Source organism: Osmia lignaria, unplaced genomic scaffold (assembly GCF_051020975.1).
Source record: "Osmia lignaria lignaria isolate PbOS001 unplaced genomic scaffold, iyOsmLign1 scaffold0006, whole genome shotgun sequence".
In the NCBI taxonomy this organism is placed as follows: domain Eukaryota; kingdom Metazoa; phylum Arthropoda; class Insecta; order Hymenoptera; family Megachilidae; genus Osmia; species Osmia lignaria.
Genome location: NW_027478163.1, coordinates 18,573,599 through 18,645,687, shown reverse-complemented (window position 1 = coordinate 18,645,687; position 72,089 = coordinate 18,573,599).

Here is a 72,089-nt window from a genome sequence, read left to right as displayed (position 1 = left end):
AAGTTTCCTACGTTTTATGTTGTACGATATTTTTTGATCAGATGCGTAGTTCTCGAGATATATCAAGATATTTAAAAGTTCCGAAGCCGCACCAACATAATAGAGATACAGAAACACCGTGGCCCCTCTCTTTGAGATAACTCTGCACTATTGCGAGCTGCAAATGCCACTTCCAGTTTAGCTGTGCAGAAGAAGACCAACAAGAAGAAGAAATATCTCGAAATATGTCCGTCAGGCCCCTTCCCTTGAGATAAATCTGCAAATATCTCGGAAACGAAGCGAGCTATGGCAAAATGTTAAGAGACCTTATTTGTGGAGAATTAAGTTTCCTACTTTTTATGTTCTATGATATTTTTTGATCAGATGCGTAGTTCTCGAGATATATCAAGATATTTAAAAGTTCCGAAGCCGCACCAACATAATAGAGATACAGAAACACCGTGGCCCCTTTCTTTGAGATAACTCTGCACTATTGCGAGCTGCAAATGCCACTTCCAGCTTAGCTGTGCAGAAGAAGAACAAGAAGAAGAAGAAATATCTCGAAATATGTCCGTCAGGCCCCTTCCCTTGAGATAAATCTGCATATATCTCGGAAACGAAGCGAGCTATGGCAAAATGTTGAGAGACCTTTTTTGTAGAGAATTAAGTTTTCTACTTTTTATGTTCTATAATATTTTTTGATCAGATGCGTAGTTCTCGAGATATATCAAGATATTTAAAAGTTCCGAAGCCGCACCAACATAATAGAGATACAGAAACACCGTGGCCCCTTTCTTTGAGATAACTCGGCACTACTGCGAGCTGGAAATGCCACCTCCAGTTTAGCTGTGCAGAATAAGAACAACAAGAAGAAGAAATATCTCGAAATATGTCCGTCAGGCCCCTTCCCTTGAGATAAATCTGCAAATATCTCGGAAACGAAGCGAGCTATGGCAAAATGTTAAGAGACCTTTTTTGTAGAGAATTAAGTTTCCTACTTTTTATGTTCTATGATATTTTTCGATCAGAGGCGTAGTTCTCGAGATATATCAAGATATTTCAAAGTTCCGAAGCCGCACCAACATAATAGAGATACAGAAACACCGTGGCCCCTTTCTTTGAGATAACTCTGCACGACTGCGAGCTGGAAATGCCACTTCCAGTTTAGCTGTGCAGAAGAAGAACAACAAGAAGAAGAAATATCTCGAAATATGTCCATCAGGACCCTTCCCTTGAGATAAATCTGCAAATATCTCGGAAACGAAGCGAGCTATTGCAAAACGTTAAGAGACCTTTTTTGTAGAGAATTAAGTTTCCTACTTTTTATGTTCTATGATATTTTTTGATCAGAGGCGTAGTTCTCGAGATATATCAAGATATTTAAAAGCTCCGAAGCTGCACCAACATAATAGAGGTACAGAAACACCGTGGCCCCTTTCTTTGAGATAACTCTGCACTATTGCGAGCTGCAAATGCCACTTCCAGCTTAGCTGTGGAGAAGAAGAACAACAAGAATAAGAAATATTTCGAAATATGTCCGTCAGGCCCCTTCCCTTGAGATAAATCTGCAAATATCTCGGAAACGAAGCGAGCTACGGCAAAATGTTAAGAGACCTTTTTTGTAGAAAATTAGGTTTCCTACTTTTTATGTTCTATGATATTTTTTGATCAGATGCGTAGTTCTCGAGATATATCAAGATATTTAAAAGTTCCGAAGCCGCACCAACATAATAGAGATACAGAAACACCGTGGCCCCTTTCTTTGCGATAACTCTGCACTATTGCGAGCTGCAAATGCCACTTCCAGCTTAGCTGTGCAGAAGAAGAACAACAAGAAGAAGAAATATCTCGAAATATGTCGGTCAGGCCCCTTCCCTTGAGATAAATCTGCAAATATCTCGGAAACGAAGCGAGCTATGCCAAAATGTTAAGAGACCTTATTTGTAGAGAATTAAGTTTCCTACTTTTTATGTTCTATGATATTTTTTGATGAGATGCGTAGTTCTCGAGATATATCGAGATATTTAAAAGTTCCGAAGCCGCACCAACATAATAGAGATACAGAAACACCGTGGCCCCTTTCTTTGAGATAACTGTGCACTATTGCGAGCTGCAAATGCCACTTCCAGCTTAGCTGTGCAGAAGAAGAACAACAAGAAGAAGAAATATCTCGAAATATGTCCGTCAGGCCCCTTCCCTTGAGATAAATCTGCAAATATCTCGGAAACGAAGCGAGCTATGGCAAAATGTTAAGAGACCTTTTTTGTAGAGAATTAAGTTTCCTACTTTTTATCTTCTATGATATTTTCTGATCAGATTCGTAGTTCTCGAGATATATCAAGATATTTAAAAGTTCCGAAGCCGCACCAACATAATAGAGATACAGAAACACCGTGGCCCCTCTCTTTGAGATAACTCTGCACAATTGCGAGCTGCAAATGCCACTTCCAGCTTAGCTGTGCAGAAGAAGAACAACAAGAAGAAGAAATATCTCGAAATATGTCCGTCAGGCCCCTTCCCTTGAGATAAATCGGCAAGTATCTCGGAAACGAAGCGAGCTATGGCAAAATGTTGAGAGACCTTTTTTGTAGAGAATTAAGTTTCCTACTTTTTATGTTCTATGATATTTTTTGATCAGATGCGTAGATCTCGAGATATATCAAGATATTTAAAAGTTCCGAAGCCGCACCAACATAATAGAGATACAGAAACACCGTGGCCCCTTTCTTTGAGATCACTCTGCACTATTGCGAGCTGCAAATGCCACTTCCAGCTTAGCTGTGCAGAAGAAGAACAACAAGAAGAAGAAATATCTCGAAATATGTCCGTCAGGCCCCTTCCCTTGAGATAAATCTGCAAATATCTCGGAAACGAAGCGAGGTATGGCAAAATGTTAAGAGACCTTTTTTGTATGGAATTATGTTTCCTACTTTTTATGTTCTATGATATTTTTTGATCAGACGCGTAGTTCTCGAGATATATCAAGATATTTAAAAGTTCCGAAGCCGCACCAACATAATAGAGATACAGAAACACCGTGGCTCCTTTCTTTTAGATAACTCTGCACTATTGCGACCTGGAAATGCCACTTCCAGTTTAGCTGTGCAGAAGAAGAACAACAAGAAGAAGAAATATCTCGAAATAAGTCCGTTAGGCCCCTTCCCTTGAGATAAATCTGCAAATATCTCGGAAACGAAGCGAGCTATGGCAAAATGTTAAGAGACCTTTTTTGTAGAGAATTAAGTTTCCTACTTTTTATGTTCTATGATATTTTTTGATCAGACGCGTAGTTCTCGAGATATATCAAGATATTTAAAAGCTCCGAAGGCGCACCAACATAATAGAGATACAGAAACACCGTGGCCCCTTTCTTTGAGATAACTCTGCACTATTGCGAGCTGCAAATGCCACTTCCAGCTTAGCTGTGCAGAGGAAGAACAACAAGAAGAAGAAATATCTCGAAATATGTCCGTCAGGCCAGTTCCTTTGAGCTGAATCTGCAAATATCTCGGAAACGAAGCGAGCTATGGCAAAATGTTAAGAGACCTTTTTTGTAGAGAATTATGCTTCCTACAATTTATGTTCTATGAGATTTTTTGATCAGAAGCGTAGTTTTCGAGATACATCGAGATATTTAAAAGTTCCGAAGCCGCACCAACATAATAGAGATACAGAAACACCGTGGCCCCTTTCTTTGAGATAACTCTGCACTAGTGCGAGCCGCAAATGCCACTTCCAGCTTAGCTGTGCAGAAGAAGAACAACAAGAAGAAGAAATATCTCGAAATATGTCCGTCAGGCCCCTTCCCTTCAGATAAATCTGCAAATATCTCGGAAACGAAGCGAGCTATGGCGAAATGTTAAGAGACCTTTTTTGTAGAGAATTAAGTTTCCTACTTTTTATGTTCTATGATATTTTTTGATCAGATGCGTAGTTCTCGAGATATATCAAGATATTTAAAAGTTCCGAAGCCGCACCAACATAATAAGAGATACAGAAACACCGTGGCCCCTTTCTTTGAGATAACTCTGCACGATTGCGAGCTGTAAATGCCACTTCCAGCTTAGCTGTGCAGAAGAAGAACAACAAGAAGAAGAAATATCTCGAAATATGTCCGTCAGGCCCCTTCCCTTGAGATAAATCTGCAAATATCTCGGAAACGAAGCGAGCTATGGCGAAATGTTGAGAGACCTTTTTTGTAGAGAATTAAGTTTCCCACTTTTTATGTTCTATGATATTTTTTGATCAGATGCGTAGTTCTCGAGATATATCAAGTTATTTAAAAGTTCCGAAGCCGCACCAACATAATAGAGATACAGAAACACCGTGGCCCCTTTCTTTGAGATAACTCTGCACTATTGCGAGCTGCAAATGCCACTTCCAGCTTAGCTGTGCAGAGGAAGAACAACAAGAAGAAGAAATATCTCGAAATATGTCCGTCAGGCCAGTTCCTTTGAGCTGAATCTGCAAATATCTCGGAAACGAAGCGAGCTATGGCAAAATGTTAAGAGACGTTTTTTGTAGAGAATTATGTCTCCTACAATTTATGTTCTATGATATTTTTTGATCAGAAGCGTAGTTTTCGAGATATATCGAGATATTTAAAAGTTCCGAAGCCGCACCAACATAATAGGGATACAGAAACACCGTGGCCCCTTCCTTTGACATAACTCTGCACGATTGCGAGCTGTAAATGCCACTTCCAGCTTAGCTGTGCAGAAGAAGAACAACAAGAAGAAGAAATATCTCGAAATATGTCCGTCAGGCCAGTTCCTTTGAGCTGAATCTGCAAATATCTCGGAAACGAAGCGAGCTATGGCAAAATGTTAAGAGACGTTTTTTGTAGAGAATTATGTTTCCTACAATTCCTGTTCTATGATATTTTTTGCTCAGAAGCGTAGTTTTCGAGATATATCGAGATATTTAAAAGTTCCGAAGCCGCACCAACATAATAGGGATACAGAAACACCGTGGCCCCTTTCTTTGAGATAACTCTGCACTAGTGCGAGCCGCAAATGCCACTTCCAGCTTAGCTGTGCAGAAGAAGAACAACAAGAAGAAGAAATATCTCGAAATATGTCCGTCAGGCCCCTTCCCTTGATATAAATCTGCAAATATCTCGGAAACGAAGCGAGCTATGGCAAAATGTTAAGAGACCTTTTTTGTAGAGAATTAAGTTTCCTACTTTTTATGTTCTATGATATTTTTTGATGAGATGCGTAGTTCGCGAGATATATCAAGATATTTAAAAGTTCCGAAGCCGCACCAACATAATAGAGATACAGAAACACCGTGGCCCCTTTCTTTGAGATAACTCTGCACTATTGCGAGCTGCAAATGCCACTTCCAGCTTAGCTGTGCAGAGGAAGAACAACAAGAAGAAGAAATATCTCGAAATATGTCCGTCACGCCAGTTCCTTTGAGCTGAATCTGCAAATACCTCGGAAACGAAGCGATCTATGGCAAAATGTTAAGAGACGTTTTTTGTAGAGAATTATGTTTCCTACAATCTATGTTCTATGATATTTTTTGATCAGAAGCGTAGTTTTCGAGATATATCGAGATATTTAAAAGTTCCGAAGCCGCACCAACATAATAGGGATACAGAAACACCGTGGCCCCTTTCTTTGAGATAACTCTGCACTAGTGCGAGCCGCAAATGCCACTTCCAGCTTAGCTGTGCAGAAGAAGAACAACAAGAAGAAGAAATATCTCGAAATATGTCCGTCAGGCCCCTTCCCTTGAGATAAATCTGCAAATATCTCGGAAACGAAGCGAGCTATGGCGAAATCTTAAGAGACCTTTTTTGTAGAGAATTAAGTTTCCTACTTTTTATGTCCTATGATATTTTTTGATCAGATGCGTAGTTCTCGAGATATATCAAGATATTTAAAAGTTCCGAAGCCGCACCAACATAATAGAGATACATCAACACCGTGGCCCCTTTCTTTGAGATAACTCTGCACTATTGCGAGCTGCAAATGCCACTTCCAGCTTAGCTGTGCAGAGGAAGAACAACAAGAAGAAGAAATATCTCGAAATATGTCCGTCAGGCCAGTTCCTTTGAGCTGAATCTGCAAATATCTCGGAAACGAAGCGAGCTATGGCAAAATGTTAAGAGACGTTTTTTATAGAGAATTATGTTTCCTACAATTTATGTTCTATGATATTTTTTGATCAGAAGCGTAGTTTTCGAGATATATCGAGATATTTAAAAGTTCCGAAGCCGCACCAACATAATAGGGATACAGAAACACCGTGGCCCCTTTCTTTGAGATAACTCTGCACTAGTGCGAGCCGCAAATGCCACTTCCAGCTTAGCTGTGCAGAAGAAGAACAACAAGAAGAAGAAATATCTCGAAATATGTCGGTCAGGCCCCTTCCCTTGAGATATATCTGCAAATATCTCGGAAACGAAGCGAGCTATGGCAAAATGTTAAGAGACCTTTTTTGTAGAGAATTATGCTTCCTACAATTTATGTTCTATGATATTTTTTGATCAGAAGCGTAGTTTTCGAGATACATCGAGATATTTAAAAGTTCCGAAGCCGCACCAACATAATAGAGATACAGAAACACCGTGGCCCCTTTCTTTGAGATAACTCTGCACTAGTGCGAGCCGCAAATGCCAGTTCCAGCTTAGCTGTGCAGAAGAAGAACAACAAGAAGATGAAATATCTCGAAATATGTCCGTCAGGCCCCTTCCCTTGAGATAAATCTGCAAATATCTCGGAAACGAAGCGAGCTATGGCAAAATGTTAAGAGACCTTTTTTGTAGAGAATTAAGTTTCCTACTTTTTATGTTGTATGATATTTTTTGATCAGATGCGTAGTTCTCGAGATATATCAAGATATTTAAAAGTTCCGAAGCCGCACCAACATAATAGAGATACAGAAACACCGTGGCCCCTTTCTTTGAGATAACTCTGCACTATTGCGAGCTGCAAATGCCACTTCCAGCTTAGCTGTGCAGAGGAAGAACAACAAGAAGAAGAAATATCTCGAAATATGTCCGTCAGGCCAGTTCCTTTGAGCTGAATCTGCAAATATCTCGGAAACGAAGCGAGCTATGGCAAAATGTTAAGAGACGTTTTTTATAGAGAATTATGTTTCCTACAATTTATGTTCTATGATATTTTTTGATCAGAAGCGTAGTTTTCGAGATATATCGAGATATTTAAAAGTTCCGAAGCCGCACCAACATAATAGGGATACAGACACACCGTGGCCCCTTTCTTTGAGATAACTCTGCACTAGTGCGAGCCGCAAATGCCACTTCCAGCTTAGCTGTGCAGAAGAAGAACAACAAGAAGAAGAAATATCTCGAAATATGTCCGTCAGGCCCCTTCCCTTGAGATATATCTGCAAATATCTCGGAAACGAAGCGAGCTATGGCAAAATGTTGAGAGACCTTTTTTGTAGAGAATTATGCTTCCTACAATTTATGTTCTATGATATTTTTTGATCAGAAGCGTAGTTTTCGAGATACATCGAGATATTTGAAAGTTCCGAAGCCGCACCAACATAATAGAGATACAGAAACACCGTGGCCCCTTTCTTTGAGATAACTCTGCACTAGTGCGAGCCGCAAATGCCAGTTCCAGCTTAGCTGTGCAGAAGAAGAACAACAAGAAGAAGAAATATCTCGAAATATGTCCGTCAGGCCCCTTCCCTTGAGATAAATCTGCAAATATCTCGGAAACGAAGCGAGCTATGGCAAAATGTTAAGAGACCTTTTTTGTAGAGAATTAAGTTTCCTACTTTTTATGTTGTATGATATTTTTTGATCAGATGCGTAGTTCTCGAGATATATCAAGATATTTAAAAGTTCCGAAGCCGCACCAACATAATAGAGATACAGAAACACCGTGGCCCCTTTCTTTGAGATAACTCTGCACTATTGCGAGCTGCAAATGCCACTTCCAGCTTAGCTGTGCAGAGGAAGAACAACAAGAAGAAGAAATATCTCGAAATATGTCCGTCAGGCCAGTTCCTTTGAGCTGAATCTGCAAATATCTCGGAAACGAAGCGAGCTATGGCAAAATGTTAAGAGACGTTTTTTGTAGAGAATTATGTTTCCTACAATTTATGTTCTATGATATTTTTTGATCAGAAGCGTAGTTTTCGAGATATATCGAGGTATTTAAAAGTTCCGAAGCCGCACCAACATAATAGGGATACAGAAACACCGTGGCCCCTTTCTTTGAGATAACTCTGCACTAGTGCGAGCCGCAAATGCCACTTCCAGCTTAGCTGTGCAGAAGAAGAACAACAAGAAGAAGAAATATCTCGAAATATGTCGGTCAGGCCCCTTCCCTTGAGATAAATCTGCAAATATCTCGGAAACGAACCGAGCTATGGCGAAATGTTAAGAGACCTTTTTTGTAGAGAATTAAGTTTCCTACTTTTCATGTTCTATGATATTTTCTGATCAGATGCGTAGTTCTCGAGATATATCAAGATATTTAAAAGTTCCGAAGCCGCACCAACATAATAGAGATACATCAACACCGTGGCCCCTTTCTTTGAGATAACTCTGCACTATTGCGAGCTGCAAATGCCACTTCCAGCTTAGCTGTGCAGAGGAAGAACAACAAGAAGAAGAAATATCTCGAAATATGTCCGTCAGGCCAGTTCCTTTGAGCTGAATCTGCAAATATCTCGGAAACGAAGCGAGCTATGGCAAAATGTTAAGAGACGTTTTTTATAGAGAATTAAGTTTCCTACTTTTTATGTTGTATGATATTTTTTGATCAGATGCGTAGTTCTCGAGATATATCAAGATATTTAAAAGTTCCGAAGCCGCACCAACATAATAGAGATACAGAAACACCGTGGCCCCTTTCTTTGAGATAACTCTGCACTATTGCGAGCTGCAAATGCCACTTCCAGCTTAGCTGTGCAGAGGAAGAACAACAAGAAGAAGAAATATCTCGAAATATGTCCGTCAGGCCAGTTCCTTTGAGCTGAATCTGCAAATATCTCGGAAACGAAGCGAGCTATGGCGAAATGTTAAGAGACCTTTTTTGTAGAGAATTAAGTTTCCTACTTTTTATGTTCTATGATATTTTCTGATCAGATGCGTAGTTCTCGAGATATATCAAGATATTTAAAAGTTCCGAAGCCGCACCAACATAATAGGGATACACAAACACCGTGGCCCCTTTCTTTGAGATAACTCTGCACTATTGCGAGCTGCAAATGCCACTTCCAGCTTAGCTGTGCAGAGGAAGAACAACAAGAAGAAGAAATATCTCGAAATATGTCCGTCAGGCCAGTTCCTTTGAGCTGAATCTGCAAATATCTCGGAAACGAAGCGAGCTATGGCAAAATGTTAAGAGACGTTTTTTATAGAGAATTATGTTTCCTACAATTTATGTTCTATGATATTTTTTGATCAGAAGCGTAGTTTTCGAGATATATCGAGATATTTAAAAGTTCCGAAGCCGCACCAACATAATAGGGATACAGACACACCGTGGCCCCTTTCTTTGAGATAACTCTGCACTAGTGCGAGCCGCAAATGCCACTTCCAGCTTAGCTGTGCAGAAGAAGAACAACAAGAAGAAGAAATATCTCGAAATATGTCCGTCAGGCCCCTTCCCTTGAGATATATCTGCAAATATCTCGGAAACGAAGCGAGCTATGGCAAAATGTTGAGAGACCTTTTTGGTAGAGAATTATGCTTCCTACAATTTATGTTGTATGATATTTTTTGATCAGAAGCGTAGTTTTCGAGATACATCGAGATATTTAAAAGTTCCGAAGCCGCACCAACATAATAGAGATACAGAAACACCGTGGCCCCTTTCTTTGAGATAACTCTGCACTAGTGCGAGCCGCAAATGCCACTTCCAGCTTAGCTGTGCAGAAGAAGAACAACAAGAAGAAGAAATATCTCGAAATATGTCCGTCAGGCCCCTTCCCTTGAGATAAATCTGCAAATATCTCGGAAACGAAGCGAGCTATGGCGAAATGTTAAGAGACCTTTTTTGTAGAGAATTAAGTTTCCTACTTTTTATGTTCTATGATATTTTCTGATCAGATGCGTAGTTCTCGAGATATATCAAGATATTTAAAAGTTCCGAAGCCGCACCAACATAATAGAGATACATCAACACCGTGGCCCCTTTCTTTGAGATAACTCTGCACTATTGCGAGCTGCAAATGCCACTTCCAGCTTAGCTGTGCAGAGGAAGAACAACAAGAAGAAGAAATATCTCGAAATATGTCCGTCAGGCCAGTTCCTTTGAGCTGAATCTGCAAATATCTCGGAAACGAAGCGAGCTATGGCAAAATGTTAAGAGACGTTTTTTATAGAGAATTAAGTTTCCTACTTTTTATGTTGTATGATATTTTTTGATCAGATGCGTAGTTCTCGAGATATATCAAGATATTTAAAAGTTCCGAAGCCGCACCAACATAATAGAGATACATCAACACCGTGGCCCCTTTCTTTGAGATAACTCTGCACTATTGCGAGCTGCAAATGCCACTTCCAGCTTAGCTGTGCAGAGGAAGAACAACAAGAAGAAGAAATATCTCGAAATATGTCCGTCAGGCCAGTTCCTTTGAGCTGAATCTGCAAATATCTCGGAAACGAAGCGAGCTATGGCAAAATGTTAAGAGACGTTTTTTATAGAGAATTAAGTTTCCTACTTTTTATGTTGTATGATATTTTTTGATCAGATGCGTAGTTCTCGAGATATATCAAGATATTTAAAAGTTCCGAAGCCGCACCAACATAATAGAGATACAGAAACACCGTGGCCCCTTTCTTTGAGATAACTCTGCACTATTGCGAGCTGCAAATGCCACTTCCAGCTTAGCTGTGCAGAGGAAGAACAACAAGAAGAAGAAATATCTCGAAATATGTCCGTCAGGCCAGTTCCTTTGATCTGAATCTGCAAATATCTCGGAAACGAAGCGAGCTATGGCAAAATGTTAAGAGACATTTTTTGTAGAGAATTATGTTTCCTACAATTTATGTTCTATGATATTTTTTGATCAGAAGCGTAGTTTTCGAGATATATCGAGATATTTAAAAGTTCCGAAGCCGCACCAACATAATAGGGATACAGAAACACCGTGGCCCCTTTCTTTGAGATAACTCTGCACTAGTGCGAGCCGCAAATGCCACTTCCAGCTTAGCTGTGCAGAAGAAGAACAACAAGAAGAAGAAATATCTCGAAATATAACCGTCAGGCCCCTTCCCTTGAGATAAATCTGCAAATATCTCGGAAACGAAGCGAGCTATGGCGAAATGTTAAGAGACCTTTTTTGTAGAGAATTAAGTTTCCCACTTTTTATGTTCTATGATATTTTTTGATCAGATGCGTAGTTCTCGAGATATATCAAGATATTTAAAAGTTCCGAAGCCGCACCAACATAATAGAGATACAGAAACACCGTGGCCCCTTTCTTTGAGATAACTCTGCACTATTGCGAGCTGCAAATGCCACTTCCAGCTTAGCTGTGCAGAGGAAGAACAACAAGAAGAAGAAATATCTCGAAATATGTCCGTCAGGCCAGTTCCTTTGAGCTGAATCTGCAAATATCTCGGAAACGAAGCGAGCTATGGCAAAATGTTAAGAGACGTTTTTTATAGAGAATTAAGTTTCCTACTTTTTATGTTGTATGATATTTTTTGATCAGATGCGTAGTTCTCGAGATATATCAAGATATTTAAAAGTTCCGAAGCCGCACCAACATAATAGAGATACAGAAACACCGTGGCCCCTTTCTTTGAGATAACTCTGCACTACTGCGAGCTGCAAATGCCACTTCCAGCTTAGCTGTGCAGAGGAAGAACAACAAGAAGAAGAAATATCTCGAAATATGTCCGTCAGGCCAGTTCCTTTGAGCTGAATCTGCAAATATCTCGGAAACGAAGCGAGCTATGGCAAAATGTTAAGAGACGTTTTTTGTAGAGAATTATGTTTCCTACAATTTATGTTCTATGATATTTTTTGATCAGAAGCGTAGTTTTCGAGATATATCGAGATATTGAAAAGTTCCGAAGCCGCACCAACATAATAGGGATACAGAAACACCGTGGCCCCTTTCTTTGAGATAACTCTGCACTAGTGCGAGCCGCAAATGCCACTTCCAGCTTAGCTGTGCAGAAGAAGAACAACAAGAAGAAGAAATATCTCGAAATATGTCCGTCAGGCCCCTTCCCTTGAGATAAATCTGCAAATATCTCGGAAACGAAGCGAGCTATGGCGAAATGTTAAGAGACCTTTTTTGTAGAGAATTAAGTTTCCTACTTTTTATGTTCTATGATATTTTCTGATCAGATGCGTAGTTCTCGAGATATATCAAGATATTTAAAAGTTCCGAAGCCGCACCAACATAATAGAGATACATCAACACCGTGGCCCCTTTCTTTGAGATAACTCTGCACTATTGCGAGCTGCAAATGCCACTTCCAGCTTAGCTGTGCAGAGGAAGAACAACAAGAAGAAGAAATATCTCGAAATATGTCCGTCAGGCCAGTTCCTTTGAGCTGAATCTGCAAATATCTCGGAAACGAAGCGAGCTATGGCAAAATGTTAAGAGACGTTGTTTATAGAGAATTAAGTTTCCTACTTTTTATGTTGTATGATATTTTTTGATCAGATGCGTAGTTCTCGAGATATATCAAGATATTTAAAAGTTCCGAAGCCGCACCAACATAATAGAGATACAGAAACACCGTGGCCCCTTTCTTTGAGATAACTCTGCACTATTGCGAGCTGCAAATGCCACTTCCAGCTTAGCTGTGCAGAGGAAGAACAACAAGAAGAAGAAATATCTCGAAATATGTCCGTCAGGCCAGTTCCTTTGAGCTGAATCTGCAAATATCTCGGAAACGAAGCGAGCTATGGCAAAATGTTAAGAGACGTTTTTTATAGAGAATTAAGTTTCCTACTTTTTATGTTGTATGATATTTTTTGATCAGATGCGTAGTTCTCGAGATATATCAAGATATTTAAAAGTTCCGAAGCCGCACCAACATAATAGAGATACAGAAACACCGTGGCCCCTTTCTTTGAGATAACTCTGCACTATTGCGAGCTGCAAATGCCACTTCCAGCTTAGCTGTGCAGAGGAAGAACAACAAGAAGAAGAAATATCTCGAAATATGTCCGTCAGGCCAGTTCCTTTGAGCTGAATCTGCAAATATCTCGGAAACGAAGCGAGCTATGGCAAAATGTTAAGAGACGTTTTTTGTAGAGAATTATGTTTCCTACAATTTATGTTCTATGATATTTTTTGATCAGAAGCGTAGTTTTCGAGATATATCGAGATATTTAAAAGTTCCGAAGCCGCACCAACATAATAGGGATACAGAAACACCGTGGCCCCTTTCTTTGAGATAACTCTGCACTAGCGCGAGCCGCAAATGCCACTTCCAGCTTAGCTGTGCAGAAGAAGAACAACAAGACGAAGAAATATCTCGAAATATAACCGTCAGGCCCCTTCCCTTGAGATAAATCTGCAAATATCTCGGAAACGAAGCGAGCTATGGCGAAATGTTAAGAGACCTTTTTTGTAGAGAATTAAGTTTCCTACTTTTTATGTTCTATGATATTTTCTGATCAGATGCGTAGTTCTCGAGATATATCAAGATATTTAAAAGTTCCGAAGCCGCACCAACATAATAGAGATACATCAACACCGTGGCCCCTTTCTTTGAGATAACTCTGCACTATTGCGAGCTGCAAATGCCACTTCCAGCTTAGCTGTGCAGAGGAAGAACAACAAGAAGAAGAAATATCTCGAAATATGTCCGTCAGGCCAGTTCCTTTGAGCTGAATCTGCAAATATCTCGGAAACGAAGCGAGCTATGGCAAAATGTTAAGAGACGTTTTTTATAGAGAATTAAGTTTCCTACTTTTTATGTTGTATGATATTTTTTGATCAGATGCGTAGTTCTCGAGATATATCAAGATATTTAAAAGTTCCGAAGCCGCACCAACATAATAGAGATACAGAAACACCGTGGCCCCTTTCTTTGAGATAACTCTGCACTATTGCGAGCTGCAAATGCCACTTCCAGCTTAGCTGTGCAGAGGAAGAACAACAAGAAGAAGAAATATCTCGAAATATGTCCGTCAGGCCAGTTCCTTTGAGCTGAATCTGCAAATATCTCGGAAACGAAGCGAGCTATGGCAAAATGTTAAGAGACGTTTTTTGTAGAGAATTATGTTTCCTACAATTTATGTTCTATGATATTTTTTGATCAGAAGCGTAGTTTTCGAGATATATCGAGATATTTAAAAGTTCCGAAGCCGCACCAACATAATAGGGATACAGAAACACCGTGGCCCCTTTCTTTGAGATAACTCTGCACTAGTGCGAGCCGCAAATGCCACTTCCAGCTTAGCTGTGCAGAAGAAGAACAACAAGAAGAAGAAATATCTCGAAATATAACCGTCAGGCCCCTTCCCTTGAGATAAATCTGCAAATATCTCGGAAACGAAGCGAGCTATGGCAAAATGTTAAGAGACCTCTTTTGTAGAGAATTAAGTTTCCTACTTTTTATGTTCTATGATATTTTTTGATCAGATGCGTAGTTCTCGAGATATATCAAGATATTTAAAAGTTCCGAAGCCGCACCAACATAATAGAGATACAGAAACACCGTGGCCCCTTTCTTTGAGATAACTCTGCACTATTGCGAGCTGTAAATGCCACTTCCAGCTTAGCTGTGCAGAAGAAGAACAACAAGATGAAGAAATATCTCGAAATATGTCCGTCAGGCCCCTTCCCTTGAGATATATCTGCAAATATCTCGGAAACGAAGCGAGCTATGGCAAAATGTTAAGAGACCTTTTTTGCAGAGAATTCTGTTTCCTACAATTTATGTTCTATGATATTTTTTGATCAGAAGCGTAGTTTTCGAGATATATCGAGATATTTAAAAGTTCCGAAGCCGCACCAACATAATAGAGATACAGAAACACCGTGGCCCCTTTCTTTGAGATAACTCTGCACTATTGCGAGCTGCAAATGTCACTTCCAGCTTAGCCGTGCAGAGGAAGAACAACAAGAAGAAGAAATATCTCGAAATATGTCCGTCAGGCCAGTTCCTTTGAGCTGAATCTGCAAATATCTCGGAAACGAAGCGAGCTATGGCAAAATGTTAAGAGACGTTTTTTGTAGAGAATTATGTTTCCTATAATTTATGTTCTATGATATTTTTTGATCAGAAGCGTAGTTTTCGAGATATATCGAGATATTTAAAAGTTCCGAAGCCGCACCAACATAATAGAGATACAGAAACACCGTGGCCCCTTTCTTTGAGATAACTCTGCACTAGTGCGAGCCGCAAATGCCACTTCCAGCTTAGCTGTGCAGAAGAAGAACAACAAGAAGAAGAAATATCTCGAAATATGTCCGACAGGCCCCTTCCCTTGAGATAAATCTGCAAATATCTCGGAAACGAAGTGAGCTATGGCGAAATGTTAAGAGACCTTTTCTGTAGAGAATTAAGTTTCCTACTTTTTATGTTCTATGATATTTTTTCATCAGATGCGTAGTTCTCGAGATATATCAAGATATTTAAAAGTTCCGAAGCCGCACCAACATAATAGAGATACAGAAACACCGTGGCCCCTTTCTTTGAGATAACTCTGCACTATTGCGAGCTGCAAATGCCACTTCCAGCTTAGCTGTGCAGAAGAAGAACAACAAGAAGAAGAAATATCTCGAAATATATCCATCAGGACCCTTCCCTTGAGATAAATCTGCAAATATCTCGGAAACGAAGCGAGCTATGGCAAAATGTTAAGAGACCTTTTTTGTAGAGAATAACGTTTCCTACAATTTACGTTCTATGACATTTTTTGATCAGAAGCGTAGTTTTCGAGATATATCGAGATATTTAAAAGTTCCGAAGCCGCACCAACATAATAGAGATACAGAAACACCGTGGCCCCTTTCTTTGAGATAACTCTGCACTATTGCGACCTGCAAATGCCACTTCCAGCTCAGCTGTGCAGAAGAAGAACAACAAGAAGAAGAAATATCTCGAAATATGTCCGTCAGGCCCCTTCCCTTGAGATAAATCTGCAAATATCTCGGAAACGAAGCGAGCTATGGCAAAATGTTAAGAGACGTTTTTTGTAGAGAATTATGTTTGCTACAATTTATGTTCTATGATATTTTTTGATCAGATGCGTAGTTCTCGAGATATATCAAGATATTTAAAAGTTCCGAAGCCGCACCAACATAATAGAGATACAGAAACACCGGTGCCCCTTTCTTTGAGATAACTCTGCACTATTGCGAGCTGTAAATGCCACTTCCAGCTTAGCTGTGCAGAAGAAGAACAACAAGAAGAAGAAATATCTCGAAATATGTCCGTCAGGCCCCTTCCCTTGAGATATATCTGCAAATATCTCGGAAACGAAGCGAGCTATGGCAAAATGTTAAGAGACCTTTTTTGTAGAGAATTCTGTTTCCTACAATTTATGTTCTATGATATTTTTTGATCAGAAGCGTAGTTTTCGAGATACATCGAGATATTTAAAAGTTCCGAAGCCGCACCAACATAATAGAGATACAGAAACACCGTGGCCCCTTTCTTTGAGATAACTCTGCACTATTGCGAGCTGCAAATGTCACTTCCAGCTTAGCCGTGCAGAGGAAGAACAACAAGAAGAAGAAATATCTCGAAATATGTCCGTCAGGCCAGTTCCTTTGAGCTGAATCTGCAAATATCTCGGAAACGAAGCGAGCTATGGCAAAATGTTAAGAGACGTTTTTTGTAGAGAATTATGTTTCCTATAATTTATGTTCTATCATATTTTTTGATCAGAAGCGTAGTTTTCGAGATATATCGAGATATTTAAAAGTTCCGAAGCCGCACCAACATAATAGAGATACAGAAACACCGTGGCCCCTTTCTTTGAGATAACTCTGCACTAGTGCGAGCCGCAAATGCCACTTCCAGCTTAGCTGTGCAGAAGAAGAACAACAAGAAGAAGAAATATCTCGAAATATGTCCGACAGGCCCCTTCCCTTGAGATAAATCTGCAAATATCTCGGAAACGAAGTGAGCTATGGCGAAATGTTAAGAGACCTTTTCTGTAGAGAATTAAGTTTCCTACTTTTTATGTTCTATGATATTTTTTGATCAGATGCGTAGTTCTCGAGATATATCAAGATATTTAAAAGTTCCGAAGCCGCACCAACATAATAGAGATACAGAAACACCGTGGCCCCTTTCTTTGAGATAACTCTGCACTATTGCGAGCTGCAAATGCCACTTCCAGCTTAGCTGTGCAGAAGAAGAACAACAAGAAGAAGAAATATCTCGAAATATGTCCATCAGGACCCTTCCCTTGAGATAAATCTGCAAATATCTCGGAAACGAAGCGAGCTATGGCAAAATGTTAAGAGACCTTTTTTGTAGAGAATAATGTTTCCTACAATTTACGTTCTATGACATTTTTTGATCAGAAGCGTAGTTTTCGAGATATATCGAGATATTTAAAAGTTCCGAAGCCGCACCAACATAATAGAGATACAGAAACACCGTGGCCCCTTTCTTTGAGATAACTCTGCACTATTGCGACCTGCAAATGCCACTTCCAGCTCAGCTGTGCAGAAGAAGAACAACAAGAAGAAGAAATATCTCGAAATATGTCCGTCAGGCCCCTTCCCTTGAGATAAATCTGCAAATATCTCGGAAACGAAGCGAGCTATGGCAAAATGTTAAGAGACGTTTTTTGTAGAGAATTATGTTTCCTACAATTTATGTTCTATGATATTTTTTGATCAGATGCGTAGTTCTCGAGATATATCAAGATATTTAAAAGTTCCGAAGCCGCACCAACATAATAGAGATACAGAAACACCGTGGCCCCTTTCTTTGAGATAACTCTGCACTATTGCGCGCTGCAAATGCCACTTCCAGCTTAGCTGTGCAGAAGAAGAACAACAAGAAGAAGAAATATCTCGAAATATGTCCATCAGGACCCTTCCCTTGAGATAAATCTGCAAATATCTCGGAAACGAAGCGAGCTATGGCAAAATGTTAAGAGACCTTTTTTGTAGAGAATAATGTTTCCTACAATTTACGATCTATGATATTTTTTGATCAGAAGCGTAGTTTTCGAGATATATCGAGATATTTAAAAGTTCCGAAGCCGCACCAACATAATAGAGATACAGAAACACCGTGGCCCCTTTCTTTGAGATAACTCTGCACTATTGCGACCTGCAAATGCCACTTCCAGCTCAGCTGTGCAGAAGAAGAACAACAAGAAGAAGAAATATCTCGAAATATGTCCGTCAGGCCCCTTCCCTTGAGATAAATCTGCAAATATCTCGGAAACGAAGCGAGCTATGGCAAAATGTTAAGAGACCGTTTTTGTAGAGAATTAAGTTTCCTACTTTTTATGTTCTATGATATTTTTTGATCAGATGCGTAGTTCTCGAGATATATCAAGATATTTAAAAGTTCCGAAGCCGCACCAACATAATAGAGATACAGAAACACCGTGGCCCCTTTCTTTGAGATAACTCTGCACTATTGCGAGCTGCAAATGCCACTTCCAGCTTAGCTGTGCAGAAGAAGAACAACAAGAAGAAGAAATATCTCGAAATATGTCCATCAGGACCCTTCCCTTGAGATAAATCTGCAAATATCTCGGAAACGAAGCGAGCTATGGCAAAATGTTAAGAGACCTTTTTTGTAGAGAATAATGTTTCCTACAATTTACGTTCTATGACATTTTTTGATCAGAAGCGTAGTTTTCGAGATATATCGAGATATTTAAAAGTTCCGAAGCCGCACCAACATAATAGAGATACAGAAACACCGTGGCCCCTTTCTTTGAGATAACTCTGCACTATTGCGACCTGCAAATGCCACTTCCAGCTCAGCTGTGCAGAAGAAGAACAACAAGAAGAAGAAATATCTCGAAATATGTCCGTCAGGCCCCTTCCCTTGAGATAAATCTGCAAATATCTCGGAAACGAAGCGAGCTATGGCAAAATGTTAAGAGACCTTTTTTGTAGAGAATTAAGTTTCCTACTTTTTATGTTCTATGATATTTTTTGATCAGAAGCGTAGTTTTCGAGATATATCGAGATATTTAAAAGTTCCGAAGCCGGACCAACATAATAGAGATACAGAAACACCGTGGCCCCTTTCTTTGAGATAACTCTGCACTAGTGCGAGCCGCAAATGCCACTTCCAGCTTAGCTGTGCAGAAGAAGAACAACAAGAAGAAGAAATATCTCGAAATATGTCCGGCAGGCCCCTTCCCTTGAGATAAATCTGCAAATATCTCGGGAACGAAGCGAGCTATGGCAAAATGTTAAGAGACCTTTTTTGTAGAGAATTAAGTTTCCTACTTTTTATGTTCTATGATGTTTTTTGATCAGATGCGTAGTTCTCGAGATATATCAAGATATTTAAAAGTTCCGAAGCCGCACCAACATAATAGAGATACAGAAACACCGTGGCCCCTTTCTTTGAGATAACACTGCACTATTGCGAGCTGCAAATGCCACTTCCTGCTTAGCTGTGCAGAGGAAGAACAACAAGAAGAAGAAGTATCTCGAAATATGTCCGTCAGGCCCGTTCCTTTGAGCTGAATCTGCAAATATCTCGGAAACGAAGCGAGCTATGGCAAAATGTTAAGAGACGTTTTTTGTAGTGAATTATGTTTTCTACAATTTATGTTCTATGATATTTTTTGATCAGAAGCGTAGTTTTCGAGATATATCGAGATATTTAAAAGTTCCGAAGCCGCACCAACATAATAGAGATACAGAAACACCGTGGCTCCTTTCTTTGAGATAACTCTGCACTAGTGCGAGCCGCAAATGCCACTTCCAGCTTAGCTGTGCAGAAGAAGAACAACAAGAAGAAGAAATATCTCGAAATATGTCCGTCAGGCCCCTTCCCTTGAAATAAATCCGCAAATATCTCGGGAACGAAGCGAGCTATGGCAAAATGTTAAGAGACCTTTTTTGTAGAGAATTAAGTTTCCTACTTTTTATGTTCTATGATATTTTTTGATCAGATGCGTAGTTCTCGAGATATATCAAGATATTTAAAAGTTCCGAAGCCGCACCAACATAATAGAGATACAGAAACATCGTGGCCCCTTTCTTTGAGATAACTCTGCACTATTGCGAGCTGCAAATGCCACTTCCAGCTTAGCTGTGCAGAGGAAGAACAACAAGAAGAAGAAGTATCTCGAAATATGTCCGTCAGGCCCGTTCCTTTGAGTTGAATCTGCAAATATCTCGGAAACGAAGCGAGCTATGGCAAAATGTTAAGAGACGTTTTTTGTAGTGAATTATGTTTCCGACAATTTATGTTCTATGATATTTTTTGATCAGAAGCGTAGTTTTCGAGATATATCGAGATATTTAAAAGTTCCGAAGCCGCACCAACATAATAGAGATACAGAAACACCGTGGCCCCTTTCTTTGAGATAACTCTGCACTATTGCGCGCTGCAAATGCCACTTCCAGCTTAGCTGTGCAGAAGAAGAACAACAAGAAGAAGAAATATCTCGAAATATGTCCATCAGGACCCTTCCCTTGAGATAAATCTGCAAATATCTCGGAAACGAAGCGAGCTATGGCAAAATGTTAAGAGACCTTTTTTGTAGAGAATAATGTTTCCTACAATTTACGTTCTATGACATTTTTTGATCAGAAGCGTAGTTTTCGAGATATATCGAGATATTTAAAAGTTCCGAAGCCGCACCAACATAATAGAGATACAGAAACACCGTGGCCCCTTTCTTTGAGATAACTCTGCACTATTGCGACCTGCAAATGCCACTTCCAGCTCAGCTGTGCAGAAGAAGAACAACAAGAAGAAGAAATATCTCGAAATATGTCCGTCAGGCCCCTTCCCTTGAGATAAATCTGCAAATATCTCGGAAACGAAGCGAGCTATGGCAAAATGTTAAGAGACGTTTTTTGTAGAGAATTATGTTTCCTACAATTTATGTTCTATGATATTTTTTGATCAGATGCGTAGTTCTCGAGATATATCAAGATATTTAAAAGTTCCGAAGCCGCACCAACATAATAGAGATACAGAAACACCGTGGCCCCTTTCTTTGAGATAACTCTGCACTATTGCGCGCTGCAAATGCCACTTCCAGCTTAGCTGTGCAGAAGAAGAACAACAAGAAGAAGAAATATCTCGAAATATGTCCATCAGGACCCTTCCCTTGAGATAAATCTGCAAATATCTCGGAAACGAAGCGAGCTATGGCAAAATGTTAAGAGACCTTTTTTGTAGAGAATTAAGTTTCCTACTTTTTATGTTCTATGATATTTTTCGATCAGACGCGTAGTTCTCGAGATATATCGAGATATTTAAAAGTTCCGAAGCCGCACCAACATAATAGAGATACAGAAACACCGTGGCCCCTTTCTTTGAGATAACTCTGCACTAGTGCGAGCCGCAAATGCCACTTCCAGCTTAGCTGTGCAGAAGAAGAACAACAAGAAGAAGAAATATCTCGAAATATGTCCGTCAGGCCCCTTCCCTTGAGATAAATCTGCAAATATCTCGGGAACGAAGCGAGCTATGGCAAAATGTTAAGAGACCTTTTTTGTAGAGAATTAAGTTTCCTACTTTTTATGTTCTATGATATTTTTTGATCAGATGCGTAGTTCTCGAGATATATCAAGATATTTAAAAGTTCCGAAGCCGCACCAACATAATAGAGATACAGAAACACCGTGGCCCCTTTCTTTGAGATAACTCTGCACTATGGCGAGCTGCAAATGCCACTTCCTGCTTAGCTGTGCAGAGGAAGAACAACAAGAAGAAGAAGTATCTCGAAATATGTCCGTCAGGCCCGTTCCTTTGAGCTGAATCTGCAAATATCTCGGAAACGAAGCGAGCTATGGCAAAATGTTAAGAGACGTTTTTCGTAGTGAATTATGTTTCCTACAATTTATGTTCTATGATATTTTTTGATCAGAAGCGTAGTTTTCGAGATATATCAAGATATTTAAAAGTTCCGAAGCCGCACCAACATAATAGAGATACAGAAACACCGTGGCCCCTTTCTTTGAGATAACTCTGCACTATTGCGAGCTGCAAATGCCACTTCCAGCTTAGCTGTGCAGAGGAAGAACAACAAGAAGAAGAAGTATCTCGAAATATGTCCGTCAGGCCCGTTCCTTTGAGCTGAATCTGCAAATATCTCGGAAACGAAGCGAGCTATGGCAAAATGTTAAGAGACGTTTTTTGTAGTGAATTATGTTTCCTACAATGTATGTTCTATGATATTTTTTCATCAGAAGCGTAGTTTTCGAGATATATCGAGATATTTAAAAGTTCCGAAGCCGCACCAGCATAATAGAGATACAGAAACACCGTGGCTCCTTTCTTTGAGATAACTCTGCACTAGTGCGAGCCGCAAATGCCACTTCCAGCTTAGCTGTGCAGAAGAAGAACAACAAGAAGAAGAAATATCTCGAAATATGTCCGTCAGGCCCCTTCCCTTGAGATAAATCTGCAAATATCTCGGAAACGAAGCGAGCTATGGCAAAATGTTAAGAGACCTTTTTTGTAGAGAATTAAGTTTCCTACTTTTTACGTTCTATGATATTTTTCGATCAGAGGCGTAGTTCTCGAGATATATCAAGATATTTAAAAGTTCCGAAGCCGCACCAACATAATAGAGATACAGAAACACCGTGGCCCCTTTCTTTGAGATAACTCTGCACGATTGCGAGCTGGAAATGCCACTTCCAGTTTAGCTGTGCAGAAGAAGAACAACAAGAAGAAGAAATATCTCGAAATATGTCCATCAGGACCCTTCCCTTGAGATAAATCTGCAAATATCTCGGAAACGAAGCGAGCTATGGCAAAATGTTAAGAGACCTTTTTTGTAGAGAATTAAGTTTCCTACTTTTTATGTTCTATGATATTTTTTGATCAGATGCGTAGTTCTCGAGATATATCAAGATATTTAAAAGTTCCGAAGCCGCACCAACATAATAGAGATACAGAAACACCGTGGCCCCTTTCTTTGAGATAACTCTGCACTATTGCGAGCTGCAAATGCCACTTCCAGCTTAGCTGTGCAGAAGAAGAACAACAAGAAGAAGAAATATCTCGAAATATGTCCGTCAGGCCCCTTCCCTTGAGATAAATCTGCAAATATCTCGGAAACGAAGAGAGCTATGGCAAAATGTTAAGAGACCTTTTTTGTAGAGAATTAAGTTTCCTACTTTTCATGTTCTACGATATTTTTTGATCAGATGCGTAGTTCTCGAGATATATCAAGATATTTAAAAGTTCCGAAGCCGCACCAACATAATAGAGATACAGAAACACCGTGGCCCCTTTCTTTGAGATAACTCTGCACTATTGCGCGCTGCAAATGCCACTTCCAGCTTAGCTGTGCAGAAAAAGAACAACAAGAAGAAGAAATATCTCGAAATATGTCCGTCAGGCCCCTTCCCTTGAGATAAATCTGCAAATATCTCGGAAACGAAGCGAGCTATGGCAAAATGTTAAGAGACCTTTTTTGTAGAGAATTAAGTTTCCTACTTTTTATGTTCTATGATATTTTTCAATCAGAGGCGTAGTTCTCGAGATATATCAAGATATTTAAAAGTTCCGAAGCCGCACCAACATAATAGAGATACAGAAACACCGTGGCCCCTTTCTTTGAGATAACTCTGCACTATTGCGACCTGCAAATGCCACTTCCAGCTCAGCTGTGCTGAAGAAGAACAACAAGAAGAAGAAATATCTCGAAATATGTCCGTCAGGCCCCTTCCCTTGAGATAAATCTGCAAATATCTCGGGAACGAAGCGAGCTATGGCAAAATGTTAAGAGACCTTTTTTGTAGAGAATTAAGTTTCCTACTTTTTATGTTCTATGATATTTTTTGATCAGATGCGTAGTTCTCGAGATATATCAAGATATTAAAAAGTTCCGAAGCCGCACCAACATAATAGAGATACAGAAACACCGTGGCCCCTTTCTTTGAGATAACTCTGCACTATTGCGAGCTGCAAATGCCACTTCCAGCTTAGCTGTGCAGAAGAAGAACAACAAGAAGAAGAAATATCTCGAAATATGTCCGTCAGGCCCCTTCCCTTGAGATAAATCTGCAAATATCTCGGGAACGAAGCGAGCTATGGCAAAATGTTAAGAGACCTTTTTTGTAGAGAATTAAGTTTCCTACTTTTTATGTTCTATGATATTTTTTGATCAGATGCGTAGTTCTCGAGATATATCAAGATATTTAAAAGTTCCGAAGCCGCACCAACATAATAGAGATACAGAAACACCGTGGCCCCTTTCTTTGAGATAACTCTGCACTATTGCCAGCCGCAAATGCCACTTCCAGCTTAGCTGTGCAGAAGAAGAACAACAAGAAGAAGAAATATCTCGAAATATGTCCGTCAGGCCCCTTCCCTTGAGATAAATCTGCAAATATCTCGGGAACGAATCGAGCTATGGCAAAATGTTAAGAGACCTTTTTTGTAGAGAATTAAGTTTCCTACTTTTTATGTTCTATGATATTTTTTGATCAGATGCGTAGTTCTCGAGATATATCAAGATATTTAAAAGTTCCGAAGCCGCACCAACATAATAGAGATACAGAAACACCGTGGCCCCTTTCTTTGAGATAACTCTGCACTATTGCGAGCTGCAAATGCCACTTCCAACTTAGCTGTGCAGAGGAAGAACAACAAGAAGAAGAAGTATCTCGAAATATGTCCGTCAGGCCCGTTCCTTTGAGCTGAATCTGCAAATATCTCGGAAACGAAGCGAGCTATGGCAAAATGTTAAGAGACGTTTTTTGTAGTGAATTATGTTTCCTACAATGTATGTTCTATGATATTTTTTGATCAGAAGCGTAGTTTTCGAGATATATCGAGATATTTAAAAGTTCCGAAGCCGCACCAGCATAATAGAGATACAGAAACACCGTGGCTCCTTTCTTTGAGATAACTCTGCACTAGTGCGAGCCGCAAATGCCACTTCCAGCTTAGCTGTGCAGAAGAAGAACAACAAGAAGAAGAAATATCTCGAAATATGTCCGTCAGGCCCCTTCCCTTGAGATAAATCTGCAAATATCTCGGAAACGAAGCGAGCTATGGCAAAATGTTAAGAGACCTTTTTTGTAGAGAATTAAGTTTCCTACTTTTTACGTTCTATGATATTTTTCGATCAGAGGCGTAGTTCTCGAGATATATCAAGATATTTAAAAGTTCCGAAGCCGCACCAACATAATAGAGATACAGAAACACCGTGGCCCCGTTCTTTGAGATAACTCTGCACGATTGCGAGCTGGAAATGCCACTACCTGTTTAGCTGTGCAGAAGAAGAACAACAAGAAGAAGAAATATCTCGAAATATGTCCATCAGGACCCTTCCCTTGAGATAAATCTGCAAATATCTCGGAAACGAAGCGAGCTATGGCAAAACGTTAAGAGACCTTTTTTGTAGAGAATTATGTTTCCTACAATTTAGGTTCTATGATATTTTTTGATCAGAAGCGTAGTTTTCGAGATATATCGAGATATTTAAAAGTTGCGAAGCCGCACCAACATAATAGAGATACAGAAACACCGTGGCCCCTTTCTTTGAGATAACTCTGCACTAGTGCGAGCCGCAAATGCCACTTCCAGCTTAGCTGTGCAGAAGAAGAACAACAAGAAGAAGAAATATCTCGAAATATGTCCGTCAGGCCAGTTCCTTTGAGCTGAATCTGCAAATATCTCGGAAACAAAGCGAGCTATGGCAAAATGTTAAGAGACGTTTTTTGTAGAGAATTATGTTTCCTACAATTTATGTTCTATGATATTTTTTGATCAGAAGCGTAGTTTTCGAGATATATCGAGATATTTAAAAGTTCCGAAGCCGCAGCAACATAATAGAGATACAGAAACACCGTGGCCCCTTTCTTTGAGATAACTCTGCACTATTGCGACCTGCAATTGCCACTTCCAGCTCAGCTGTGCAGAAGAAGAACAACAAGAGGAAGAAATATCTCGAAATATGTCCGTCAGGCCCCTTCCCTTGAGATAAATCTGCAAATATCTCGGAAACGAAGCGAGCTATGGCGAAATGTTAAGAGACCTTTTTTGTAGAGAATTAAGTTTCCTACTTTTTATCTTCTATGATATCTTTTGATCAGATGCGTAGTTCTCGAGATGTATCAAGATATTTAAAAGTTCCGAAGCCGCACCAACATAATAGAGATACAGAAACACCGTGGCCCCTTTCTTTGAGATAACTCTGCACTATTGCGCGCTGCAAATGCCACTTCCAGCTTAGCTGTGCAGAAGAACAACAACAAGAAGAAGAAATATCTCGAAATATGTCCGTCAGGCCCCTTCCCTTGAGATAAATCTGCAAATATCTCGGAAACGAAGCGAGCTATGGCAAAATGTTAAGAGACCTTTTTTGTAGAGAATTAAGTTTCCTACTTTTTACGTTCTATGATATTTTTCGATCAGAGGCGTAGTTCTCGAGATATATCAAGATATTTAAAAGTTCCGAAGCCGCACCAACATAATAGAGATACAGAAACACCGTGGCCCCGTTCTTTGAGATAACTCTGCACGATTGCGAGCTGGAAATGCCACTACCAGTTTAGCTGTGCAGAAGAAGAACAACAAGAAGAAGAAATATCTCGAAATATGTCCATCAGGACCCTTCCCTTGAGATAAATCTGCAAATATCTCGGAAACGAAGCGAGCTATGGCAAAATGTTAAGAGACCTTTTTTGTAGAGAATTATGTTTCCTACAATTTAGGTTCTATGATATTTTTTGATCAGAAGCGTAGTTTTCGAGATATATCGAGATATTTAAAAGTTCCGAAGCCGCACCAACATAATAGAGATACAGAAACACCGTGGCCCCTTTCTTTGAGATAACTCTGCACTAGTGCGAGCCGCAAATGCCACTTCCAGCTTAGCTGTGCAGAAGAAGAACAACAACAGGAAGAAATATCTAGAAATATGTCCGTCAGGCCCCTTCCCTTGAGATAAATCTGCAAATATCTCGGGAACGAAGCGAGCTATGGCAAAATGTTAAGAGACCTTTTTTGTAGAGAATTAAGTTTCCTACTTTTTATGTTCTATGATATTTTTTGATCAGATGCGTAGTTCTCGAGATATATCAAGATATTTAAAAGTTCCGAAGCCGCACCAACATAATAGAGATACAGAAACACCGTGGCCACTTTCTTTGAGATAACTCTGCACTATTGCGAGCTGCAAATGCCACTTCCAGCTTAGCTGTGCAGAGGAAGAACAACAAGAAGAAGAAGTATCTCGAAATATGTCCGTCAGGCCCGTTCCTTTGAGCTGAATCTGCAAATATCTCGGAAACGAAGCGAGCTATGGCAAAATGTTAAGAGACCTTTTTTGTAGAGAATTAAGTTTCCTACTTTTTACGTTCTATGATATTTTTCGATCAGAGGCGTAGTTCTCGAGATATATCAAGATATTTAAAAGTTCCGAAGCCGCACCAACATAATAGAGATACAGAAACACCGTGGCCCCGTTCTTTGAGATAACTCTGCACGATTGCGAGCTGGAAATGCCACTACCTGTTTAGCTGTGCAGAAGAAGAACAACAAGAAGAAGAAATATCTCGAAATATGTCCATCAGGACCCTTCCCTTGAGATAAATCTGCAAATATCTCGGAAACGAAGCGAGCTATGGCAAAATGTTAAGAGACCTTTTTTGTAGAGAATTATGTTTCCTACAATTTAGGTTCTATGATATTTTTTGATCAGAAGCGTAGTTTTCGAGATATATCGAGATATGTAAAAGTTGCGAAGCCGCACCAACATAATAGAGATACAGAAACACCGTGGCCCCTTTCTTTGAGATAACTCTGCACTAGTGCGAGCCGCAAATGCCACTTCCAGCTTAGCTGTGCAGAAGAAGAACAACAAGAGGAAGAAATATCTCGAAATATGTCCGTCAGGCCCCTTCCCTTGAGATAAATCTGCAAATATCTCGGGAACGAAGCGAGCTATGGCAAAATGTTAAGAGACCTTTTTTGTAGAGAATTAAGTTTCCTACTTTTTATGTTCTATGATATTTTTTGATCAGATGCGTAGTTCTCGAGATATATCAAGATATTTAAAAGTTCCGAAGCCGCACCAACATAATAGAGATACAGAAACACCGTGGCCCCTTTCTTTGAGATAACTCTGCACTATTGCGAGCTGCAAATGCCACTTCCAGCTTAGCTGTGCAGAGGAAGAACAACAAGAAGAAGAAGTATCTCGAAATATGTCCGTCACGCCCGTTCCTTTGAGCTGAATCTGCAAATATCTCGGAAACGAAGCGAGCTATGGCAAAATGTTAAGAGACGTTTTTTGTAGTGAATTATGTTTCCTACAATTTATGTTCTATGATATTTTTTGATCAGAAGCGTAGTTTTCGAGATATATCGAGATATTTAAAAGATCCGAAGCCGCACCAACATAATAGAGATACAGAAACACTGTGGCCCCTTTCTCTGAGATAACTCTGCACTATTGCGAGCTGTAAATGCCACTTCCAGCTTAGCTGTGCAGAAGAAGAACAACAAGAAGAAGAAATATCTCGAAATATGTCCGGCAGGCCCCTTCCCTTGAGATATATCTGCAAATATCTCGGAAACGAAGCGAGCTATGGCAAAATGTTAAGATACCTTTTTTGTAGAGAATTATGTTTCCTACAATTTATGTTCTATGATATTTTTTGATCAGATGCGTAGTTCTCGAGATATATCAAGATATTTAAAAGTTTCGAAGCCGCACCAACATAATAGAGATACAGAAACACCGTGGCCCCTTTCTTTGAGATAACTCTGCACTAGTGCGAGCCGCAAATGCCACTTCCAGCTTAGCTGTGCAGAAGAAGAACAACAAGAAGAAGAAATATCTCGAAATATGTCCGACAGGCCCCTTCCCTTGAGATAAATCTGCAAATATCTCGGAAACGAAGCGAGCTATGGCGAAATGTTAAGAGACCTTTTTTGTAGAGAATTAAGTTTCCTACTTTTTATCTTCTATGATATTTTTTGATCAGATGCGTAGTTCTCGAGATGTATCAAGATATTTAAAAGTTCCGAAGCCGCACCAACATAATAGAGATACAGAAACACCGTGGCCCCTTTCTTTGAGATAACTCTGCACTATTGCGCGCTGCAAATGCCACTTCCAGCTTAGCTGTGCAGAAGAAGAACAACAAGAAGAAGAAATATCTCGAAATATATCCGTCAGGCCCCTTCCCTTGAGATAAATCTGTAAATATCTCGGAAACGAAGCGAGCTATGGCAAAATGTTAAGAGACCTTTTTTGTAGAGAATTAAGTTTCCTACTTTTTATGTTCTATGATATTTTTCGATCAGAGGCGTAGTTTTCGAGATATATCGAGATATTTAAAAGTTCCGAAGCCGCACCAACATAATAGGGATACAGACACACCGTGGCCCCTTTCTTTGAGATAACTCTGCACTAGTGCGAGCCGCAAATGCCACTTCCAGCTTAGCTGTGCAGAAGAAGAACAACAAGAAGAAGAAATATCTCGAAATATGTCCGTCAGGCCCCTTCCCTTGAGATATATCTGCAAATATCTCGGAAACGAAGCGAGCTATGGCAAAATGTTAAGAGACCTTTTTTGTAGAGAATTATGTTTCCTACAATTTACGTTCTCTGATATTTTTTGATCAGAAGCGTAGTTTTCGAGATATATCAAGATATTTAAAAGTTCCGAAGCCGCACCAATATAATAGAGATACAGAAACACCGTGGCCCCTTTCTTTGAGATAACTCTGCACTATTGCGCGCTGCAAATGCCACTTCCAGCTTAGCTGTGCAGAAGAAGAACAACAAGAAGAAGAAATATCTCGAAATATGTCCGTCAGGCCCCTTCCCTTGAGATAAATCTGCAAATATCTCGGAAACGAAGCGAGCTATGGCAAAATGTTAAGAGACCTTTTTTGTAGAGAATTAAGTTTCCTACTTTTTATGTTCTATGATATTTTTCGATCAGAGGCGTAGTTCTCCAGATATATCAAGATATTTAAAAGTTCCGAAGCCGCACCAACATAATAGAGATACAGAAACACCGTGGCCCCTCTCTTTGAGATAACTCTGCACTATTGCGAGCTGCAAATGCCACTTCCAGCTTAGCTGTGCAGAAGAAGAACAACAAGAAGAAGAAATATCTCGAAATATGTCCGTCAGGCCCCTTCCCTTGAGATAAATCTGCAAATATCTCGGAAACGAAGCGAGCTATGGCAAAATGTTTAGAGATCTTTCTTGTAGAGAATTAAGTTTCCTACTTTTTATGTAGTATGATATTTTTTGATCAGATGCGTAGTTCTCGAGATATATCAAGATATTTAAAAGTTCCGAAGCCGCACCAACATAATAGAGATACAGAAACACCGTGGCCCCTTTCTTTGGGATAACTCTGCACTATTGCGAGCTGCAAATGCCACTTCCAGCTTAGCTGTGCAGAACAAGAACAACAAGAAGAAGAAATATCTCGAAATATGTCCGTCAGGCCACTTCCCTTGAGATAAATCTGCAAATATCTCGGAAACGAAGCGAGCTATGGCAAAATGTTAAGAGACCTTTTTTGTAGAGAATTAAGTTTCCTACTTTTTATGTTCGATCATATTTTTTGATCAGATGCGTAGTTTTCGAGATATATCGAGATATTTAAAAGTTCCGAAGACGCACCAACATAATAGAGATACAGAAACACCGTGGCCCCTTTCTTTGAGATAACTGTGCACTAGTGCGAGCCGCAAATGCCACTTCCAGCTTAGCTGTGCAGAAGAAGAACAACAAGAAGAAGAAATATCTCGAAATATGTCCGTCAGGCCCCTTCCCTTGAGATATATCTGCAAATATCTCGGAAACGAAGCGAGCTATGGCGAAATGTTAAGAGACCTTTTTTGTAGAGAATTAAGTTTCCTACTTTTTATCTTCTATGATATTTTTTGATCAGATGCGTAGTTCTCGAGATATATCAAGATATTTAAAAGTTCCGAAGCCGCACCAACATAATAGAGATACAGAAACACCGTGGCCCCTCTCTTTGAGATAACTCTGCACTATTGCGAGCTGCAAATGCCACTTCCAGCTTAGCTGTGCAGAAGAAGAACAACAAGAAGAAGAAATATCTCGAAATATGTCCGTCAGGCCCCTTCCCTTGAGATAAATCTGCAAATATCTCGGAAACGAAGCGAGCTATGGCAAAATGTTTAGAGACCTTTCTTGTAGAGAATTAAGTTTCCTACTTTTTATGTAGTATGATATTTTTTGATCAGATGCGTAGTTCTCGAGATATATCAAGATATTTAAAAGTTCCGAAGCCGCACCAACATAATAGAGCTACAGAAACACCGTGGCCCCTTTCTTTGGGATAACTCTGCACTATTGCGAGCTGCAAATGCCACTTCCAGTTTAGCTGTGCAGAAGAAGAACAACAAGAAGAAGAAATATCTCGAAATATGTCCGTTAGGCCCCTTCCCTTGAGATAAATCTGCAAATATCTCGGAAACGAAGCGAGCTATGGCAAAATGTTAAGAGACCTTTTTTGTAGAGAATTAAGTTTCCTACTTTTTATGTTCTATGATATTTTTTGATCAGAAGCGTAGTTTTCGAGATATATCGAGATATTTAAAAGTTCCGAAGCCGCACCAACATAATAGAGATACAGAAACACCGTGGCCCCTTTCTTTGAGATAACTCTGCACTAGTGAGAGCCGCAAATGCCACTTCCAGCTTAGCTGTGCAGAGGAAGAACAACAAGAAGAAGAAATATCTCGAAATATGTCCGTCAGGCCAGTTCCTTTGAGCTGAATCTGCAAATATCTCGGAAACGAAGCGAGCTATGGCAAAATGTTAAGAGACGTTTTTTGTAGGGAATTATGTTTCCTACAATTTATGTTCTATGATATTTTTTGATCAGAAGCGTAGTTTTCGAGATATATCGAGATATTTAAAAGTTCCGAAGACGCACCAACATAATAGAGATACAGAAACACCGTGGCCCCTCTCTTTGAGATAACTCTGCACTATTGCGAGCTGCAAATGCCACTTCCAGCTTAGCTGTGCAGAAGAAGAACAACAAGAAGAAGAAATATCTCGAAATATGTCCGTCAGGCCCCTTCCCTTGAGATAAATCTGCAAATATCTCGGAAACGAAGCGAGCTATGGCAAAATGTTTAGAGACCTTTCTTGTAGAGAATTAAGTTTCCTACTTTTTATGTAGTATGATATTTTTTGATCAGATGCGTAGTTCTCGAGATATATCAAGATATTTAAAAGTTCCGAAGCCGCACCAACATAATAGAGATACAGAAACACCGTGGCCCTTTCTTTGGGATAACTCTGCACTATTGCGAGCTGCAAATGCCACTTCCAGCTTAGCTGTGCAGAACAAGAACAACAAGAAGAAGAAATATCTCGAAATATGTCCGTCAGGCCACTTCCCTTGAGATAAATCTGCAAATATCTCGGAAACGAAGCAAGCTATGGCAAAATGTTAAGAGACCTTTTTTGTAGAGATAAGTTTCCTACTTTTTATGTTGGATGATATTTTTTGATCAGATGCGTAGTTCTCGAGATATATCAAGATATTTAAAAGTTCCGAAGCTGCACCAACATAATAGAGGTACAGAAACACCGTGGCCTCTTTCTTTGAGATAACTCTGCACTATTGCGAGCTGCAAATGCCGCTTCGAGCTTAGCTGTGCAGAAGAAGAACAACAAGAAGAAGAAATATCTCGAAATATGTCCGTCAGACCCCTTCCCTTGAGATGAATCTGCAAATATCTCGGAAACGAAGCGAGCTATGGCAAAATGTTAAGAGACCTTTTTTGTAGAGAATAATGTTTCCTACAATTTACGTTCTATGATATTTTTTGATCAGAAGCGTAGTTTTCGAGATATATCGAGATATTTAAAAGTTCCGAAGCCGCACCAACATAATAGAGATACAGAAACACCGTGGCCCCTTTCTTTGAGATAGCTGTGCACTATTGCGAGCTGCAAATGCCACTTCCAGCTTAGCTGTGCAGAAGAAGAACAACAAGAAGAAGAAATATCTCGAAATATGTCCGTCAGGCCCCTTCCCTTGAGATATATCTGCAAATATCTCGGAAACGAAGCGAGCTATGGCAAAATGTTAAGAGACCTTTTTTGTAGAGAATTAAGTTTCCTACTTTTTGTCTTCTATCATATTTTTTGATGAGATGCGTAGTTCTCGAGATATATCAAGATATTTAAAAGTTCCGAAGCCGCACCAACATAATAGAGATACAGAAACACCGTGGCCCCTCTCTTTGAGATAACTCTGCACTATTGCGAGCTGCAAATGCCGCTTCCAGCTTAGCTGTGCAGAAGAAGAACAACAAGAAGAAGAAATATCTCGAAATATGTCCGTCAGGCCCCTTCCCTTGAGATAAATCTGCAAATATCTCGGAAACGAAGCGAGCTATGGCAAAATGTTTAGAGACCTTTCTTGTAGAGAATTAAGTTTCCTACTTTTTATGTAGTATGATATTTTTTGATCAGATGCGTAGTTCTCGAGATATATCAAGATATTTAAAAGTTCCGAAGCCGCACCAACATAATAGAGATACAGAAACACCGTGGCCCCTTTCTTTGGGATAACTCTGCACTATTGCGAGCTGCAAATGCCACTTCCAGTTTAGCTGTGCAGAAGAAGAACAACAAGAAGAAGAAATATCTCGAAATATGTCCGTCAGGCCCCTTCCCTTGAGATAAATCTGCAAATATCTCGGAAACGAAGCGAGCTATGGCAAAATGTTTAGAGATCTTTCTTGTAGAGAATTAAGTTTCCTACTTTTTATGTAGTATGATATTTTTTGATCAGATGCGTAGTTCTCGAGATATATCAAGATATTTAAAAGTTCCGAAGCCGCACCAACATAATAGAGATACAGAAACACCGTGGCCCCTTTCTTTGGGATAACTCTGCACTATTGCGAGCTGCAAATGCCACTTCCAGCTTAGCTGTGCAGAACAAGAACAACAAGAAGAAGAAATATCTCGAAATATGTCCGTCAGGCCACTTCCCTTGAGATAAATCTGCAAATATCTCGGAAACGAAGCGAGCTATGGCAAAATGTTAAGAGACCTTTTTTGTAGAGAATTAAGTTTCCTACTTTTTATGTTCGATCATATTTTTTGATCAGATGCGTAGTTTTCGAGATATATCGAGATATTTAAAAGTTCCGAAGACGCACCAACATAATAGAGATACAGAAACACCGTGGCCCCTTTCTTTGAGATAACTGTGCACTAGTGCGAGCCGCAAATGCCACTTCCAGCTTAGCTGTGCAGAAGAAGAACAACAAGAAGAAGAAATATCTCGAAATATGTCCGTCAGGCCCCTTCCCTTGAGATATATCTGCAAATATCTCGGAAACGAAGCGAGCTATGGCGAAATGTTAAGAGACCTTTTTTGTAGAGAATTAAGTTTCCTACTTTTTATCTTCTATGATATTTTTTGATCAGATGCGTAGTTCTCGAGATATATCAAGATATTTAAAAGTTCCGAAGCCGCACCAACATAATAGAGATACAGAAACACCGTGGCCCCTCTCTTTGAGATAACTCTGCACTATTGCGAGCTGCAAATGCCACTTCCAGCTTAGCTGTGCAGAAGAAGAACAACAAGAAGAAGAAATATCTCGAAATATGTCCGTCAGGCCCCTTCCCTTGAGATAAATCTGCAAATATCTCGGAAACGAAGCGAGCTATGGCAAAATGTTTAGAGACCTTTCTTGTAGAGAATTAAGTTTCCTACTTTTTATGTAGTATGATATTTTTTGATCAGATGCGTAGTTCTCGAGATATATCAAGATATTTAAAAGTTCCGAAGCCGCACCAACATAATAGAGCTACAGAAACACCGTGGCCCCTTTCTTTGGGATAACTCTGCACTATTGCGAGCTGCAAATGCCACTTCCAGTTTAGCTGTGCAGAAGAAGAACAACAAGAAGAAGAAATATCTCGAAATATGTCCGTTAGGCCCCTTCCCTTGAGATAAATCTGCAAATATCTCGGAAACGAAGCGAGCTATGGCAAAATGTTAAGAGACCTTTTTTGTAGAGAATTAAGTTTCCTACTTTTTATGTTCTATGATATTTTTTGATCAGAAGCGTAGTTTTCGAGATATATCGAGATATTTAAAAGTTCCGAAGCCGCACCAACATAATAGAGATACAGAAACACCGTGGCCCCTTTCTTTGAGATAACTCTGCACTAGTGAGAGCCGCAAATGCCACTTCCAGCTTAGCTGTGCAGAGGAAGAACAACAAGAAGAAGAAATATCTCGAAATATGTCCGTCAGGCCAGTTCCTTTGAGCTGAATCTGCAAATATCTCGGAAACGAAGCGAGCTATGGCAAAATGTTAAGAGACGTTTTTTGTAGGGAATTATGTTTCCTACAATTTATGTTCTATGATATTTTTTGATCAGAAGCGTAGTTTTCGAGATATATCGAGATATTTAAAAGTTCCGAAGACGCACCAACATAATAGAGATACAGAAACACCGTGGCCCCTCTCTTTGAGATAACTCTGCACTATTGCGAGCTGCAAATGCCACTTCCAGCTTAGCTGTGCAGAAGAAGAACAACAAGAAGAAGAAATATCTCGAAATATGTCCGTCAGGCCCCTTCCCTTGAGATAAATCTGCAAATATCTCGGAAACGAAGCGAGCTATGGCAAAATGTTTAGAGACCTTTCTTGTAGAGAATTAAGTTTCCTACTTTTTATGTAGTATGATATTTTTTGATCAGATGCGTAGTTCTCGAGATATATCAAGATATTTAAAAGTTCCGAAGCCGCACCAACATAATAGAGATACAGAAACACCGTGGCCCTTTCTTTGGGATAACTCTGCACTATTGCGAGCTGCAAATGCCACTTCCAGCTTAGCTGTGCAGAACAAGAACAACAAGAAGAAGAAATATCTCGAAATATGTCCGTCAGGCCACTTCCCTTGAGATAAATCTGCAAATATCTCGGAAACGAAGCAAGCTATGGCAAAATGTTAAGAGACCTTTTTTGTAGAGAATTAAGTTTCCTACTTTTTATGTTGGATGATATTTTTTGATCAGATGCGTAGTTCTCGAGATATATCAAGATATTTAAAAGTTCCGAAGCTGCACCAACATAATAGAGGTACAGAAACACCGTGGCCTCTTTCTTTGAGATAACTCTGCACTATTGCGAGCTGCAAATGCCGCTTCGAGCTTAGCTGTGCAGAAGAAGAACAACAAGAAGAAGAAATATCTCGAAATATGTCCGTCAGACCCCTTCCCTTGAGATGAATCTGCAAATATCTCGGAAACGAAGCGAGCTATGGCAAAATGTTAAGAGACCTTTTTTGTAGAGAATAATGTTTCCTACAATTTACGTTCTATGATATTTTTTGATCAGAAGCGTAGTTTTCGAGATATATCGAGATATTTAAAAGTTCCGAAGCCGCACCAACATAATAGAGATACAGAAACACCGTGGCCCCTTTCTTTGAGATAGCTGTGCACTATTGCGAGCTGCAAATGCCACTTCCAGCTTAGCTGTGCAGAAGAAGAACAACAAGAAGAAGAAATATCTCGAAATATGTCCGTCAGGCCCCTTCCCTTGAGATATATCTGCAAATATCTCGGAAACGAAGCGAGCTATGGCAAAATGTTAAGAGACCTTTTTTGTAGAGAATTAAGTTTCCTACTTTTTATCTTCTATGATATTTTTTGATGAGATGCGTAGTTCTCGAGATATATCAAGATATTTAAAAGTTCCGAAGCCGCACCAACATAATAGAGATACAGAAACACCGTGGCCCCTCTCTTTGAGATAACTCTGCACTATTGCGAGCTGCAAATGCCGCTTCCAGCTTAGCTGTGCAGAAGAAGAACAACAAGAAGAAGAAATATCTCGAAATATGTCCGTCAGGCCCCTTCCCTTGAGATAAATCTGCAAATATCTCGGAAACGAAGCGAGCTATGGCAAAATGTTTAGAGACCTTTCTTGTAGAGAATTAAGTTTCCTACTTTTTATGTAGTATGATATTTTTTGATCAGATGCGTAGTTCTCGAGATATATCAAGATATTTAAAAGTTCCGAAGCCGCACCAACATAATAGAGATACAGAAACACCGTGGCCCCTTTCTTTGGGATAACTCTGCACTATTGCGAGCTGCAAATGCCACTTCCAGTTTAGCTGTGCAGAAGAAGAACAACAAGAAGAAGAAATATCTCGAAATATGTCCGTTAGGCCCCTTCCCTTGAGATAAATCTGCAAATATCTCGGAAACGAAGCGAGCTATGGCAAAATGTTAAGAGACCTTTTTTGTAGAGAATAATGTTTCCTACAATTTACGTTCTATGATATTTTTTGATCAGAAGCGTAGTTTTCGAGATATATCGAGATATTTAAAAGTTCCGAAGCCGCACCAACATAATAGAGATACAGAAACACCGTGGCCCCTTTCTTTGAGATAGCTGTGCACTATTGCGAGCTGCAAATACCACTTCCAGCTTAGCTGTGCAGAAGAAGAACAACAAGAAGAAGAAATATCTCGAAATATGTCCGTCAGGCCCCTTCCCTTGAGATATATCTGCAAATATCTCGGAAACGAAGCGAGCTATGGCAAAATGTTAAGAGACCTTTTTTGTAGAGAATTAAGTTTCCTACTTTTTATCTTCTATGATATTTTTTGATGAGATGCGTAGTTCTCGAGATATATCAAGATATTTAAAAGTTCCGAAGCCGCACCAACATAATAGAGATACAGAAACACCGTGGCCCCTCTCTTTGAGATAACTCTGCACTATTGCGAGCTGCAAATGCCGCTTCCAGCTTAGCTGTGCAGAAGAAGAACAACAAGAAGAAGAAATATCTCGAAATATGTCCGTCAGGCCCCTTCCCTTGAGATGAATCTGCAAATATCTCGGAAACGAAGCGAGCTATGGCAAAATGTTAAGAGACCTTTTTTGTAGAGAATAATGTTTCCTACAATTTACGTTCTATGATATTTTTTGATCAGAAGCGTAGTTTTCGAGATATATCGAGATATTTAAAAGTTCCGAAGCCGCACCAACATAATAGAGATACAGAAACACCGTGGCCCCTTTCTTTGAGATAACTCTGCACTATTGCGAGCTGCAAATGCCACTTCCAGCTTAGCTGTGCAGAGGAAGAACAACAAGAAGAAGAAATATCTCGAAATATGTCCGTCAGGCCAGTTCCTTTGAGCTGAATCTGCAAATATCTCGGAAACGAAGCGAGCTATGGCAAAATGTTAAGAGACCTTTTTTGTAGAGAATTAAGTTTCCTACTTTTTATGTTCTATGATATTTTTTGATCAGAAGCGTAGTTGTCGAGATATATCGAGATATTTAAAAGTTCCGAAGCCGCACCAACATAATAGAGATACAGAAACACCGTGGCCCCTTTCTTTGAGATAACTCTGCACTAGTGAGAGCCGCAAATGCCACTTCCAGCTTAGCTGTGCAGAGGAAGAACAACAAGAAGAAGAAATATCTCGAAATATGTCCGTCAGGCCAGTTCCTTTGAGCTGAATCTGCAAATATCTCGGAAACGAAGCGAGCTATGGCAAAATGTTAAGAGACCTTTTTTGTAGAGAATTAAGTTTCCTACTTTTTATCTTCTATGATATTTTTTGATGAGATGCGTAGTTCTCGAGATATATCAAGATATTTAAAAGTTCCGAAGCCGCACCAACATAATAGAGATACAGAAACACCGTGGCCCCTCTCTTTGAGATAACTCTGCACTATTGCGAGCTGCAAATGCCGCTTCCAGCTTAGCTGTGCAGAAGAAGAACAACAAGAAGAAGAAATATCTCGAAATATGTCCGTCAGGCCCCTTCCCTTGAGATAAATCTGCAAATATCTCGGAAACGAAGCGAGCTATGGCAAAATGTTAAGAGACCTTTTTTGTAGAGAATTAAGTTTCCTACTTTTTATGTTCTATGATATTTTTTGATCAGAAGCGTAGTTGTCGAGATATATCGAGATATTTAAAAGTTCCGAAGCCGCACCAACATAATAGAGATACAGAAACACCGTGGCCCCTTTCTTTGAGATAACTCTGCACTAGTGCGAGCCGCAAGTGCCACTTCCAGCTCAGCTGTGCAGAAGAAGAACAACAAGAAGAAGAAATATCTCGAAATATGTCCGTCAGGCCCCTTCCCTTGAGATAAATATGCAAATATCTCGGAAACGAAGCGAGCTATGGCAAAATGTTAAGAGACCTTTTTTGTAGAGAATTAAGTTTCCTACTTTTTATGTTCTATGATATTTTTTGATCAGATGCGTAGTTCTCGAGATATATCAAGATATTTAAAAGTTCCGAAGCCGCACCAACATAATAGAGATACAGAAACACCGTGGCCCCTTTCTTTGAGATAACTCTGCACTATTGCGAGCTGCAAATGCCAGTTCCAGCTTAGCTGTGCAGAGGAAGAACAACAAGAAGAAGAAATATCTCGAAATATGTCCGTCAGGCCAGTTCCTTTGAGCTGAATCTGCAAATATCTCGGAAACGAAGCGAGCTATGGCAAAATGTTAAGAGACGTTTTTTGTAGAGAATTATGTTTCCTACAATTTATGTTCTATGATATTTTTTGATCAGAAGCGTAGTTTTCGAGATATATCGAGATATTTAAAAGTTCCGAAGACGCACCAACATAATAGAGATACAGAAACACCGTGGCCCCTTTCTTTGAGATAACTGTGCACTAGTGCGAGCCGCAAATGCAACTTCCAGCTTAGCTGTGCAGAAGAAGAACAACAAGAAGAAGAAATATCTCGAAATATTTCCGTCAGGCCCCTTCCCTTGAGATATATCTGCAAATATCTCGGAAACGAAGCGAGCTATGGCAAAATGTTAAGAGACCTTTTTTGTAGAGAATTAAGTTTCCTACTTTTTATGTTCTATGATATTTTTTGATCAGATGCGTAGTTCTCGAGATATATCAAGATATTTAAAAGTTCCGAAGCCGCACCAACATAATAGAGATACAGAAACACCGTGGCCCCTTTCTTTGAGATAACTCTGCACTATTGCGAGCTGCAAATGCCAGTTCCAGCTTAGCTGTGCAGAGGAAGAACAACAAGAAGAAGAAATATCTCGAAATATGTCCGTCAGGCCAGTTCCTTTGAGCTGAATCTGCAAATATCTCGGAAACGAAGCGAGCTATGGCAAAATGTTAAGAGACGTTTTTTGTAGAGAATTATGTTTCCTACAATTTATGTTCTATGATATTTTTTGATCAGAAGCGTAGTTTTCGAGATATATCGAGATATTTAAAAGTTCCGAAGACGCACCAACATAATAGAGATACAGAAACACCGTGGCCCCTTTCTTTGAGATAACTGTGCACTAGTGCGAGCCGCAAATGCAACTTCCAGCTTAGCTGTGCAGAAGAAGAACAACAAGAAGAAGAAATATCTCGAAATATGTCCGTCAGGCCCCTTCCCTTGAGATATATCTGCAAATATCTCGGAAACGAAGCGAGCTATGGCGAAATGTTAAGAGACCTTTTTTGTAGAGAATTAAGTTTCCTACTTTTTATCTTCTATGATATTTTTTGATCAGATGCGTAGTTCTCGAGATATATCAAGATATTTAAAAGTTCCGAAGCCGCACCAACATAATAGAGATACAGAAACACCGTGGCCCCTCTCTTTGAGATAACTCTGCACTATTGCGAGCTGCAAATGCCACTTCCAGCTTAGCTGTGCAGAAGAAGAACAACAAGAAGAAGAAATATCTCGAAATATGTCCGTCAGGCCCCTTCCCTTGAGATAAATCTGCAAATATCTCGGAAACGAAGCGAGCTATGGCAAAATGTTTAGAGACCTTTCTTGTAGAGAATTAAGTTTCCTACTTTTTATGTAGTATGATATTTTTTGATCAGATGCGTAGTTCTCGAGATATATCAAGATATTTAAAAGTTCCGAAGCCGCACCAACATAATAGAGATACAGAAACACCGTGGCCCCTTTCTTTGGGATAACTCTGCACTATTGCGAGCTGCAAATGCCACTTCCAGTTTAGCTGTGCAGAAGAAGAACAACAAGAAGAAGAAATATCTCGAAATATGTCCGTTAGGCCCCTTCCCTTGAGATAAATCTGCAAATATCTCGGAAACGAAGCGAGCTATGGCAAAATGTTAAGAGACCTTTTTTGTAGAGAATTAAGTTTCCTACTTTTTATGTTCTATGATATTTTTTGATCAGAAGCGTAGTTTTCGAGATATATCGAGATATTTAAAAGTTCCGAAGCCGCACCAACATAATAGAGATACAGAAACACCGTGGCCCCTTTCTTTGAGATAACTCTGCACTAGTGAGAGCCGCAAATGCCACTTCCAGCTTAGCTGTGCAGAGGAAGAACAACAAGAAGAAGAAATATCTCGAAATATGTCCGTCAGGCCAGTTCCTTTGAGCTGAATCTGCAAATATCTCGGAAACGAAGCGAGCTATGGCAAAATGTTAAGAGACGTTTTTTGTAGGGAATTATGTTTCCTACAATTTATGTTCTATGATATTTTTTGATCAGAAGCGTAGTTTTCGAGATATATCGAGATATTTAAAAGTTCCGAAGACGCACCAACATAATAGAGATACAGAAACACCGTGGCCCCTTTCTCTGAGATAACTGTGCACTAGTGCGAGCCGCAAATGCCACTTCCAGCTTAGCTGTGCAGAAGAAGAACAACAAGAAGAAGAAATATCTCGAAATATGTCCGTCAGGCCCCTTCCCTTGAGATAAATCTGCAAATGTCTCGGAAACGAAGCGAGCTATGGCGAAATATTAAGAGACCTTTTTTGTAGAGAATTAAGTTTCCTACTTTTTATGTTCTATGATATTTTTTGATGAGATGCGTAGTTCTCGAGATATATCAAGATATTTAAAAGTTCCGAAGCCGCACCAACATAATAGAGATACAGAAACACCGTGGCCCTTTCTTTGGGATAACTCTGCACTATTGCGAGCTGCAAATGCCACTTCCAGCTTAGCTGTGCAGAACAAGAACAACAAGAAGAAGAAATATCTCGAAATATGTCCGTCAGGCCACTTCCCTTGAGATAAATCTGCAAATATCTCGGAAACGAAGCGAGCTATGGCAAAATGTTAAGAGACCTTTTTTGTAGAGAATTAAGTTTCCTACTTTATATGTTCGATGATATTTTTTGATCAGATGCGTAGTTCTCGAGATATATCAAGATATTTAAAAGTTCCGAAGCTGCACCAACATAATAGAGGTACAGAAACACCGTGGCCTCTTTCTTTGAGATAACTCTGCACTATTGCGAGCTGCAAATGCCGCTTCGAGCTTAGCTGTGCAGAAGAAGAACAACAAGAAGAAGAAATATCTCGAAATATGTCCGTCAGAACCCTTCCCTTGAGATGAATCTGCAAATATCTCGGAAACGAAGCGAGCTATGGCAAAATGTTAAGAGACCTTTTTTGTAGAGAATAATGTTTCCTACAATTTACGTTCTATGATATTTTTTGATCAGATGCGTAGTTCTCGAGATATATCAAGATATTTAAAAGTTCCGAAGCCGCACCAACATAATAGAGATACAGAAACACCGTGGCCCCTTTCTTTGAGATAGCTCTGCACTATTGCGAGCTGCAAATGCCACTTCCAGCTTAGCTGTGCAGAGGAAGAACAACAAGAAGAAGAAATATCTCGAAATATGTCCGTCAGGCCAGTTCCTTTGAGCTGAATCTGCAAATATCTCGGAAACGAAGCGATCTATGGCAAAATGTTAAGAGACGTTTTTTGTAGAGAATTATGTTTCCTACAATTTATGTTCTATGATATTTTTTGATCAGAAGCGTACTTTTCGAGATATATCGAGATATTTAGAAGTTCCGAAGCCGCACCAACATAATAGAGATACAGAAACACCGTGGCCCATTTCGGTGAGATAACTCTGCACTAGTGCGAGCTGCAAATGCCACTTCCAGCTTAGCTGTGCAGAAGAAGAACAACAAGAAGAAGAAATATCTCGAAATATGTCCGTCAGGCCCCTTCCCTTGAGATAAATCTGCAAATATCTCGGAAACGAAGCGAGCTATGGCAAAATGTTAAGAGACCTTTTTTGTAGAGAATTAAGTTTCCTACTTTTTATGTTCTATGATATTTTTTGATCAGATGCGTAGTTCTCGAGATATATCAAGATATTTAAAAGTTCCGAAGCCGCACCAACATAATAGAGATACAGAAACACCGTGGCCCCTTTCTTTGAGATAACTCTGCACTATTGCGAGCTGCAAATGCCAGTTCCAGCTTAGCTGTGCAGAGGAAGAACAACAAGAAGAAGAAATATCTCGAAATATGTCCGTCAGGCCAGTTCCTTTGAGCTGAATCTGCAAATATCTCGGAAACGAAGCGAGCTATGGCAAAATGTTAAGAGACGTTTTTTGTAGAGAATTATGTTTCCTACAATTTATGTTCTATGATATTTTTTGATCAGAAGCGTAGTTTTCGAGATATATCGAGATATTTAAAAGTTCCGAAGACGCACCAACATAATAGAGATACAGAAACACCGTGGCCCCTTTCTTTGAGATAACTGTGCACTAGTGCGAGCCGCAAATGCAACTTCCAGCTTAGCTGTGCAGAAGAAGAACAACAAGAAGAAGAAATATCTCGAAATATGTCCGTCAGGCCCCTTCCCTTGAGATATATCTGCAAATATCTCGGAAACGAAGCGAGCTATGGCGAAATGTTAAGAGACCTTTTTTGTAGAGAATTAAGTTTCCTACTTTTTATCTTCTATGATATTTTTTGATCAGATGCGTAGTTCTCGAGATATATCAAGATATTTAAAAGTTCCGAAGCCGCACCAACATAATAGAGATACAGAAACACCGTGGCCCCTCTCTTTGAGATAACTCTGCACTATTGCGAGCTGCAAATGCCACTTCCAGCTTAGCTGTGCAGAAGAAGAACAACAAGAAGAAGAAATATCTCGAAATATGTCCGTCAGGCCCCTTCCCTTGAGATAAATCTGCAAATATCTCGGAAACGAAGCGAGCTATGGCAAAATGTTTAGAGACCTTTCTTGTAGAGAATTAAGTTTCCTACTTTTTATGTAGTATGATATTTTTTGATCAGATGCGTAGTTCTCGAGATATATCAAGATATTTAAAAGTTCCGAAGCCGCACCAACATAATAGAGATACAGAAACACCGTGGCCCCTTTCTTTGGGATAACTCTGCACTATTGCGAGCTGCAAATGCCACTTCCAGTTTAGCTGTGCAGAAGAAGAACAACAAGAAGAAGAAATATCTCGAAATATGTCCGTTAGGCCCCTTCCCTTGAGATAAATCTGCAAATATCTCGGAAACGAAGCGAGCTATGGCAAAATGTTAAGAGACCTTTTTTGTAGAGAATTAAGTTTCCTACTTTTTATGTTCTATGATATTTTTTGATCAGAAGCGTAGTTTTCGAGATATATCGAGATATTTAAAAGTTCCGAAGCCGCACCAACATAATAGAGATACAGAAACACCGTGGCCCCTTTCTTTGAGATAACTCTGCACTAGTGAGAGCCGCAAATGCCACTTCCAGCTTAGCTGTGCAGAGGAAGAACAACAAGAAGAAGAAATATCTCGAAATATGTCCGTCAGGCCAGTTCCTTTGAGCTGAATCTGCAAATATCTCGGAAACGAAGCGAGCTATGGCAAAATGTTAAGAGACGTTTTTTGTAGGGAATTATGTTTCCTACAATTTATGTTCTGTGATATTTTTTGATCAGAAGCGTAGTTTTCGAGATATATCGAGATATTTAAAAGTTCCGAAGACGCACCAACATAATAGAGATACAGAAACACCGTGGCCCCTTTCTCTGAGATAACTGTGCACTAGTGCGAGCCGCAAATGCCACTTCCAGCTTAGCTGTGCAGAAGAAGAACAACAAGAAGAAGAAATATCTCGAAATATGTCCGTCAGGCCCCTTCCCTTGAGATAAATCTGCAAATGTCTCGGAAACGAAGCGAGCTATGGCGAAATATTAAGAGACCTTTTTTGTAGAGAATTAAGTTTCCTACTTTTTATGTTCTATGATATTTTTTGATGAGATGCGTAGTTCTCGAGATATATCAAGATATTTAAAAGTTCCGAAGCCGCACCAACATAATAGAGATACAGAAACACCGTGGCCCCTCTCTTTGAGATAACTCTGCACTATTGCGAGCAGCAAATGCCACTTCCAGCTTAGCTGTGCAGAAGAAGAACAACAAGAAGAAGAAATATCTCGAAATATGTCCGTCAGAACCCTTCCCTTGAGATGAATCTGCAAATATCTCGGAAACGAAGCGAGCTATGGCAAAATGTTAAGAGACCTTTTTTGTAGAGAATAATGTTTCCTACAATTTACGTTCTATGATATTTTTTGATCAGAAGCGTAGTTTTCGAGATATATCGAGATATTTAAAAGTTCCGAAGCCGCACCAACATAATAGAGATACAGAAACACCGTGGCCCCTTTCTTTGAGATAACTCTGCACTATTGCGAGCTGCAAATGCCACTTCCAGCTTAGCTGTGCAGAGGAAGAACAACAAGAAGAAGAAATATCTCGAAATATGTCCGTCAGGCCAGTTCCTTTGAGCTGAATCTGCAAATACCTCGGAAACGAAGCGAGCTATGGCAAAATGTTAAGAGACGTTTTTTGTAGAGAATTAAGTTTCCTACTTTTTATGTTCTATGATATTTTTTGATCAGATGCGTAGTTCTCGAGATATATCAAGATATTTAAAAGTTCCGAAACCGCACCAACATAATAGAGATACAGAAACACCGTGGCCCCTTTCTTTGAGATAACTCTGCACTATTGCGAGCTGGAAATGCCACTTCCAGTTTAGCTGTGCAGAAGAAGAACAACAAGAAGAAGAAATATCTCGAAATATGTCCGTCAGGCCCCTTCCCTTGAGATAAATCTGCAAATATCTCGGAAACGAAGCGAGCTATGGCAAAATGTTAAGAGACCTTTTTTGTAGAGAATTAAGTTTCCTACTTTTTATGTTCTATGATATTTTTTGATCAGAAGCGTAGTTTTCGAGATATATCGAGATATTTAAAAGTTCCGAAGCCGCACCAACATAATAGAGATACAGAAACACCGTGGCCCCTTTCTTTGGGATAACTCTGCACTATTGCGAGCTGCAAATGCCACTTCCAGTTTAGCTGTGCAGAAGAAGAACAACAAGAAGAAGAAATATCTCGAAATATGTCCGTTAGGCCCCTTCCCTTGAGATAAATCTGCAAATATCTCGGAAACGAAGCGAGCTATGGCAAAATGTTAAGAGACCTTTTTTGTAGAGAATTAAGTTTCCTACTTTTTATGTTCTATGATATTTTTTGATCAGAAGCGTAGTTTTCGAGATATATCGAGATATTTAAAAGTTCCGAAGACGCACCAACATAATAGAGATACAGAAACACCGTGGCCCCTTTCTTTGAGATAACTCTGCACTAGTGCGAGCCGCAAATGCCACTTCCAGCTTAGCTGTGCAGAAGAAGAACAACAAGAAGAGGAAACATCTCGAAATACGTCCGTCAGGCCCCTTCCCTTGAGATAAATCTGCAAATATCTCGGAAACGAAGCGAGCTATGGCAAAATGTTAAGAGACCTTTTTTGTAGAGAATTAAGTTTCCTACTTTTTATGTAGTATGATATTTTTTGATCAGATGCGTAGTTCTCGAGATATATCAAGATATTTAAAAGTTCCGAAGCCGCACCAACATAATAGAGATACAGAAACACCGTGGCCCCTTTCTTTGGGATAACTCTGCACTATTGCGAGCTGCAAATGCCACTTCCAGTTTAGCTGTGCAGAAGAAGAACAACAAGAAGAAGAAATATCTCGAAATATGTCCGTTAGGCCCCTTCCCTTGAGATAAATCTGCAAATATCTCGGAAACGAAGCGAGCTATGGCAAAATGTTAAGAGACCTTTTTTGTAGAGAATTAAGTTTCCTACTTTTTATGTTCTATGATATTTTTTGATCAGAAGCGTAGTTTTCGAGATATATCGAGATATTTAAAAGTTCCGAAGCCGCACCAACATAATAGAGATACAGAAACACCGTGGCCCCTTTCTTTGAGATAACTCTGCACTAGTGCGAGCCGCAAATGCCACTTCCAGCTTAGCTGTGCAGAAGAAGAACAACAAGAAGAGGAAACATCTCGAAATACGTCCGTCAGGCCCCTTCCCTTGAGATAAATCTGCAAATATCTCGGAAACGAAGCGAGCTATGGCAAAATGTTAAGAGACCTTTTTTGTAGAGAATTAAGTTTCCTACTTTTTATGTAGTATGATATTTTTTGATCAGATGCGTAGTTTTCGAGATATATCGAGATATTTAAAAGTTCCGAAGCCGCACCAACATAATAGAGATACAGAAACACCGTGGCCCCTTTCTTTGAGATAACTCTGCACTAGTGCGAGCCGCAAATGCCACTTCCAGCTTAGCTGTGCAGAAGAAGAACAACAAGAAGAGGAAACATCTCGAAATACGTCCGTCAGGCCCCTTCCCTTGAGATAAATCTGCAAATATCTCGGAAACGAAGCGAGCTATGGCAAAATGTTAAGAGACCTTTTTTGTAGAGAATTAAGTTTCCTACTTTTTATGTTCTATGATATTTTTTGATCAGATGCGTAGTTCTCGAGATATATCAAGATATTTAAAAGTTCCGAAACCGCACCAACATAATAGAGATACAGAAACACCGTGGCCCCTTTCTTTGAGATAACTCTGCACTATTGCGAGCTGCAAATGCCACTTCCAGCTTAGCTGTGCAGAGGAAGAACAACAAGAAGAAGAAATATCTCGAAATATGTCCGTCAGGCCAGTTCCTTTGAGCTGAATCTGCAAATATCTCGGAAACGAAGCGAGCTATGGCAAAATGTTAAGAGACGTTTTTTGTAGAGAATTATGTTTCCTACAATTTATGTTCTATGATATTTTTTGATCAGAAGCGTAGTTTTCGAGATATATCGAGATATTTAAAAGTTCCGAAGCCGCACCAACATAATAGAGATACAGAAACACCGTGGCCCCTTTCTTTGAGATAACTGTGCACTAGTGCGAGCCGCAAATGCAACTTCCAGCTTAGCTGTGCAGAAGAAGAACAACAAGAAGAAGAAATATCTCGAAATATGTCCGTCAGGCCCCTTCCCTTGAGATATATCTGCAAATATCTCGGAAACGAAGCGAGCGATGGCAAAATGTTAAGAGACCTTTTTTGTAGAGAATTATGTTTCCTACAATTTATGTTCAATGATATTTTTTGATCAGAAGCGTAGTTTTCGAGATATATCGAGATATTTAAAAGTTCCGAAGCCGCACCAACATAATAGAGATACAGAAACACCGTGGCCCCTTTCTTTGAGATAACTCTGCACTAGTGAGAGCCGCAAATGCCACTTCCAGCTTAGCTGTGCAGAAGAAGAACAACAAGAAGAAGAAATATCTCGAAATATGTCCGTCAGGCCCCTTCCCTTGAGATATATCTGCAAATATCTCGGAAACGAAGCGAGCTATGGCAAAATGTTAAGAGACCTTTTTTGTAGAGAATTATGTTTCCTACAGTTTATGTTCAATGATATTTTTTGATCAGAAGCGTAGTTTTCGAGATATATCGAGATATTTAAAAGTTCCGAAGCCGCACCAACATAATAGAGATACAGAAACACCGTGGCCCCTTTCTTTGAGATAACTCTGCACTAGTGAGAGCCGCAAATGCCACTTCCAGCTTAGCTGTGCAGAAGAAGAACAACAAGAAGAAGAAATATCTCGAAATATGTCCGTCAGGCCCCTTCCCTTGAGATAAATCTGCAAATATCTCGGAAACGAAACGAGCTATGGCAAAATGTTAAGAGACCTTTTTTGTAGAGAATTAAGTTTCCTACTTTTTATGTTCTATGATATTTTTTGATCAGAAGCGTAGTTTTCGAGATATATCGAGATATTTAAAAGTTCCGAAGCCGCACCAACATAATAGAGATACAGAAACACCGTGGCCCCTTTCTTTGAGATAACTCTGCACTATTGCGAGCTGCAAATGCCGCTTCGAGCTTAGCTGTGCAGAAGAAGAACAACAAGAAGAAGAAATATCTCGAAATATGTCCGTCAGAACCCTTCCCTTGAGATGAATCTGCAAATATCTCGGAAACGAAGCGAGCTATGGCAAAATGTTAAGAGACCTTTTTTGTAGAGAATTAAGTTTCCTACTTTTTATGTTCTATGATATTTTTTGATCAGAAGCGTAGTTTTCGAGATATATCGAGATATTTAAAAGTTCCGAAGCCGCACCAACATAATAGAGATACAGAAACACCGTGGCCCCTTTCTTTGAGATAACTCTGCACTAGTGCGAGCCGCAAATGCCACTTCCAGCTTAGCTGTGCAGAAGAAGAACAACAAGAAGAGGAAACATCTCGAAATACGTCCGTCAGGCCCCTTCCCTTGAGATAAATCTGCAAATATCTCGGAAACGAAACGAGCTATGGCAAAATGTTAAGAGACCTTTTTTGTAGAGAATTCAGTTTCCTACTTTTTATGTTCTATGATATTTTTTGATCAGAAGCGTAGTTTTCGAGATATATCGAGATATTTAAAAGTTCCGAAGCCGCACCAACATAATAGAGATACAGAAACACCGTGGCCCCTTTCTTTGAGATAACTCTGCACTATTGCGAGCTGCAAATGCCGCTTCGAGCTTAGATGTGCAGAAGAAGAACAACAAGAAGAAGAAATATCTCGAAATATGTCCGTCAGAACCCTTCCCTTGAGATGAATCTGCAAATATCTCGGAAACGAAGCGAGCTATGGCAAAATGTTAAGAGACCTTTTTTGTAGAGAATAATGTTTCCTACAATTTACGTTCTATGATATTTTTTGATCAGAAGCGTAGTTTTCGAGATATATCGAGATATTTAAAAGTTCCGAAGCCGCACCAACATAATAGAGATACAGAAACACCGTGGCCCCCTTCTTTGAGATAACTCTGCACTATTGCGAGCTGCAAATGCCACTTCCAGCTTAGCTGTGCAGAGGAAGAACAACAAGAAGAAGAAATATCTCGAAATATGTCCGTCAGGCCAGTTCCTTTGAGCTGAATCTGCAAATATCTCGGAAACGAAGCGAGCTATGGCAAAATGTTAAGAGACGTTTTTTGTAGAGAATTATGTTTCCTACAATTTATGTTCTATGATATTTTTTGATCAGAAGCGTAGTTTTCGAGATATATCGAGATATTTAAAAGTTCCGAAGACGCACCAACATAATAGAGATACAGAAACACCGTGGCCCCTTTCTTTGAGATAACTGTGCACTAGTGCGAGCCGCAAATGCAACTTCCAGCTTAGCTGTGCAGAAGAAGAACAACAAGAAGAAGAAATATCTCGAAATATGTCCGTCAGGCCCCTTCCCTTGAGATATATCTGCAAATATCTCGGAAACGAAGCGAGCTATGGCGAAATGTTAAGAGACCTTTTTTGTAGAGAATTAAGTTTCCTACTTTTTATCTTCTATGATATTTTTTGATCAGATGCGTAGTTCTCGAGATATATCAAGATATTTAAAAGTTCCGAAGCCGCACCAACATAATAGAGATACAGAAACACCGTGGCCCCTCTCTTTGAGATAACTCTGCACTATTGCGAGCTGCAAATGCCACTTCCAGCTTAGCTGTGCAGAAGAAGAACAACAAGAAGAAGAAATATCTCGAAATATGTCCGTCAGGCCCCTTCCCTTGAGATAAATCTGCAAATATCTCGGAAACGAAGCGAGCTATGGCAAAATGTTTAGAGACCTTTCTTGTAGAGAATTAAGTTTCCTACTTTTTATGTAGTATGATATTTTTTGATCAGATGCGTAGTTCTCGAGATATATCAAGATATTTAAAAGTTCCGAAGCCGCACCAACATAATAGAGATACAGAAACACCGTGGCCCCTTTCTTTGGGATAACTCTGCACTATTGCGAGCTGCAAATGCCACTTCCAGTTTAGCTGTGCAGAAGAAGAACAACAAGAAGAAGAAATATCTCGAAATATGTCCGTTAGGCCCCTTCCCTTGAGATAAATCTGCAAATATCTCGGAAACGAAGCGAGCTATGGCAAAATGTTAAGAGACCTTTTTTGTAGACAATTAAGTTTCCTACTTTTTATGTTCTATGATATTTTTTGATCAGAAGCGTAGTTTTCGAGATATATCGAGATATTTAAAAGTTCCGAAGCCGCACCAACATAATAGAGATACAGAAACACCGTGGCCCCTTTCTTTGAGATAACTCTGCACTAGTGAGAGCCGCAAATGCCACTTCCAGCTTAGCTGTGCAGAGGAAGAACAACAAGAAGAAGAAATATCTCGAAATATGTCCGTCAGGCCAGTTCCTTTGAGCTGAAACTGCAAATATCTCGGAAACGAAGCGAGCTATGGCAAAATGTTAAGAGACGTTTTTGTAGGGAATTATGTTTCCTACAATTTATGTTCTGTGATATTTTTTGATCAGAAGCGTAGTTTTCGAGATATATCGAGATATTTAAAAGTTCCGAAGACGCACCAACATAATAGAGATACAGAAACACCGTGGCCCCTTTCTCTGAGATAACTGTGCACTAGTGCGAGCCGCAAATGCCACTTCCAGCTTAGCTGTGCAGAAGAAGAACAACAAGAAGAAGAAATATCTCGAAATATGTCCGTCAGGCCCCTTCCCTTGAGATAAATCTGCAAATGTCTCGGAAACGAAGCGAGCTATGGCGAAATATTAAGAGACCTTTTTTGTAGAGAATTAAGTTTCCTACTTTTTATGTTCTATGATATTTTTTGATGAGATGCGTAGTTCTCGAGATATATCAAGATATTTAAAAGTTCCGAAGCCGCACCAACATAATAGAGATACAGAAACACCGTGGCCCCTCTCTTTGAGATAACTCTGCACTATTGCGAGCAGCAAATGCCACTTCCAGCTTAGCTGTGCAGAAGAAGAACAACAAGAAGAAGAAATATCTCGAAATATGTCCGTCAGGCCCCTTCCCTCGAGATAAATCTGCAAATATCTCGGAAACGAAGCGAGCTATGGCAAAATGTTTAGAGACCTTTCTTGTAGAGAATTAAGTTTCCTACTTTTTATGTAGTATGATATTTTTTGATCAGATGCGTAGTTCTCGAGATATATCAAGATATTTAAAAGTTCCGAAGCCGCACCAACATAATAGAGATACAGAAACACCGTGGCCCTTTCTTTGGGATAACTCTGCACTATTGCGAGCTGCAAATGCCACTTCCAGCTTAGCTGTGCAGAACAAGAACAACAAGAAGAAGAAATATCTCGAAATATGTCCGTCAGGCCACTTCCCTTGAGATAAATCTGCAAATATCTCGGAAACGAAGCGAGCTATGGCAAAATGTTAAGAGACCTTTTTTGTAGAGAATTAAGTTTCCTACTTTTTATGTTCGATGATATTTTTTGATCAGATGCGTAGTTCTCGAGATATATCAAGATATTTAAAAGTTCCGAAGCTGCACCAACATAATAGAGGTACAGAAACACCGTGGCCTCTTTCTTTGAGATAACTCTGCACTATTGCGAGCTGCAAATGCCGCTTCGAGCTTAGCTGTGCAGAAGAAGAACAACAAGAAGAAGAAATATCTCGAAATATGTCCGTCAGAACCCTTCCCTTGAGATGAATCTGCAAATATCTCGGAAACGAAGCGAGCTATGGCAAAATGTTAAGAGACCTTTTTTGTAGAGAATAATGTTTCCTACAATTTACGTTCTATGATATTTTTTGATCAGAAGCGTAGTTTTCGAGATATATCGAGATATTTAAAAGTTCCGAAGCCGCACCAACATAATAGAGATACAGAAACACCGTGGCCCCTTTCTTTGAGATAACTCTGCACTATTGCGAGCTGCAAATGCCACTTCCAGCTTAGCTGTGCAGAGGAAGAACAACAAGAAGAAGAAATATCTCGAAATATGTCCGTCAGGCCAGTTCCTTTGAGCTGAATCTGCAAATACCTCGGAAACGAAGCGAGCTATGGCAAAATGTTAAGAGACCTTTTTTGTAGAGAATTAAGTTTCCTACTTTTTATGTAGTATGATATTTTTTGATCAGATGCGTAGTTCTCGAGATATATCAAGATATTTAAAAGTTCCGAAGCCGCACCAACATAACAGAGATACAGAAACACCGTGGCCCCTTTCTTTGAGATAACTCTGCACTAGTGCGAGCCGCAAATGCCACTTCCAGCTTAGCTGTGCAGAAGAAGAACAACAAGAAGAGGAAACATCTCGAAATACGTCCGTCAGGCCCCTTCCCTTGAGATAAATCTGCAAATATCTCGGAAACGAAACGAGCTATGGCAAAATGTTAAGAGACCTTTTTTGTAGAGAATTAAGTTTCCTACTTTTTATGTTCTATGATATTTTTTGATCAGAAGCGTAGTTTTCGAGATATATCGAGATATTTAAAAGTTCCGAAGCCGCACCAAGATAATAGAGATACAGAAACACCGTGGCCCCTTTCTTTGAGATAACTCTGCACTATTGCGAGCTGCAAATGCCGCTTCGAGCTTAGCTGTGCAGAAGAAGAACAACAAGAAGAAGAAATATCTCGAAATATGTCCGTCAGAACCCTTCCCTTGAGATGAATCTGCAAATATCTCGGAAACGAAGCGAGCTATGGCAAAATGTTAAGAGACCTTTTTTGTAGAGAATAATGTTTCCTACAATTTACGTTCTATGATATTTTTTGATCAGAAGCGTAGTTTTCGAGATATATCGAGATATTTAAAAGTTCCGAAGCCGCACCAACATAATAGAGATACAGAAACACCGTGGCCCCCTTCTTTGAGATAACTCTGCACTATTGCGAGCTGCAAATGCCACTTCCAGCTTAGCTGTGCAGAGGAAGAACAACAAGAAGAAGAAATATCTCGAAATATGTCCGTCAGGCCAGTTCCTTTGAGCTGAATCTGCAAATATCTCGGAAACAAAGCGAGCTATGGCAAAATGTTAAGAGACGTTTTTTGTAGAGAATTATGTTTCCTACAATTTATGTTCTATGATATTTTTTGATCAGAAGCGTACTTTTCGAGATATATCGAGATATTTAAAAGTTCCGAAGACGCACCAACATAATAGAGATGCAGAAACACCGTGGCCCCTTTCTTTGAGATAACTGTGCACTAGTGCGAGCCGCAAATGCCACTTCCAGCTTAGCTGTGCAGAAGAAGAACAACAAGAAGAAGAAATATCTCGAAATATGTCCGTCAGGCCCCTTCCCTTGAGATATATCTGCAAATATCTCGGAAACGAAGCGAGCTATGGCGAAATGTTAAGAGACCTTTTTTGTAGAGAATTAAGTTTCCTACTTTTTATCTTCTATGATATTTTTTGATCAGAAGCGTAGTTTTCGAGATATATCGAGATATTTAAAAGTTCCGAAGCCGCACCAACATAATAGAGATACAGAAACACCGTGGCCCCTTTCTTTGAGATAACTCTGCACTAGTGCGAGCCGCAAATGCCACTTCCAGCTTAGCTGTGCAGAAGAAGAACAACAAGAAGAGGAAACATCTCGAAATACGTCCGTCAGGCCCCTTCCCTTGAGATAAATCTGCAAATATCTCGGAAACGAAACGAGCTATGGCAAAATGTTAAGAGACCTTTTTTGTAGAGAATTAAGTTTCCTACTTTTTATGTTCTATGATATTTTTTGATCAGAAGCGTAGTTTTCGAGATATATCGAGATATTTAAAAGTTCCGAAGCCGCACCAACATAATAGAGATACAGAAACACCGTGGCCCCTTTCTTTGAGATAACTCTGCACTATTGCGAGCTGCAAATGCCGCTTCGAGCTTAGCTGTGCAGAAGAAGAACAACAAGAAGAAGAAATATCTCGAAATATGTCCGTCAGAACCCTTCCCTTGAGATGAATCTGCAAATATCTCGGAAACGAAGCGAGTTATGGCAAAATGTTAAGAGACCTTTTTTGTAGAGAATAATGTTTCCTACAATTTACGTTCTATGATATTTTTTGATCAGAAGCGTAGTTTTCGAGATATATCGAGATATTTAAAAGTTCCGAAGCCGCACCAACATAATAGAGATACAGAAACACCGTGGCCCCTTTCTTTGAGATAACTCTGCCCTAGTGCGAGCCGCAAATGCCACTTCCAGCTTAGCTGTGCAGAAGAAGAACAACAAGAAGAGGAAACATCTCGAAATACGTCCGTCAGGCCCCTTCCCTTGAGATAAATCTGCAAATATCTCGGAAACGAAGCGAGCTATGGCAAAATGTTAAGAGACCTTTTTTGTAGAGAATTAAGTTTCCTACTTTTTATGTAGTATGATATTTTTTGATCAGATGCGTAGTTCTCGAGATATATCAAGATATTTAAAAGTTCCGAAGCCGCACCAACATAACAGAGATACAGAAACACCGTGGCCCCTTTCTTTGAGATAACTCTGCACTAGTGCGAGCCGCAAATGCCACTTCCAGCTTAGCTGTGCAGAAGAAGAACAACAAGAAGAGGAAACATCTCGAAATACGTCCGTCAGGCCCCTTCCCTTGAGATAAATCTGCAAATATCTCGGAAACGAAACGAGCTATGGCAAAATGTTAAGAGACCTTTTTTGTAGAGAATTAAGTTTCCTACTTTTTATGTTCTATGATATTTTTTGATCAGAAGCGTAGTTTTCGAGATATATCGAGATATTTAAAAGTTCCGAAGCCGCACCAAGATAATAGAGATACAGAAACACCGTGGCCCCTTTCTTTGAGATAACTCTGCACTATTGCGAGCTGCAAATGCCGCTTCGAGCTTAGCTGTGCAGAAGAAGAACAACAAGAAGAAGAAATATCTCGAAATATGTCCGTCAGAACCCTTCCCTTGAGATGAATCTGCAAATATCTCGGAAACGAAGCGAGCTATGGCAAAATGTTAAGAGACCTTTTTTGTAGAGAATAATGTTTCCTACAATTTTCGTTCTATGATATTTTTTGATCAGAAGCGTAGTTTTCGAGATATATCGAGATATTTAAAAGTTCCGAAGCCGCACCAACATAATAGAGATACAGAAACACCGTGGCCCCCTTCTTTGAGATAACTCTGCACTATTGCGAGCTGCAAATGCCACTTCCAGCTTAGCTGTGCAGAGGAAGAACAACAAGAAGAAGAAATATCTCGAAATATGTCCGTCAGGCCAGTTCCTTTGAGCTGAATCTGCAAATATCTCGGAAACAAAGCGAGCTATGGCAAAATGTTAAGAGACGTTTTTTGTAGAGAATTATGTTTCCTACAATTTATGTTCTATGATATTTTTTGATCAGAAGCGTAGTTTTCGAGATATATCGAGATATTTAAAAGTTCCGAAGACGCACCAACATAATAGAGATGCAGAAACACCGTGGCCCCTTTCTTTGAGATAACTGTGCACTAGTGCGAGCCGCAAATGCCACTTCCAGCTTAGCTGTGCAGAAGAAGAACAACAAGAAGAAGAAATATCTCGAAATATGTCCGTCAGGCCCCTTCCCTTGAGATATATCTGCAAATATCTCGGAAACGAAGCGAGCTATGCGAAATGTTAAGAGACCTTTTTTGTAGAGAATTAAGTTTCCTACTTTTTATCTTCTATGATATTTTTTGATCAGATGCGTAGTTCTCGAGATATATCAAGATATTTAAAAGTTCCGAAGCCGCACCAACATAATAGAGATACAGAAACACCGTGGCCCCTTTCTTTGGGATAACTCTGCACTATTGCGAGCTGCAAATGCCACTTCCAGTGTAGCTGTGCAGAAGAAGAACAACAAGAAGAAGAAATATCTCGAAATATGTCCGTTAGGCCCCTTCCCTTGAGATAAATCTGCAAATATCTCGGAAACGAAGCGAGCTATGGCAAAATGTTAAGAGACCTTTTTTGTAGAGAATTAAGTTTCCTACTTTTTATGTTCTATGATATTTTTTGATCAGAAGCGTAGTTTTCGAGATATATCGAGATATTTAAAAGTTCCGAAGCCGCACCAACATAATAGAGATACAGAAACACCGTGGCCCCTTTCTTTGAGATAACTCTGCACTAGTGCGAGCCGCAAATGCCACTTCCAGCTTAGCTGTGCAGAAGAAGAACAACAAGAAGAGGAAACATCTCGAAATACGTCCGTCAGGCCCCTTCCCTTGAGATAAATCTGCAAATATCTCGGAAACGAAGCGAGCTATGGCAAAATGTTAAGAGACCTTTTTTGTAGAGAATTAAGTTTCCTACTTTTTATGTAGTATGATATTTTTTGATCAGATGCGTAGTTCTCGAGATATATCAAGATATTTAAAAGTTCCGAAGCCGCACCAACATAATAGAGATACAGAAACACCGTGGCCCCTTTCTTTGGGATAACTCTGCACTATTGCGAGCTGCAAATGCCACTTCCAGTTTAGCTGTGCAGAAGAAGAACAACAAGAAGAAGAAATATCTCGAAATATGTCCGTTAGGCCCCTTCCCTTGAGATAAATCTGCAAATATCTCGGAAACGAAGCGAGCTATGGCAAAATGTTAAGAGACCTTTTTTGTAGAGAATTAAGTTTCCTACTTTTTATGTTCTATGATATTTTTTGATCAGAAGCGTAGTTTTCGAGATATATCGAGATATTTAAAAGTTCCGAAGCCGCACCAACATAATAGAGATACAGAAACACCGTGGCCCCTTTCTTTGAGATAACTCTGCACTAGTGCGAGCCGCAAATGCCACTTCCAGCTTAGCTGTGCAGAAGAAGAACAACAAGAAGAGGAAACATCTCGAAATACGTCCGTCAGGCCCCTTCCCTTGAGATAAATCTGCAAATATCTCGGAAACGAAACGAGCTATGGCAAAATGTTAAGAGACCTTTTTTGTAGAGAATTAAGTTTCCTACTTTTTATGTTCTATGATATTTTTTGATCAGAAGCGTAGTTTTCGAGATATATCGAGATATTTAAAAGTTCCGAAGCCGCACCAACATAATAGAGATACAGAAACACCGTGGCCCCTTTCTTTGAGATAACTCTGCACTATTGCGAGCTGCAAATGCCGCTTCGAGCTTAGCTGTGCAGAAGAAGAACAACAAGAAGAAGAAATATCTCGAAATATGTCCGTCAGAACCCTTCCCTTGAGATGAATCTGCAAATATCTCGGAAACGAAGCGAGTTATGGCAAAATGTTAAGAGACCTTTTTTGTAGAGAATAATGTTTCCTACAATTTACGTTCTATGATATTTTTTGATCAGAAGCGTAGTTTTCGAGATATATCGAGATATTTAAAAGTTCCGAAGCCGCACCAACATAATAGAGATACAGAAACACCGTGGCCCCTTTCTTTGAGATAACTCTGCACTAGTGCGAGCCGCAAATGCCACTTCCAGCTTAGCTGTGCAGAAGAAGAACAACAAGAAGAGGAAACATCTCGAAATACGTCCGTCAGGCCCCTTCCCTTGAGATAAATCTGCAAATATCTCGGAAACGAAGCGAGCTATGGCAAAATGTTAAGAGACCTTTTTTGTAGAGAATTAAGTTTCCTACTTTTTATGTAGTATGATATTTTTTGATCAGATGCGTAGTTCTCGAGATATATCAAGATATTTAAAAGTTCCGAAGCCGCACCAACATAATAGAGATACAGAAACACCGTGGCCCCTTTCTTTGGGATAACTCTGCACTATTGCGAGCTGCAAATGCCACTTCCAGTTTAGCTGTGCAGAAGAAGAACAACAAGAAGAAGAAATATCTCGAAATATGTCCGTTAGGCCCCTTCCCTTGAGATAAATCTGCAAATATCTCGGAAACGAAGCGAGCTATGGCAAAATGTTAAGAGAGCTTTTTTGTAGAGAATTAAGTTTCCTACTTTTTATGTTCTATGATATTTTTTGATCAGAAGCGTAGTTTTCGAGATATATCGAGATATTTAAAAGTTCCGAAGCCGCACCAACATAATAGAGATACAGAAACACCGTGGCCCCTTTCTTTGAGATAACTCTGCACTAGTGCGAGCCGCAAATGCCACTTCCAGCTTAGCTGTGCAGAAGAAGAACAACAAGAAGAGGAAACATCTCGAAATACGTCCGTCAGGCCCCTTCCCTTGAGATAAATCTGCAAATATCTCGGAAACGAAACGAGCTATGGCAAAATGTTAAGAGACCTTTTTTGTAGAGAATTAAGTTTCCTACTTTTTATGTTCTATGATATTTTTTGATCAGAAGCGTAGTTTTCGAGATATATCGAGATATTTAAAAGTTCCGAAGCCGCACCAACATAATAGAGATACAGAAACACCGTGGCCCCTTTCTTTGAGATAACTCTGCACTATTGCGAGCTGCAAATGCCGCTTCGAGCTTAGCTGTGCAGAAGAAGAACAACAAGAAGAAGAAATATCTCGAAATATGTCCGTCAGAACCCTTCCCTTGAGATGAATCTGCAAATATCTCGGAAACGAAGCGAGTTATGGCAAAATGTTAAGAGACCTTTTTTGTAGAGAATAATGTTTCCTACAATTTACGTTCTATGATAGTTTTTGATCAGAAGCGTAGTTTTCGAGATATATCGAGATATTTAAAAGTTCCGAAGCCGCACCAACATAATAGAGATACAGAAACACCGTGGCCCCCTTCTTTGAGATAACTCTGCACTATTGCGAGCTGCAAATGCCACTTCCAGCTTAGCTGTGCAGAGGAAGAACAACAAGAAGAAGAAATATCTCGAAATATGTCCGTCAGGCCAGTTCCTTTGAGCTGAATCTGCAAATATCTCGGAAACAAAGCGAGCTATGGCAAAATGTTAAGAGACGTTTTTTGTAGAGAATTATGTTTCCTACAATTTATGTTCTATGATATTTTTTGATCAGAAGCGTAGTTTTCGAGATATATCGAGATATTTAAAAGTTCCGAAGACGCACCAACATAATAGAGATACAGAAACACCGTGGCCCCTTTCTTTGAGATAACTGTGCACTAGTGCGAGCCGCAAATGCCACTTCCAGCTTAGCTGTGCAGAAGAAGAACAACAAGAAGAAGAAATATCTCGAAATATGTCCGTCAGGCCCCTTCCCTTGAGATATATCTGCAAATATCTCGGAAACGAAGCGAGCTATGGCGAAATGTTAAGAGACCTTTTTTGTAGAGAATTAAGTTTCCTACTTTTTATCTTCTATGATATTTTTTGATCAGATGCGTAGTTCTCGAGATATATCAAGATATTTAAAAGTTCCGAAGACGCACCAACATAATAGAGATACAGAAACACCGTGGCCCCTTTCTTTGAGATAACTCTGCACTATTGCGAGCTGCAAATGCCACTTCCAGCTTAGCTGTGCAGAGGAAGAACAACAAGAAGAAGAAATATCTCGAAATATGTCCGTCAGGCCAGTTCCTTTGAGCTGAATCTGCAAATATCTCGGAAACGAAGCGAGCTATGGCAAAATGTTAAGAGACGTTTTTTGTAGAGAATTATGTTTCCTACAATTTATGTTCTATGATATTTTTTGATCAGAAGTGTAGTTTTCGAGATATATCGAGATATTTAAAAGTTCCGAAGCCGCACCAACATAATAGAGATACAGAAACACCGTGGCCCCTTTCTTTGAGATAACTCTGCACTAGTGCGAGCCGCAAATGCCACTTCCAGCTTAGCTGTGCAGAAGAAGAACAACAAGAAGAGGAAACATCTCGAAATACGTCCGTCAGGCCCCTTCCCTTGAGATAAATCTGCAAATATCTCGGAAACGAAGCGAGCTATGGCAAAATGTTAAGAGACCTTTTTTGTAGAGAATTAAGTTTCCTACTTTTTATGTAGTATGATATTTTTTGATCAGATGCGTAGTTCTCGAGATATATCAAGATATTTAAAAGTTCCGAAGCCGCACCAACATAATAGAGATACAGAAACACCGTGGCCCCTTTCTTTGGGATAACTCTGCACTATTGCGAGCTGCAAATGCCACTTCCAGTTTAGCTGTGCAGAAGAAGAACAACAAGAAGAAGAAATATCTCGAAATATGTCCGTTAGGCCCCTTCCCTTGAGATAAATCTGCAAATATCTCGGAAACGAAGCGAGCTATGGCAAAATGTTAAGAGACCTTTTTTGTAGAGAATTAAGTTTCCTACTTTTTATGTTCTATGATATTTTTTGATCAGAAGCGTAGTTTTCGAGATATATCGAGATATTTAAAAGTTCCGAAGCCGCACCAACATAATAGAGATACAGAAACACCGTGGCCCCTTTCTTTGAGATAACTCTGCACTAGTGCGAGCCGCAAATGCCACTTCCAGCTTAGCTGTGCAGAAGAAGAACAACAAGAAGAGGAAACATCTCGAAATACGTCCGTCAGGCCCCTTCCCTTGAGATAAATCTGCAAATATCTCGGAAACGAAGCGAGCTATGGCAAAATGTTAAGAGACCTTTTTTGTAGAGAATTAAGTTTCCTACTTTTTATGTAGTATGATATTTTTTGATCAGATGCGTAGTTCTCGAGATATATCAAGATATTTAAAAGTTCCGAAGCCGCACCAACATAATAGAGATACAGAAACACCGTGGCCCCTTTCTTTGGGATAACTCTGCACTATTGCGAGCTGCAAATGCCACTTCCAGTTTAGCTGTGCAGAAGAAGAACAACAAGAAGAAGAAATATCTCGAAATATGTCCGTTAGGCCCCTTCCCTTGAGATAAATCTGCAAATATCTCGGAAACGAAGCGAGCTATGGCAAAATGTTAACAGACCTTTTTTGTAGAGAATTAAGTTTCCTACTTTTTATGTTCTATGATATTTTTTGATCAGAAGCGTAGTTTTCGAGATATATCGAGATATTTAAAAGTTCCGAAGCCGCACCAACATAATAGAGATACAGAAACACCGTGGCCCCTTTCTTTGAGATAACTCTGCACTAGTGCGAGCCGCAAATGCCACTTCCAGCTTAGCTGTGCAGAAGAAGAACAACAAGAAGAGGAAACATCTCGAAATACGTCCGTCAGGCCCCTTCCCTTGAGATAAATCTGCAAATATCTCGGAAACGAAGCGAGCTATGGCAAAATGTTAAGAGACCTTTTTTGTAGAGAATTAAGTTTTCTACTTTTTATGTTCTATGATATTTTTTGATCAGATGCGTAGTTCTCGAGATATATCAAGATATTTAAAAGTTCCGAAACCGCACCAACATAATAGAGATACAGAAACACCGTGGCCCCTTTCTTTGAGATAACTCTGCACTATTGCGAGCTGCAAATGCCACTTCCAGCTTAGCTGTGCAGAGGAAGAACAACAAGAAGAAGAAATATCTCGAAATATGTCCGTCAGGCCAGTTCCTTTGAGCTGAATCTGCAAATATCTCGGAAACGAAGCGAGCTATGGCAAAATGTTAAGAGACGTTTTTTGTAGAGAATTATGTTTCCTACAATTTATGTTCTATGATATTTTTTGATCAGAAGCGTAGTTTTCGAGATATATCGAGATATTTAAAAGTTCCGAAGCCGCACCAACATAATAGAGATACAGAAACACCGTGGCCCCTTTCTTTGAGATAACTGTGCACTAGTGCGAGCCGCAAATGCAACTTCCAGCTTAGCTGTGCAGAAGAAGAACAACAAGAAGAAGAAATATCTCGAAATATGTCCGTCAGGCCCCTTCCCTTGAGATATATCTGCAAATATCTCGGAAACGAAGCGAGCGATGGCAAAATGTTAAGAGACCTTTTTTGTAGAGAATTATGTTTCCTACAATTTATGTTCAATGATATTTTTTGATCAGAAGCGTAGTTTTCGAGATATATCGAGATATTTAAAAGTTCCGAAGCCGCACCAACATAATAGAGATACAGAAACACCGTGGCCCCTTTCTTTGAGATAACTCTGCACTAGTGAGAGCCGCAAATGCCACTTCCAGCTTAGCTGTGCAGAAGAAGAACAACAAGAAGAAGAAATATCTCGAAATATGTCCGTCAGGCCCCTTCCCTTGAGATAAATATGCAAATATCTCGGAAACGAAGCGAGCTATGGCAAAATGTTAAGAGACCTTTTTTGTAGAGAATTCAGTTTCCTACTTTTTATGTTCTATGATATTTTTTGATCAGAAGCGTAGTTTTCGAGATATATCGAGATATATAAAAGTTCCGAAGCCGCACCAACATAATAGAGATACAGAAACACCGTGGCCCCTTTCTTTGAGATAACTGTGCACTAGTGCGAGCCGCAAATGCAACTTCCAGCTTAGCTGTGCAGCAGAAGAACAACAAGAAGAAGAAATATCTCGAAATATGTCCGTCAGGCCCCTTCCCTTGAGATAAATCTGCAAATGTCTCGGAAACGAAGCGAGCTATGGCAAAATGTTAAAAGACCTTTTTTGTAGAGAATTAAGTTTCCTACTTTTTATGTTCTATGATATTTTTTGATCAGATGCGTAGTTCTCGAGATATATCAAGATATTTAAAAGTTCCGAAGCCGCACCAACATAATAGAGATACAGAAACACCGTGGCCACTTTCTTTGAGATAACTCTGCACTAGTGCGAGCTGCAAATGCCACTTCCAGCTTAGCTGTGCGGAAGAAGAACAACAAGAAGAAGTAATATCTCGAAATATGTCCGTCAGGCCCCTTCCCTTGAGATATATCTGCAAATATCTCGGAAACGAAGCGAGCTATGGCAAAATGTTAAGAGACCTTTTTTGTAGAGAATTAAGTTTCCTACTTTTTATGTTCTATGATATTTTTTGATCAGATGCGTAGTTTTCGAGATATATCGAGATATTTAAAAGTTCCGAAGCCGCACCAACATAATAGAGATACAGAAACACCGTGGCCCCTTTCTTTGAGATAACTCTGCACTAGTGCGAGCTGCAAATGCCACTTCCAGCTTAGCTGTGCAGAAGAAGAACAACAAGAAGAAGAAATATCTCGAAATATGTCCGTCAGGCCCCTTCCCTTGAGATAAATCTGCAAATATCTCGGAAAGGAAGCGAGCTATGGCAAAATGTTAAGAGACCTTTTTTGTAGAGAATTATGTTTCCTACAATTTATGTTCAATGATATTTTTTGATCAGAAGCGTAGTTCTCGAGATATATCGAGATATTTAAAAGTTCCGAAGCCGCACCAACATAATAGGGATACAGAAACACCGTGGCCCCTTTCTTTGAGATAACTCTGCACTAGTGCGAGCCGCAAATGCCACTTCCAGCTTAGCTGTGCAGAAGAAGAACAACAAGAAGAAGAAATATCTCGAAAAATGTCCGTCAGGCCCCTTCCCTTGAGATGAATCTGCAAATATCTCGGAAACGAAGCGAGCTATGGCAAAATGTTAAGAGACCTTTTTTGTAGAGAATAATGTTTCCTACAATTTACGTTCTATGATATTTTTTGATCAGAAGCGTAGTTTTCGAGATATATCGAGATATTTAAAAGTTCCGAAGCCGCACCAACATAATAGAGAGACAGAAACACTGTGGCCCCTTTCTTTGAGATAACTCTGCACTATTGCGACCTGCAAATGCCACTTCCAGCTCAGCTGTGCAGAAGAAGAACAACAAGAAGAAGAAATATCTCGAAATATGTCCGTCAGGCCCCTTCCCTTGAGATAAATCTGCAAATATCTCGGAAACGAAGCGAGCTATGGCAAAATGTTAAGAGACCTTTTTTGTAGAGAATTAAGTTTTCTACTTTTTATGTTCTATGATATTTTTTGATCAGATGCGTAGTTCTCGAGATATATCAAGATATTTAAAAGTTCCGAAGCCGCACCAACATAATAGAGATACAGAAACACCGTGGCCCCTTTCTTTGAGATAACTCTGCACTATTGCGAGCTGGAAATGCCACTTCCAGTTTCGCTGTGCAGAAGAAGAACAACAAGAAGAAGAAATATCTCGAAATATGTCCGTTAGGCCCCTTCCCTTGAGATAAATCTGCAAATACCTCGGAAACAAAGCGAGCTATGGCAAAATGTTAACAGACCTTTTTTGTAGAGAATTAAGTTTCCTACTTTTTATGTTCTATGACATTTTTTGATCAGAAGCGTAGTTTTCGAGATATATCGAGATATTTAAAAGTTCCGAAGCCGCACCAACATAATAGAGATACAGAAACACCGTGGCCCCTTTCTTTGAGATAACTCTGCACTAGTGCGAGCCGCAAATGCCACTTCCAGCTTAGCTGTGCAGAAGAAGAACAACAAGAAGAAGAAATATCTCGAAATATGTCCGTCAGGCCCCTTCCCTTGAGATAAATCTGCAAATATCTCGGAAACGAAGCGAGCTATGGCAAAATGTTAAGAGACCTTTTTTGTAGAGAATTAAGTTTCCTACTTTTTATGTTCTATGATATTTTTTGATCAGAAGCGTAGTTTTCGAGATATATCGAGATATTTAAAAGTTCCGAAGCCGCACCAACATAATAGAGATACAGAAACACCGTGGCCCCTTTCTTTGAGATAACTCTGCACTATTGCGAGCTGTAAATACCACTTCCAGCTTAGCTGTGCAGAAGAAGAACAACAAGAACAAGAAATATCTCGAAATATGTCCGTCAGGCCCCTTCCCTTGAGATAAATCTGCAAATATCTCGGAAACGAAGCGAGCTATGGCAAAATGTTAAGAGACCTTTTTTGTAGAGAATTAAGTTTCCTACTTTTTATGTTCTATGATATTTTTTGATCAGATGCGTAGTTCTCGAGATATAGCAAGATATTTAAAAGTTCCGAAGTCGCACCAACATAATAGAGATACAGAAACACCGTGGCCCCTTTCATTGAGATAACTCTGCACTATTGCGAGCTGGAAATGCCACTTCCAGCTTAGCTGTGCAGAAGAAGAACAACAAGAAGAAGAAATATCTCGAAATATGTCCGTCAGGCCACTTCCCTTGAGATAAACCTGCAAATATCTCGGAAACGAAGCGAGCTATGGCAAAATGTTAAGAGACCTTTTTTGTAGAGAATTAAGTTTCCTACTTTTTATGTTCGATGATATTTTTTGATCAGATGCGTAGTTCTCGAGATATATCAAGATATTTAAAAGTTCCGAAGCCGCACCAACATAATAGAGATACAGAAACACCGTGGCCCCTTTCTTTGAGATAACTCTGCACTAGTGAGAGCCGCAAATGCCACTTCCAGCTTAGCTGTGCAGAAGAAGAACAACAAGAAGAAGAAATATCTCGAAATATGTCCGTCAGGCCCCTTCCCTTGAGATAAATATGCAAATATCTCGGAAACGAAGCGAGCTATGGCAAAATGTTAAGAGACCTTTTTTGTAGAGAATTAAGTTTCCTACTTTTTATGTTCTATGATATTTTTTGATCAGATGCGTAGTTCTCGAGATATAGCAAGATATTTAAAAGTTCCGAAGTCGCACCAACATAATAGAGATACAGAAACACCGTGGCCCCTTTCATTGAGATAACTCTGCACTATTGCGAGCTGGAAATGCCACTTCCAGCTTAGCTGTGCAGAAGAAGAACAACAAGAAGAAGAAATATCTCGAAATATGTCCGTCAGGCCACTTCCCTTGAGATAAACCTGCAAATATCTCGGAAACGAAGCGAGCTATGGCAAAATGTTAAGAGACCTTTTTTGTAGAGAATTAAGTTTCCTACTTTTTATGTTCGATGATATTTTTTGATCAGATGCGTAGTTCTCGAGATATATCAAGATATTTAAAAGTTCCGAAGCCGCACCAACATAATAGAGATACAGAAACACCGTGGCCCCTTTCTTTGAGATAACTCTGCACTAGTGCGAGCCGCAAATGCCACTTCCAGCTTAGCTGTGCAGAAGAAGAACAACAAGAAGAAGAAATATCTCGAAATATGTCCGTCAGGCCCCTTCCCTTGAGATAAATCTGCAAATATCTCGGAAACGAAGCGAGCTATGGCAAAATGTTAAGAGACCTTTTTTGTAGAGAATTAAGTTTCCTACTTTTTATGTTCTATGATATTTTTTGATCAGATGCGTAGTTCTCGAGATATATCAAGATATTTAAAAGTTCCGAAGCCGCACCAACATAATAGAGATACAGAAACACCGTGGCCCCTTTCTTTGGGATAACTCTGCACTATTACGAGCTGTAAATGCCACTTCCAGCTTAGCTGTGCAGAAGAAGAACAACAAGAAGAAGAAATATCTCGAAATATGTCCGTCAGGTCCCTTCCCTTGAGATATATCTGCAAATATCTCGGAAACGAAGCGAGCTATGGCAAAATGTTAAGAGACCTTTTTTGTAGAGAATTATGTTTCCTACAATTTATGTTCAATGATATTTTTTGATCAGAAGCGTAGTTTTCGAGATATATCGAGATATTTAAAAGTTCCGAAGCCGCACCAACATAATAGAGATACAGAAACACCGTGGCCCCTTTCTTTGAGATAACTCTGCACTATTGCGAGCTGTAAATACCACTTCCAGCTTAGCTGTGCAGAAGAAGAACAACAAGAACAAGAAATATCTCGAAATATGTCCGTCAGGCCCCTTCCCTTGAGATATATCTGCAAATATCTCGGAAACGAAGCCAGCTATGGCAAAATGTTAAGAGACCTTTTTGTAGAGAATTATGTTTCCTACAATTTATGTTCAATGATATTTTTTGATCAGAAGCGTAGTTTTCGAGATATATCGAGATATTTAAAAGTTCCGAAGCCGCACCAACATAATAGAGATACAGAAACACCGTGGCCCCTTTCTTTGAGATAACTCTGCACTAGTGCGAGCCGCAAATGCCACTTCCAGCTTAGCTGTGCAGAAGAAGAACAACAAGAAGAAGAAATATCTCGAAATATGTCCGTCAGGCCCCTTCCCTTGAGATAAATCTGCAAATATCTCGGAAACGAAGCGAGCTATGGCAAAATGTTGAGAGACCTTTTTTGTAGAGAATTAAGTTTCCTACTTTTTATGTTCTATGATATTTTTTGATCAGATGCGTAGTTCTCGAGATATATCAAGATATTTAAAAGTTCCGAAGCCGCACCAACATAATAGAGATACAGAAACACCGTGGCCCCTTTCTTTGAGATAACTCTGCACTATTGCGAGCTGTAAATGCCACTTCCAGCTTAGCTGTGCAGAAGAAGAACAACAAGAAGAAGAAATATCTCGAAATATGTCCGTCAGGCCCCTTCCCTTGAGATATATCTGCAAATATCTCGGAAACGAAGCGAGCTATGGCAAAATGTTAAGAGACCTTTTTTGTAGAGAATTATGTTTCCTACAATTTATGTTCAATGATATTTTTTGATCAGAAGCGTAGTTTTCGAGATATATCGAGATATTTAAAAGTTCCGAAGCCGCACCAACATAATAGAGATACAGAAACACCGTGGCCCCTTTCTTTGAGATAACTCTGCACTAGTGAGAGCCGCAAATGCCACTTCCAGCTTAGCTGTGCAGAAGAAGAACAACAAGAAGAAGAAATATCTCGAAATATGTCCGTCAGGCCCCTTCCCTTGAGATAAATATGCAAATATCTCGGAAACGAAGCGAGCTATGGCAAAATGTTAAGAGACCTTTTTTGTAGAGAATTAAGTTTCCTACTTTTTATGTTCTATGATATTTTTTGATCAGATGCGTAGTTCTCGAGATATAGCAAGATATTTAAAAGTTCCGAAGTCGCACCAACATAATAGAGATACAGAAACACCGTGGCCCCTTTCATTGAGATAACTCTGCACTATTGCGAGCTGGAAATGCCACTTCCAGCTTAGCTGTGCAGAAGAAGAACAACAAGAAGAAGAAATATCTCGAAATATGTCCGTCAGGCCACTTCCTTGAGATAAACCTGCAAATATCTCGGAAACGAAGCGAGCTATGGCAAAATGTTAAGAGACCTTTTTTGTAGAGAATTAAGTTTCCTACTTTTTATGTTCGATGATATTTTTTGATCAGATGCGTAGTTCTCGAGATATATCAAGATATTTAAAAGTTCCGAAGCCGCACCAACATAATAGAGATACAGAAACACCGTGGCCCCTTTCTTTGAGATAACTCTGCACTAGTGCGAGCCGCAAATGCCACTTCCAGCTTAGCTGTGCAGAAGAAGAACAACAAGAAGAAGAAATATCTCGAAATATGTCCGTCAGGCCCCTTCCCTTGAGATAAATCTGCAAATATCTCGGAAACGAAGCGAGCTATGGCAAAATGTTAAGAGACCTTTTTTGTAGAGAATTAAGTTTCCTACTTTTTATGTTCTATGATATTTTTTGATCAGATGCGTAGTTCTCGAGATATATCAAGATATTTAAAAGTTCCGAAGCCGCACCAACATAATAGAGATACAGAAACACCGTGGCCCCTTTCTTTGAGATAACTCTGCACTATTACGAGCTGTAAATGCCACTTCCAGCTTAGCTGTGCAGAAGAAGAACAACAAGAAGAAGAAATATCTCGAAATATGTCCGTCAGGTCCCTTCCCTTGAGATATATCTGCAAATATCTCGGAAACGAAGCGAGCTATGGCAAAATGTTAAGAGACCTTTTTTGTAGAGAATTATGTTTCCTACAATTTATGTTCAATGATATTTTTTGATCAGAAGCGTAGTTTTCGAGATATATCGAGATATTTAAAAGTTCCGAAGCCGCACCAACATAATAGAGATACAGAAACACCGTGGCCCCTTTCTTTGAGATAACTCTGCACTATTGCGAGCTGTAAATACCACTTCCAGCTTAGCTGTGCAGAAGAAGAACAACAAGAACAAGAAATATCTCGAAATATGTCCGTCAGGCCCCTTCCCTTGAGATATATCTGCAAATATCTCGGAAACGAAGCGAGCTATGGCAAAATGTTAAGAGACCTTTTTGTAGAGAATTATGTTTCCTACAATTTATGTTCAATGATATTTTTTGATCAGAAGCGTAGTTTTCGAGATATATCGAGATATTTAAAAGTTCCGAAGCCGCACCAACATAATAGAGATACAGAAACACTGTGGCCCCTTTCTTTGAGATAACTCTGCACTATTGCGACCTGCAAATGCCACTTCCAGCTCAGCTGTGCAGAAGAAGAACAACAAGAAGAAGAAATATCTCGAAATATGTCCGTCAGGCCCCTTCCCTTGAGATAAATCTGCAAATATCTCGGAAACGAAGCGAGCTATGGCAAAATGTTAAGAGACCTTTTTTGTAGAGAATTAAGTTTTCTACTTTTTATGTTCTATGATATTTTTTGATCAGAAGCGTAGTTTTCGAGATATATCGAGATATTTAAAAGTTCCGAAGCCGCACCAACATAATAGAGATACAGAAACACCGTGGCCCCTTTCTTTGAGATAACTCTGCACTAGTGCGAGCCGCAAATGCCACTTCCAGCTTAGCTGTGCAGAAGAAGAACAACAAGAAGAAGAAATATCTCGAAATATGTCCGTCAGGCCACTTCCTTGAGATAAACCTGCAAATATCTCGGAAACGAAGCGAGCTATGGCAAAATGTTAAGAGACCTTTTTTGTAGAGAATTAAGTTTCCTACTTTTTATGTTCGATGATATTTTTTGATCAGATGCGTAGTTCTCGAGATATATCAAGATATTTAAAAGTTCCGAAGCCGCACCAACATAATAGAGATACAGAAACACCGTGGCCCCTTTCTTTGAGATAACTCTGCACTAGTGCGAGCCGCAAATGCCACTTCCAGCTTAGCTGTGCAGAAGAAGAACAACAAGAAGAAGAAATATCTCGAAATATGTCCGTCAGGCCCCTTCCCTTGAGATAAATCTGCAAATATCTCGGAAACGAAGCGAGCTATGGCAAAATGTTAAGAGACCTTTTTTGTAGAGAATTAAGTTTCCTACTTTTTATGTTCTATGATATTTTTTGATCAGATGCGTAGTTCTCGAGATATATCAAGATATTTAAAAGTTCCGAAGCCGCACCAACATAATAGAGATACAGAAACACCGTGGCCCCTTTCTTTGAGATAACTCTGCACTATTACGAGCTGTAAATGCCACTTCCAGCTTAGCTGTGCAGAAGAAGAACAACAAGAAGAAGAAATATCTCGAAATATGTCCGTCAGGTCCCTTCCCTTGAGATATATCTGCAAATATCTCGGAAACGAAGCGAGCTATGGCAAAATGTTAAGAGACCTTTTTTGTAGAGAATTATGTTTCCTACAATTTATGTTCAATGATATTTTTTGATCAGAAGCGTAGTTTTCGAGATATATCGAGATATTTAAAAGTTCCGAAGCCGCACCAACATAATAGAGATACAGAAACACCGTGGCCCCTTTCTTTGAGATAACTCTGCACTATTGCGAGCTGTAAATACCACTTCCAGCTTAGCTGTGCAGAAGAAGAACAACAAGAACAAGAAATATCTCGAAATATGTCCGTCAGGCCCCTTCCCTTGAGATATATCTGCAAATATCTCGGAAACGAAGCGAGCTATGGCAAAATGTTAAGAGACCTTTTTGTAGAGAATTATGTTTCCTACAATTTATGTTCAATGATATTTTTTGATCAGAAGCGTAGTTTTCGAGATATATCGAGATATTTAAAAGTTCCGAAGCCGCACCAACATAATAGAGATACAGAAACACTGTGGCCCCTTTCTTTGAGATAACTCTGCACTATTGCGACCTGCAAATGCCACTTCCAGCTCAGCTGTGCAGAAGAAGAACAACAAGAAGAAGAAATATCTCGAAATATGTCCGTCAGGCCCCTTCCCTTGAGATAAATCTGCAAATATCTCGGAAACGAAGCGAGCTATGGCAAAATGTTAAGAGACCTTTTTTGTAGAGAATTAAGTTTTCTACTTTTTATGTTCTATGATATTTTTTGATCAGAAGCGTAGTTTTCGAGATATATCGAGATATTTAAAAGTTCCGAAGCCGCACCAACATAATAGAGATACAGAAACACCGTGGCCCCTTTCTTTGAGATAACTCTGCACTAGTGCGAGCCGCAAATGCCACTTCCAGCTTAGCTGTGCAGAAGAAGAACAACAAGAAGAAGAAATATCTCGAAATATGTCCGTCAGGCCCCTTCCCTTGAGATAAATCTGCAAATATCTCGGAAACGAAGCGAGCTATGGCAAAAT